This window comes from Lepidochelys kempii, chromosome 4 (genome assembly GCF_965140285.1).
Source record: "Lepidochelys kempii isolate rLepKem1 chromosome 4, rLepKem1.hap1, whole genome shotgun sequence".
Lineage (NCBI taxonomy): Eukaryota > Metazoa > Chordata > Testudines > Cheloniidae > Lepidochelys > Lepidochelys kempii.
In genome coordinates, this window is record NC_136383.1 from 120,942,450 (window position 1) to 121,014,538 (window position 72,089).

Here is a 72,089-nt window from a genome sequence, read left to right on the forward strand (position 1 = left end):
TGCAATGCCTGCTCACTCCCCTCCAGTCCTACACGAGAGTCTGGGGTCAGAAGGTTGACCTGGCTGACTAGGCTATTGTGAACTATTGTTGGTTCAGTGCTTGGCACAGTACCCAGCACCCAGTCAACCCCCTCGTAAAAGAGGCGGGATGATGGAGAGTTCCCAGAAGTTCTCATACCTTGCTTTCCGAGAGTCATTCTTGAGCTACTTCATCTGCTCCCCAGTGTCCTGGGGGCTGGGCCTGAAGCGCTGGCTGGCCTGAGCCAGACAAAATTGTGAGTAGAAAGAAGGTGGGGTTGGATTTGAGCCTGAGTCTGAGCACAAGTTTACATTGCAGTGTGGACGTACCCATGTGGACGTACCCACCCTGTATGTTTCTTATGGCAGCATGTAGAGTTCATACACTTCCCTCTCCTCTAGCATGGCTATAAATAGTAACGTAGATGGTGAGGCACTGCTTAGGTGAGTAGAGTACAGAAGCATGTGGGTATGTACCCTGCATGGGTCTCTACACGTCTAAGCAGAGCCTCCCCATCTACACTGCTATTTTTGACAGTGTAGTGTCCCACTGGCTCCCCGCTGCCTCCCTCCTGCCAGAGCCTTTCCCTGACGCGTCTGGCTACAGACCACAGTGTGGCTGCAGCTTATTTTTCACTGTGGCACGTAGGTACAAATACCCTACATGCCACCGGCAGTGGCGTGCAGTGTAGACATAGCCAAAATGTAGGCCCATCTCTACCAGAAAAATGAAAACAAGATAGTGCTTTCATATACACATTAGTAAATACTAAAAGAAGATGGACCCCGTACTGTCAGGTGCTCACTCAGTACCACAAAGTCAACTCAAGAATTTGAAAGTGAAGGTATTTTGCTTCTTGTAGCGCCTGTATAGCAGAAGGAGTAACTTAAACTTGCATTTGAAGATGCTTCAGTTCGAAATAATGGCCTTCCCTTTGGAAACAAAGGTCCTTTGAATGTTGCATTGTCCTTTTCTGTGGTTGGTGGGATGGTTTCCAAAGTTTTACTATAAATAATTAATTATATCTGAAATGTTCAGTAACAAACGTTAAGGAAATTTAGCTAATTGTTTCAGTCAATTTGGTATTTAAAATATGCAAAACTATGTAAACAAAGAAACAGTATAATATTGAATTAGCATTAGATGTTCCTGATCTCAGAAACAGAGAGATGTGGCTTAGAGAATATAATGATAACCATAAAGAACAAATCCTAAAGAACCACCAGCTGGTAGTAATAATTGTGCAAAACTAATTTCAAGGTTTTGTAAATTAATATTCACACTGAGCAAAGCTAAACACTTGAGCCAGATGCTGCACAATAAGAAATAAATTGAAATAAAATGTTTATATTTTCCTTTACATCTGCAATTATGACACTTTGAGAAGAGGTGTTCAGCAAGACACTGAGCCATACTCCATCCTTTACTGTGGCCCCTTCATGCTGCTGCAGTGGTGTAAAATGGGGGAATGCCCACCCCGTGACCCCTCCTCCAGATAAAAATTCTCCAAGATTAATCATAAATGTAATACACTAAAAAGAAGCATCATCTTTCTCCAAACTCACTGTGGCTGATGGTGTGTTCCTGGGCCTGGAGGTTTCCAAATGGTTATGCAGTGTGTTCCATGAATCATTGCAGCTTAAGAGTAAACTTTCTCGTACAGAGCAGGTATCTGCTGCAAAATTACACAAAAGGTCTCAGCTTTCTCCCATTCATCTCAGTGGGGCAGGAGCAGGCCTTAAGTGTATTTCATACTGTGCTTCTACATTCTCACCAACAGTATAAATATCTGATGAATATAGGAGTTGTCAAATTCCAGTTATGTGACTGCATCAGTCACTGGAGTTGAATTTTCTACCAGAGATTTTGGCTGGTGAAAAGAGCACACTTCTCTTTAATTCTGACTTGATATATTCCCTGAGGGATTCACTGTTTTTATTCCAGTTGCTTCCTTGCTCAGCACAAATGCAGTGAATAGGCACCGGATTGCCAACAAAACTCCGGTGGCTTCAGTAAATGAGTGCTATCTACTTGGAAACTTGGAACCAAGTGCCTCGGGATTAAAACTTAAACCAAGGCAAAGTAGCTGCACTTTAATTACAGTGCATATTTGAATAAAACCCTTGAGTGCATACTTAAATCAACCTGGTTATTGAACAGTAAGGAGCTGTTAAATGCATGTTTTGTAATACCACTTACCAAATGACCTGGATCCTGAGCTGCAAAAGCTTTAAACCTTGGCTTAGTTTGGCTTAAATCTTTGCAAGAAATTTTCTTGGAGGATGCTGAATCACTACAAATGCTAGCAGTATTTTCCCAGCTCCCTGTGTTGGTATCTAACACTGCCTGCAAGAGAGAAGAAAATACATGCCTTCCAAATCTGTCATTGCTGTACATCGCTCACATCTGGAGCGAGTCAATTTTTGTCCCAATAAAAGTTTTTGCTGAAAAACATAACTCTGGCTCAACCAGCCAGATTGTTCCATAACTTGAGTAAATTCATTAACATGGTATATTGCAGTATATTATTCAGCAACTAAATGCATGGTATTCGCTTTATTAAATTCAATTTATTATTCATGGTATATTGCAATATATTATTCAGCAACTAAATGTCTCTATGTGCTGTACTAAGTTCTACGGTGTGATCTCTTGTGACAAATCTGGAACCTGAGCCGTGTGGACACCAGTTTGTCTGTAGTTGTAGTTGTCTTCTATAACAAATAACCCACATTTAAGATGGACTGTGAGTCCACATATCATAACTATGAGCAGCTTTGTGTTCAGTATCTTTCTTGTTTTTCTAATAGGTGATTATTCTAGCTAGAGCATTAGGTCCTATGGTGCTGACACTTGCTTTTTCAATGGATTTGTGTAGCTAAGTGTCACATTCTGGGGTGCAATTCAGACCAGTGAGTGGTTATGTCACCACCTGCTCTGTAACCCTGGGTGCCTGAAATGCTCTGTTGCTATCGCTCGTAGGCTGGACATCAACAACCAGCAGACAAGCATGCACTGAGTGTTTGTGTGTTAAGCAGCTATAGTTAAGCAATTTTGATTCCAGCAGCCTACTTGTTTACACCCCAAACACACTCTGTTACCACTTCTCTCATACCAGTGAGAACCCTGGTTCTCTTGCACTGGGATGCTGCTAGGGTCACAGTAATTGCTAACCACCACAAAATTAGTGAACTCATCCATAGATTCAGCAGTAGTCTTGACTTTTGGTCTTTGATTTAGCTTACTGTAACAATATAGCCATCAGTATGGCCAATTTGGATCTCTGAAGTATAAGCAGAACACTTCCTAAGCTACTTACTGTAACTGAAATTGAAATGTGTCAAGGGGGCTGACCCTTTCAGGAGAGTCAGAGACCAACCTATCTGTGACAAGCTCCTCTAAGGGAGAATGAGCCAATTCGGACCCACCAGGAAGCCATTAAATTCCTATAAAGTAGGGTAGTAGCTAATTAACTGCTGAGCCTGATAAAGGGTTACCAGGGCTAAGCTGAGGCGGATTCTATGAACAGAAAGGAGAGGAGGTTCTAGGAGAGCTCACTAGAAAGGGGCATGGAAGATATGCTCTGAGGATATGTCTACACTACGAAATTAGGTCGAATTTATAGAAGTCGGTTTTTTAGAAATCGGTTTTAAATATTCGAGTGTGTGTGTCCCCACAGAAAATGCTCTAAGTGCATTAAGTGCATTAACTCGGCAGAGTGCTTCCACAGTACCGAGGCTAGAGTCGACTTCCGGAGCATTGCGCTGTGGGTAGCTATCCCACAGTTCCCGCAGTCTCCGCTGCCCATTGGAATTCTGGGATGAGATCCCAATGCCTGATGGGGCTAAAACATTGTCGCGGGTGGTTCTGGGTACATATTGTCAGGCCCCCGTTCCCTCCCTCCCTCCGTGAAAGCAAGGGCAGACAATCGTTTCGCTCCTTTTTTCCTGAGTTACCTGTGCAGACACCATACCACAGCAAGCATGGAGCCTGCTCAGCTCACTGTCACCGTATGTCTCCTGGGTGCTGGCAGACGCGGTACGGCATTGCTACACAGCAGCAGCAACCCATTGCCTTGTGGCAGCAGACGGTGCAATAGGACTGGTAGCCGTCATTGTCATGTCCGAGGTGCTCCTGGTCGCCTGTATGAGGTCGATCAGGAGCGCCTGGGCAGACATGGGTGCAGGGACTAAATTTGGAGTGACTTGATCAAGTCATTCTCTTTAGTCCTGCAGTCAGTCCTATTGAACCATCTTCTGCCGGGCAGGCAAGAGATGAGGATGGCTAGCAGTCATATTGTACCATCTTCTGCCGAGCAGCCATGAGATGTGGATGGCATGCAGTCTTTCTGCACCATCTGCTGCCAGCCAAAGATGTAAAAGATAGATGGAGTGTATCAAAACAAGAAATAGACCAGATTTGTTTTGTACTCATTTGCAACCTCCCCCCAACCCCCCCGTCTAGGGGACTCATTCCTCTAGGTCACACTGCAGTCACTCACAGAGAAGGTGCAGCAAGGTAAATCTAGCCATGTATCAATCAGAGGCCAGACTAACCTCCTTGTTCCAATAAGAACAATAACTTAGGTGCACCATTTCTTATTGGAACCCTCCATGAAGTCCTGCCTGAAATACTCTTTGATGTAAAGCCACCCCCTTTGTTGATTTTAGCTCCCTGTAAGCCAACCCTGTAAGCCGTGTCGTCAGTTGCCCCTCCCTGCGTCAGAGCAACGGCAAACAATCGTGCATCTGAATTGAGAGTGCTGTCCAGAGCAGTCACAATGGAGCACTCTGGGATAGCTCCCGGAGGCCAATACCGTCGAATTGTGTCCACAGTACCCCAAATTCGACCCGGCAAGGCCGATTTAAGCGCTAATCCACTTGACAGGGGTGGAGTAAGGAAATTGATTTTAAGAGCCCTTTAAGTCAAAATAAAGGGTTTCATCGTGTGGACAGGTGCAGGTTTACATCGATTTAACGCTGCTAAATTCGACCTAAAGTCCTAATGTAGACCAGCGTTTAGGGATGGGAACTACCAAACAGAGGCAGGAAACCTGGTCTGTCAGTAACGACATGCTTCCCCAGAGAAGAGCTGCAGTTGACAGATCTTAGCAGACCCCTGATTATCCCTGATTTAAATAGAGGAAGACTTCTGAGCTCAGGGAAGCCTGCTGGAGGGATTTGGTAGGCCCAGGTGGGAATGGATAAACTGAGATTGACTGTCTAAAATGCTGGGGTGAAGGCTTGCTTGTGTTTTCACTGGGTCTTTGGTTAATAAGCTAGACTCCTCAGAAATGGCATTCCTCCCTAAGTAAAATTTTGGTGAACTTATTGATGATCTTATGGGAAAGTGAGGCAGGGAGCACCTGCAGTGCCACACTTGGCCAGAAAGGGGTGCTACAGGGCAAGTATACCCTTTGGCAGGATGATTTTTTTATATCCTGTGTCCTGCACCTTTATATTTCTAAAATCTCTGGCTATCTCCAGAGACTTCAACCATGTTCTCAGAGTTGCTGTATACTGTGCTCTCCCCTGGAGACTTCTTTATTCTTTTTGTTTTCTGTAATCTGAAATAAGTCCCTTCAAATGGAAAGTGTGTGTCTACTCTGTATGGAAGGAAGGATAACACCATGCTGCTGCTCTAAGCAGTGATAACACAGTGGGTCACAGGAACAGGATTTATACAGATTATACATTATTCCTGTTCACACCATTTGCTGGAGTTCACAGTGCAGGCATGCACGGGATGTGCATTCTATTAAAATCATTTTAAAGGGATGTTGCCATTTTCTGAGGGTTATTTCATTTTTAATAAATATTATTTTTATAATATATTGTTTTACCAGTTATTGCAGATCCTTAGTTATGAGACAGTGGGACAGCTGATTTTTTCATATATGAAGAAACCAGCTTCTTCCTAGTCTTACACTTGCTTGTAAACTTTGGGAAAACAGAGAGTGCAACAAGATTTGACCAACTAACTTGCTTTATTGGCTAGACAGCTTTTTATGCACTCTGTGTTTACAGTGAAAGTGATAGGATATCTTTCTTTATACCACCTTCTTTATGGTCATAAACTAATTGGTCTGGTGTCTCTCAAATTGCTTAATTTGCTGAATTTTAATCAGGGGCACATAGTGCATGCATATCAACAGACTGCTTCATTAGGAATGAACAAGATACAAGATTCCTAGTGCCTGTTTGTAATTAAATTGTGCTTTAAGAAAAACAACTTGAAGCATTCAAAGAACTCAGAATTGAAACTTAGGCTGCTTTTTAAAACAAAATTAGAATACAGTAACCTGTATAACTATGAGAGTGTGTTTCTGCTTGTGTGCTATTAACAATTCAGGTGTCACTTTAGAACTACTGAACAGTACATTTTAGTTTTATGGCACAGCGTCTGAACTTCTCAAGCTTCTTTTGATAATGAGAAATGTGCGCAGCAAACTTGTACAAAAGGGTACACAGAGTTGTGCGCCAGAGTATGCAGGTGTAGGGTTTAGAGAGCATGGCCCCTGTAAAATCTTGTCCTGAGCCAGAAGAAGTGCTGATTGTTCAAGTGGCAGGGTGTCCAGAGAAAGGGAGAGGACAGGGGTGGGTGGGTGTCTATAGCTCCAATCACGAGGGCCTATAGCAAGCAGGCCCTCACCTAGCAAAGCAGCCAAGAACCAGCCCTGTGGCAGGGTGTACCAGGCCCTTCATGACCCCCTGCTGGAAGCCATGCAGTCCTACCACACCCTGTCCCAGGAAGGAGCAGCCAATCAGAGCCCAGCAGCCTCAGCTAAAAGGAGTTTCAGGGCCTTTGCAGCTCAGTTCCTGGCTGGGAGTGGTGCGGTGCTTGGCTTTGGTCTGGTCAAAGGATCTTGGTGGGCTGCATTTACTGGCCCTGGGAGAGTGAGGACCCGACAAGTGTAACCCAAAGGTAATGGGTGAAGGTAAAGGGACCAGGTGGGAACAGGCCCTGGGGATACAGCAGTAACCAATCAAAGGACTCAGTAAGGACCCTGTTTATAGGGTCCCTGGGTTGGAATCTGGAGTAGTGGGTGGGCCTGGGTTCCTGCACTGGTAAAGTGGCCTAAGCCCCAAGAAGGGAACAAGGCTCCTTCAGATGCCTGAGTGAATGGCTGGATTTAAACTGCCCCAGTGATAAGGCTGAAGACCCTGGAGGGGAGGCAACAGTTTGGTGAACTCTTCGATGGAAGGGGTCCAATTTTTTTGGACTGTATTTCTTGACTGGAGGGCTGAACCACTAAAGACCATCCTAGCAAGGATGACAACCTGTAGGGGTGCTAGGAGCAGGAAAAAGATTGCAGTACCATGCCCAGACACTAGGACACACTCAAGAGGTGAATGCCCCCAGTCACAAGCCCAAAGCCCAGGAGGGACAGAGTGTCTGACTGGGGATGTCCCAAGGTGGGAGCCAGGAGGAGTGCTGTGCCAGGAAGGAATTTCTTGAAAAGGACAAATCAGAATCGGACCCAGTATCACTGTTGCCCAGAACTGTACGGGGCTGTGAGTACTGACGTTTGTGACTTTGTATTGAGAGTAACAAGGGAGGTTGAGCTAATTAAGTGGGGAGGTTGTTGATGTGTTTGTGGAGAGCAGCACAAGAGGGCTCCTGAGGCATTTTTGGGGGAAAGTATACTGGCGCTTAAGATGACCAAGACACCCAAGACTCACAGCCAGACTGTAACTCTGCCCAGGATATGAATCAAGATGCAGTACTTTGTGTATCCTCTTGTATTTTGGTGCCACTGGGCCCACTGGTCCTTGTGTTGGATGTAGCCCTGTTTTACTACTCCCCCTATATTTCTCTCCATTCATCCCTTTGCAAATATATATTTCCTTTTCCTATTTTAAGGGGACTGTTACCCCTTACTAACATTCATTGGGGGTGTTGTAGTTGCTAGCTCCCAGTACTAAAAGGGGGAAGGGTCCATGGGGAATCAGGACCCTGAGACTGACGAGTCCCCCAGAACAATGGGGAGAGGCCAATGCTCCAGGTCAGCCTGAATGACAGGGTGTGCAGGCTAATCAGGGAGTCAGGAGGCCAGAGAGGTCCTGTCCTCCGGGTGAGCTGGAATTGCCTGGGTCAGACAGAGTGGGGCCGAGCTAAGGAGAAAGCAGGGGCCGAAGCTAAGCTGGGGAGCAGAGCTGTGCCAGATCCAGAGGGACCAGAAAAGCAGCCCAGAGAGAGCAGACCCTGTCCTGGGAGCAGAGCTGCAGCCCCAAAGCCAGAGGCACAGTCCAGAGAGAGCAGACTTGCCGTGGGAGGAGAGCTGCAGCAACCAGAGCCAGAGGGGCCAGAAAAGCAGCCCAGGAAGCAGGTCAGTGCTGGGAGCAGTCACAGAAGCAGCCTGCAGAGCAGACCTGTCCTGGGAGCAGAGCTGCAGCAACCAGAGCCAGAGGGGCCAGAGAAGCAGTGCAGGGAGCTGGAGCTAAGACAGAGTGGAGGTGGAGCTGGAGCTGGGGCTGGAGCAGTCCGGAGTCGGGTGTCGTGAGCAGCTGGGAAGAGCGAGGGGGATCCTGGGCAGCGGGCCCAGCACAGGGAAACACCTCAGTGAAGAGGCTCTGCAGGCCAGGCTTGGATCGTAATCCCGACAGGGCAGGAGTGACACTGGGAAGAAGGGTCCTACCACTTAGAGCCTGAGAGCGTGTGGCCACCACCAGAGCAAGTGTCCAACCCACAGCATCCCTGCAGCACAGCCAGGGCCTGAGAAGAAGGCCTGGGACTTACAAGGAACAGACTGTGAACTGCCCTGACATTCCAGAGACACTGTTTGTGAAGTTCCCTGCCACAGAGTGGATTGATGTGTTTCCTTTAACCTTTCCCATTTTTCCTTATTCTTTTTTAAATTAATTGTTGATTAAATAACTTGCATTTGCTTTAAATTGTGTGTAATGGTCAGTGGGTCAGAGAAGTGCCCAGGGCAGAGAGAGTACCCTGGAGTGGGGACGCTCTAGCTCCTGTCCTAGGTGACCACAGCAGGGTTGGGGGTTGAGCCCCCCCAGGAATCCTGGGCCCAGCCTTGCTGGGGTTACAAGGACTCTGCCAGACAGGAGAGTGGAAGGGGAGTCCTCAAGGGCAGGGAGGCCACTGGGTAAAGGAAGTGGGAGCGAGGACTCCGATCCTTTCACTAGCCCACTTCACCGGGGTAGTGCAGAAGCCAGGAAAGTTCCCCACAATAGTGGGACTATTCCCCCCACTTACACTATGTTAATTGTAATATTTTGCTGTCTGCGTGTGTTTACTCTGTGAAGTTTGGAAGAGGTGACCCTGGAATGGAAGGAAGTTTCTCTGCTGTGTTCCTGCATGCACCTTTTTCTTGCTCCGAGTTCCCCCTCCCGCCTGCTCCCGCACTTCCCCACAGCGTAGGTTCCATCTTGGCCATGAGGGTGCTACGGTTACACAAGAATAGTATTCTTATTTATATTACAGTAGTGCTAAGGACCCACAATGGAGATCAGGACTCCATTGTACTAGGTACAGTAAAGTCACATGAAAGAGAATTTCTGTCCCAATAGACAGGAAAAAGGGTGAGAGGGAAAACAGAGACACCAAAAGGTGAAGTGACTTGCCCCTAGTCAAACAGCACAGAGCTGGGATTGGAATCCAAGTCTTCAGAATTTTACCCCATTGCCACAGTGTCTGAATGTATTTTATGTCTACTTTATCTCATGTTATGAGGGTCTTATGCCTTCCCTAGTAGGTTATGCCACACCCAAGAGCTTCTCACCATAAGGAAGCTTTTCCTGATCTTCAACCTATAGTGGTTCTCTTTGTCAGGTTACGGTGACAGTGGTTGCCAACCACTGTAGCTTTGGGTATGAGCTGAGGACAAACCAAATTTATAGCTATATATAGACAACAGCCAAGTATGTAACTACTGTGTGAACGTTTAATTTAACTACTGCTGAGATTGATACGAAGACATGAAAAGTTCTTACAAAATGTAAAATATCAGAGGTTTTTCTAATATCACTAGCAAAGAAATTTGTGGCCTTTCACTGTGCTAGGGCTATGTGTTTCTTGATCGCCACATTGTTCAAACTATCATATTTCTCCTCAGCTATCCTCTTGCCTTGAACAGCTAGCTGTGTCCAGCACATTCTATTCTGTCACAATGAAACTCTGCAACTAATTGGCCCTGTTCAGAAACAATACTTTCTCTAGATTCAATGTCACACTGGCTTATGTGCTGGGGTTGAGTGGGTAGCAGTCATCTATCCAGACTTTAGGAGCAGCACGTTGTACTAATGGGGGCTTCTCATTACAAAGCGTGACTGGAGCATGCTGGTACAAGTAAATAACAAACATGGCTATAAAATGCTAAAAATACATGGGAAAGCATTCATGAAGAAAAATGGCTAGGGGAGGGAGAAGAGGGGCCAGCATAAATCTCTCCAGATCAGGACCAGAGTTGTATTTCTTTGTTTAGCTTTATATAACCTATTTTAAAAGGGATAGGGCTCTGTTTTTTAACATATTAAAAATGCAGTTGTACTCGTACAAGCCACCTTAAACCAAACAACCTCTCCATAACTAGAAAATAACCTGGTGTGAGTGGTGAAAACTAGCCCTGCCCCTTCATTTGTATAGTCCTTCCTGGATGAGGGGCTGCTTTTCTAAAGGAAGTGCCCTCCATTTTAGATTTTCTTCTCAAACAGCCCAGAGGGCAGTCAGAGAACAGTTAAGGTTTATACAAAAGAAAGAGGAAACGGGAACAAAGGAGAGATGAGGTGTTGGGACAAGACAAGGTAAATGCTGGAGCATGGTGTTGCCCATCCTTACATTAAAGAAGGAGGGTAAGAGCAGAGAAAGAAGACAACATAAAATCTTTTACTCGGTGTCCACTTATTCAAAGTTACACTTCCAGTCTGTCACCTTTTTAAAAAACAGCCATAAATTTACAAAAAGAAAAGGAGTACTTGTGGCACCTTGGAGACTAGCCAATTTATTTGAGCATAAGCTTTCGTGAGCTACAGCTCACTTCATCGGATGAATACTGTGGAAAATACAGAAGATGTTTTTATACACACAGACCATGAAAAAAATAGGTGTTTATCACTACAAAAGGTAGATAAGCTATTACCAACAGGAGAGTGGGTTTTGGGGGGGGGGGAAGAAAACCTGGATTTGTGCTGAAAATGGCCCACCTTGATTATCATACACATTGTAAGGAGAGTGATCACGTTAGATAAGCTATTATCAGCAGGAGAGTGGGGTGGGGGGAGAGAACCTTTTGTAGTGATAAACACCCATTTTTTTTCATGGTCTGTGTGTATAAAAACATCTTCTGTATTTTCCACCGTATGCATCCAATGAAGTGAGCTGTAGCTCACGAAAGCTTATGCTCAGATAAATTGGTTAGTCTCTAAGGTGCCACAAGTACTTTTCTTTTTGCGAATACAGACTAACATGGCTGTTACTCTGAAACCAGCCATAAATTTAGTGTTTTTAATTGAGTGCATTGCTTTGGTCAAGAGAGACAATATGCTGGGCTACATCCATTTGGGGTGCAGCTGGATGAGGGAATATCTTGTGGTGTTTTCACGCACTCTTTTCTAACCAGCCAAGAAGATAAGATCACATCCAATACCAGGAAGCTGAAACTAGACAAATTCAGGCTAGAAATGAAGCATAAATTTTCATAGTGAGGGTAATTAACCATTGGAATGAATCACCTTGGGATGTTATGGATTTTCTGTGACCTGACAGCTTTAAATCAAAACTGAATAGCTTTCTAATAGATATGCTCTAGCTCGACCACAAGGTATAGAATAGATTCAGGAATCACTGGGTGAAATTCTGCAACCTGATTTGTGCAGGAGGTTAGACTAGATCATAATGGTTCCTTCTGGCATTTAAATCCATGAATAATATGACTGCAAATATTTGCATCCTTGCTCAAAAGAATAGGCTGATTTCCCTTTAAGGGGAAAAAAATAAAAGGAATGGGGGTGGACAGTTTCATCAATAGAATCTTTCCACCAACCTCCAAAAATATTGTATACTAAATCTTTCTTTTACAAAGAAAGATCTCTAAAACATATTTAGAAATGGAGAGGAAACAAGTCACAAAACTAACAAAGGAAATAAAGCTGGAAAACCCTATCAGTACTTGGTCATCTAGTTTATTCCCCTGCCTAGGCAGGATTATTTCCTACAGTATTTGTTGTGGTTATTGTTTCTTTGTCTGACTTAGTTTTTAAAGTCTCAAATTATGAGGCTTTCATGTCTTCTCTGTCAAGCTATTCCACAGTCAGATAGCTCTCTTTATAAGGGCATCTTCCTTGATATTCAATCTACATTTTCCTTTTCTTAATTTTAACCTATTATTCCTATTGTTCCCCCTTGTATCATACTAAGTAACTCCTCTCTCTCTTAAGTGTTTCATAGTTCAAATATTTGTAGAAAATAATAATTTCTCTGCCTTCTAAATCACTGTGTATACTGCAATCTGTTTAATACATTCAACTTTCTGAAGGTCATGCTACTTATTACTCTTGATGAGCAATTCCATGTCCCGTATTTGCAGGTCTACCTAGGAGTAAGCTTTCTCTGTGAGTAAAGCTAGGGAAAAAAAATCAGGAAGAAATAGAACCAGAATGAGTGCAGCATCACGGGTTAGGTACAACGATGCTATCAATGATGAGGAAAAGTAATGGTAATCCGGTGCCTCTAAAACTTTAAGGCAGAGCTTTCAAAGCTATGTTGGGAATTTGACTATCCAAATCCCACTAATGTTAATGAAAAAGTGGAAGGAAAGCCTGATCCAGCAGCAGTCCGAGTACAAGAATGGAAGCTAGCAGCAGCACCTGAATGCTAATCCCCACTCGAAACCTGATTGCGCCTTTGTCCTTTGCCAGATCACTTAACCTCTGTTTCCTCCTCATTAAAAGAGAATAATATTAATGTGCCTCACAGAGATGTTAGTTAGTTAATGTCTATTGAAATCCATTTTGTGCCCGATATAATTAAGATTGTTAATCGTAATCGACTGTATTCACCAGGCACTCTGTATGCACCTGTACTTTTTGGTAATCAGCAGCAAAACGTATACAATGTCATCAGTTCAAAATATATCCCTTTCAATGCACATGTTTATAAACCAGCTGTTAGTGACTAAAGCATGTTGACTTTATTATAGAACAGTATTGCCCTCCTGTGGCCAAAGACTTTTTTTTGTGTTCCAAAACTTGAGTGACATAGTGGTTTGCTATTTATTATTTGCGTATGTGTCCAATGAGGTGAGCTGTGGCTCACGAAAGCTTGTGCTCAAGTAGGTTGGTTAGTCTCTAAGGTGCCACAAGTCCTCCTTTTCTTTTTGCGAATACAGACTAACACGGCTGTTACTCTGAAACCATTTATTTATTTCTAGTGCACGATTTTGAAGCATAATCACTCTCAAGTTCAAATGTAGGTTTTGGTTTGGTCCATTCTAACCAGAGGAGCCAGAGAGAAAATTCATATCTGGATATGTCAGCTTTGAACCTCTTCATCTCCTCTAGAGTTCCCTCTCCCAACCAGAGGTTGAGGGTGTTCAGATCCAGGGTTTGATCTGGGCTCATCTTCAACTTTTATTTTTAAAAACTATCAATAGTAGTTCACTGATGGTCTGAAAAGACTCTCTCTCTGGCGTGCCAGGCTCTGTGTTTATGAATCCAAACTTGGAGTCAGATCCTGCTCCCATTTAAAGTAATGGGAGTTTTGCCATTAAATCACTGGGAGTAGGGTTGGGCCTTTCAGGCCCTACCAAAAGTCCACTGAAGTCAGTGGGAGTCTTTCTAATGATTTCAGCTGGTTGTGAATCAGGCTAGATTGTGTTCATAGATCAGGATCACAGCAATAATGGAATAAACTGCTAGCTTGCAAAAGTCTCTCTGGAATCACCCAAACAGAATGGGGGTCATTGGTCCTTGTTTAGAGCTTCCTTGTTAGAAATCCAGTCCAGGGAAATGAAGCAGGAAATGAAGATAAAATAGAGATGTCTCGGGTGCCTTTTTATATCCTCTACCATGTGCATGGAAGTTTACTGTCCCAAGCAAAGCTCACAGCCCGACTTTGTGGAAAGTTATTGGCCCAAGTTGGAGTCCAGGGACATATGAGCATATCACATGTCCTTACATGGTTTGCTGACTCGGGGGGTGGCCTTTGCCCCCCCTCACTATCTGAGGCATCTTCAGGAAGCACTATCTGGACGGGATGAGTTTCTTCAATGAGAGCTAAGTGTCTCTGATGGGCCATCAACACATAGCTGTCTAGCCCTAAAATAAATTCTATCTGTGGGGTGTCACCCAGGAATACAACACAAGTGTAAGATACAAGTCCATAGCCAACATTCATAACTTCAGATAAAAAAGATTATCCTGTTTATATGTGTGTATCATCATGCTTTGCAAATCATAACTTTTCCATTGACACTTATGACATACTTTGTTCAAGATTTTTTGCAATTATATAACAGTGGTAGCAATGATAAAAATGGTCATCTTATACACAGCATTACAACACCTAACTACCTTGGTGAATCTAGCCCTTAGTGACTTATGACCAGATGCAACCCAGAAGTGATCGCGCACAGGTCCACTGAAGTTACGACCACTGAGACATGGGGATAACAAGCATTGCAGTGTACTCCCCACCTCATCAACATACCAGCATTTCACAAAGTAAAGAACAAGGGTATAATGTAGTGGGAGTGTTGAATTGCTCAATATTGGCCATACATATTGGATCAGCATATCATAATGATTCACATGGAAGGGGCAATTGACGCAATAACCATGTTTGTATATGAATGGCAATATTACAGAAGGTTAAAGTGGTCTCAGTTCTTTACAGTCATAGTCAACATTTCCAAAGACAGAACTGGAGTTGAAAATAAAATCATAGCTTCTGTGCCCGTTGATTACATTGAACAGTCTGCGTGCAACTTCCTTAACCTGATCAGTTTTGATTGTTAACGTTCAGTTGATGTGACTCAATTTTGTTTGTTCAGCTGTTGACACTGGAAAGCAAACATCCCTAACCTTGCAATGAGAAGTCCTTTCCTTTGTGATTGCAAAGGGGTTAAATGCACAGACATTGTGGGGTGTTATCTTCTATGGGTCACAAATGACCTTTTTCTAGAGCTAAGGGATGGTCTCGTACTGACAAGAAATATTCACAGAAGCAGCACATTTTAAGTGAATATTCAAAATATTTGTGGAAAGTGAATTTTGAACTTACAAAAATGAGTGTTTGTACCTGACTGAGTACCCCTGGGGCCATGTGATCTATGTCCTCACTCCGGCAAACCATTTAGGGTGAAATCCTGTCCCCTTGACTCCTGTCCCCTTGACTCCCCTTATCATTTGATCAAGGATTAAAGCTCCCACTGACTACAGTGGTGCAACATCACTTCCATAAGTACATGTGTGTCTTTAATCACATCTCACAGGCTTAAAGTTATGTATATACTTTGGCCCCAATGCAGCAAAGTACCTATCTGTTCAATTAAAAGCCACACAGTGCAAATTTTAAAACCCGCTCACAGATCATCTCTAGAACCAGAATTATTTGTAGAAATTATTTAATGAATAAATGTGAATAAAAATATTCAAGTAAATTGTAAGCTGTTTGCAGATAATACAAACCAAAGAGGAGGATGAATGAGGAAGAGCTTTGCTACGTGAATTATTTGCTATGACTTATTCACTCAGCTTTTGTTGTAATTGATTTATACACTGGACTGTACATAACAGTGCTTAGTGTATGTTGTAAATTGGTTCTAATGAAGATGAACTGAAACTTTGTCCTGCTGCTCAATATTTATTTCAGATCACTAAATCATAATGGCTCTCTTGAGGTGAACATTATCTGTCTAATGTTAATTAGCAGAGCCTATGAAATCTGGTAGTAGAGTGAGGGCTACATATCTGATTGCTATTCTCACCACATTGGACACATAAATTCTGAAGTCAAACAGAATGATTAAGTAATGGCACTTTCTGCTGGACAGGGAGGCTCCATGGCTGAGGGCAGCTCACTGGACCTCCCAGGCTATATAGCCAGAGAGATTGTTCCCTATTCTGAGGCAGGAATGGCCTTAGAGACAGACTATTCCTTTCTTTGCCTACATACTTATAGGGCCACCGTAAAGTACTATGGGATCTGAGTGCCTATGCCTCCACTGGCTCCAAATGGCCTTCAGGGACCCCCTCTTCTCCAGCTGTTTCACAGTCTTCCTGGCCCCTTCTCCCTATCTGCAATTTCCTCCTCTCTTTCAGCAGCTAAAAAGGACTCAGCTGGCTCTGTCTGGCTTGAGTCTAGACCTGGAAGAGGGGGCTTCACCTGGATCAGTGTCCTCAGCTTGGCGAGCAAGCTTAGTAACTCTCTCCTTTTATAGGAGGAATAATGATCCTCCGCCTGTGACTGTCACCCTGGAGATGGGAACACAGCCCACTCACTCTAAGTGTGTCTGTGTGTGTCTGATGGGGCAGTGCATATGAGGGAAGGGCAAGTGTCACTTTGCAGGCCCTGAAGAGGGCTAGGGGTCAAAATGTGTGACACTGCTGTGAACATAACAATGCCTACACGTGCGAGTGAAATGGAAAACATAATATTCTTTCTGGAAGGCTACAATATAATACTATTTTCTTTCTTAAAACTCAGAACCTTAAGATACAAGAACCCCAAAACAGATACAGTAGGTGACTCCCTAAAGCAGAGAGGCACAACTCAATCCACCTTGCTCTAGGCTGGCTCTTTGCAGACTGACTATGATTGCATGCTTCCCTACACAGCACCCAACCCTGCAAGCAGGACCAGGAAACCCCTTCCCAATTTAAAGTGATAGCTTGTCATTTTAACAGTTTTTCATACACCACAAGTATGAGGACAGTACCAACATAAGGCTGATATTTACTAGGCCTGATATGTTTCAAACTTAGATGATACAACTAAGCTGTTACAGATCCAGTGCCTAGTTAGCGTTCATAGGCCCCAACCAACAGAGTAGTTAAGTGCTTTTTAAGCACGTGAATAGTACGAATGACTTCAGAGTAATGAGTCACAGCTTAACATTTAGTGCCAGCTTATGAGCTTTGAGGTATTGAAGCCTTAGTCCACACAACATGCCCTCCACAATTCCAATATGGATCCTTTCTCTTCTTCTCTCCCCCCGCTCCCCTCCCTGCCTGCCTTTTTGGTTCATTCAGCTCAGTGGTCTAAGAATTTCTGTTATGAGGTAAAGCAGATCTACACAACTGCACATCATCATCCATCTTTAAGATAACCCCTTAAAGGTTTACACAACTTCTCAATCCATCTGCCCTGAGAAGTATTTGATTGTGTACAATGTTTGTCTTCTACACCCCGCATGGTTTTGCATACTTAGACTAAATATAGGTAAAACATTACATTTAATGTTTGAGTAAAGCCTCCCTGCAACAGCGAGAACATTTCTTGTTTTACAGTGGGGGAAAATATCCTTCAGCTCCTCATAAATGGCTTAAAGGATTTTCCTCATAGTTTCCTCTTCTCTCCCCCCCGCCCCAAAAAAAAAAAAGTTCACCTTCAGGCAAAGACCAAGCACAAGGAACTGCAGCCATGATGGTGATGGTTTAGGAAAGTTATAAACAGGGGTAGAGTGGAAAAAGCTTTTCTCCTTAAACTATTACAGTTTCTACTGTTGAACACCCAAAGATAATGGGTCAGTAATCACAGTAAACTCTTGAAGGACACAACACAAATATTTCACTAGCCGTTTATTAATTCAGTTTAATAAACATTTATAGATGTGGTCACCTAAGACGACACCAGAAAAGTCAGGATAGTTAATAGCTGGCTTAGTTTGGCAGGTCACGAGTGTCCTATGCACGGAGGTATTAAAGCAGCAGCATTTTTCCAGTACTGCTCAGGTTTCTGTTGGGAATTGCTTTTATAGCAAGGATTTTCAGCCACCATGTCCTCTAGAAACGTGTCCTCTGGCACAGGTAAAAACACACAGGCATTTGGACCCCATTTTTGGAACCTTGCGGAAACCGTCCATTTGCTTTTGAGTGTCTTCTTCCCATCCCTGGGGCAATAAACAGCTATGTTTGCATCTTGCTGTTTGTTCCCCTGCAGTGTATTCTTTGGATTATCTACTTTACTTCTCTTCCTTTTCTGATTTGTTTTCTTTCTGGATATTGCCTAGGAAAGACATACAAATGAATAAGGTGTGTGCATTTTAACTCCCCGGTTTTTTTTCTAGTAGGTTTGTCACTTACATTGTTTAATATTAATTATACCACAGTTAATTCTACAGAGAACCATTATTTGCATTCCAACCCTCTTCTTTCCCCCAATAAACAACTTGAAAATCATGCTGCTTTCTTGTTTACTGGTAGCCAGCCCTAAGCAGCAACAGGGACATTCCTAGCAACAGCCTGGAATAGTAGTGATACAGGGAGAGATCCAGAAGAGTCTCCTATCCCTAGTCAGAATCCGATTATAGCACTGAGATCCACTGCTCCTGAGACATGCTTCTCCACAGGTATGTGGCTCCAGGGGCCGCCTTCCTCCACCAACTACATTGGATAGCAGAAACAGAGCAAGACTTGGTCACTAGCTTGTTATCCTCGTAGACTTTAAGGTCAGAAAGGACCATTGTGCTCATCAAGTCAGATCACCTGCACATTGCAGGCCACAAAACCTCACCCACTCCTGAAATACACCCCCTAATCTCTGGCTGACTTACTGACATCCTCAAATCATGATTTGAAGATTTCACATTATAGTGAATCCACCATTTACACTAGTTTAAACCTGCAAGTGACCGGTGCCCTGTGCTGCCGAGGAAGGTGAAAAAAACCCAGGGTCTTGACCAATCTGACCTGGGGGAAAATTCCTTTCCCACCCCAAAAATGGTGATCATGTGGGCAAGACCCAGGAAAGCATTCTCTGTAGTAACTCAGAGCCTTTCCCATCTAATGTCCTGTGTCTGGCCGTTGGGGATTTTTGCTACTGGCAGTCGCCGGTGGGCAACATGCTATTGTAGGCAGTCTCATCATACCATTCACTCCATAAACTTATCAAGTTCAGACTTGAAGTCACTTAGGTTTTTTGCCTCAATTGCTCCCCTTGGAAGGCTGCTCCAGAACTTCACTCCTCTGATGGTTAGAAACCTTCGCCTGATTTCCAGCCTAAAGTTGCTGATGGCCAGTTTATAGCCATTTGTTCTTGGTTCCGCATTGGCGCTTAACTTAAATAACTCCTCTCCCTCCCTGGTATTTTTCCCTTTGATGTGTTTATAGAGAGCAATCATATCTGCCCTCAGACTTCTTTTGGTTAGGCTAAACAAGCCAAGCTCTTTGAGTCTCCTCTTATAAGTAGACTTTCCATCATTCGGATCATCCTCATAGCCCTTCTCTGTACCTAGGGCTCCTCGTTGTTTTTGCTGATACAGACTAACATGGCTACCACTCTGAAACCTGTTCCCTGTCTCTGTAATCCCAGTACTTCTTCCCCAACTCCTTTCTACCGTTTCATTCCCCCATCTGCACCCCTTCACGTCATGTCTGTAATTAGGCTGCAAGTTGTTCACAGGAGGGAGCATGTCTTCTTATTTTTACTGTGTGGCACCTGGTACACTGATTGCTGTAAAATTATAAAACTATGATCATTTTTCTCACCCTCAGGATTAGTTAGATTCCCACCTCTAACCATAGTTGTACTTTGCAATCAATGGTTTTGAGAACATGCCCAGCTTAAATCTTCTTCAACTGAATCTCCCCTTTCCTATAAGTGATATTAATAACAAAATACATGTTGTATCACTGCAGAGAGGAGAATACAGCATAAACTGAGGCCTTTAGGTAAAATGAGGCTTTTCCCGTGTTTAGAATTTTTCAGTGCAAGTCTGTCAGAAATGACAACCCAGATGGTAACAAAGGACTCCTAAGGTGGATATATCTAGTGTGACTCTTCCCCAGGAAAAGCAATTATTTCAGTTAGGATTGACGATCCCACTTGTTTATCTGCTTTGGGTTTTCTACAGCTCTCCATGCCATTGTATCCAAACCCCTTAGCTTTAGGTACAGTCATTTAGAAATAAACCAGCTCCTCCTTTCACTCCAGAATGTTCGCCCTGCAGTTTGTAGAACCCTAAAGTTAGAGAGGCCAGCTCTTAAACCATTTAGAAGGTTGCTCATTGATTATCCCATTCCCCATACACTAGTAACTTATAAAATATTCTTGTTCCTCTGTGAGATTCTGATTACAACTACTTCAGCAAATAAAACTTAGTTCAGTGTACATTCAGCACTATCAGTTGTACAGATATAGAGGAAGATGTTGTCCATGTTCAAAGGAGTTTCCAACAGGGAGCTAAATAACTTGTACCATCATGGCTAATCCCACTGAGTTAATGTTTATTTGCCTCACGAAAGAAGTGAGTGTTAAGACTCAATTAGAGTAAGAGAAAGAGTTCCCTGTGCAAGCAGAGGCATGGAAGAAGGTGCTGAAGGTTACAAATGGGATATTCAGGAGCGGGGTTGGAAAGGAGCATAGGCAGAAAGGGGAATGGGGGGAAATAAAGAGATAGGCATGAGTTTTGGATGAGAACTTGAAGTTGATGTGGAAGGTAAGGGAAACCAGTGAAAGGACTCAAAGAGAGGGTGATGTGGTCAAGAGCGTATTTTGTAGACAAGAGAGAGATGTGATGCAAGGTGGCAGCATAGCTAAACTTGTACACTAAGCCACATTTGTAAAATCCTTGAAGATTCTTATTGTCATGTCTAATAGCGAAAACCTTCAGTCCAGAAATCACTAGAGTGTTACCACGTTTTGTAGGAGCAAGAAATCCAATTAAAGCAACACATTTAAGGAGTCCTCAACTAAAATCCTGACAAAATGGAGCACAATTATTCTGAGACGTGATGCCCAGGAAACCAAGAATGGAACAAATTGGTCAAACTGGCTTCTCCATTTCATGGCTGAGGTTCCACCCCCCCCCCCCCCAGGTATCTTTCAGGATGAACAGTTTCAAGCAGTGATCTTTAATAGCTGTATGAGAGAAAATGCAGCTTATCAGACTGAGTTCTAACAGCTGAGGTGCATATGTGTGTCACTTGTCAGTTTTCAGAACCTCTTCTCTTGTTACTTTATAAATCTTGGTATTCCAACTTGGGGTAATTATATACTACTTACCTAAACTGACACTGCATTTTAAATTAGGACTTCTTGTCCTAAACTATTACTTAGTGTTACTGTGCACTTTTAACCATTGTTATGTCTAAGCCCAGATGTGGTGGCATGTTAGTGGTAGATAAGACACCCGTGTCCAGTTTGTATATCGGTTTAAGGCCACAGTTATCAGCATACTTAATGTTAAACTTGAGTATTCCCACTGATGTTCTATACATCTTGAAACCAATAAGACTACTCATGCTTCACATTTAGCACGTAGAATCATAGAAATGTAGGGCTGGAAGGGACCTTGAGAGGTCATCTAGTCCAGCCCCCTAAGCTTAGGCGGGACCATCCCTGACAGGTGTTGGTCTCACCTGTTCTTAAAAACTTCCAGTGATGGGGATTCCACAACCACCTTAAAAGCTATTCCAATGTTTAATTATACATATAGTTAGAAAGATTTTCCTAATGTATAACATTATGTATAATCTCCCTTCTGCAGATGAAGCCCATTACTTCTTGTCCTACCTTCAGTGGACATAAAGATCAGTTGTCACTGCCAACTTTATAAGAGCCCTTAAAATATTTGAAGACTGTTATCAGCTCCGCCCATCCCACACACTCTTCTTTTCTCAAGAGTGAACATGCCCAGTTTTTTTAACCTTTGCTCATCCACAACAGTTTGCAGGTGAGGACCTAAGCACTATATAAATGTAAGACTATTGTACCTTCAGGAGGGTTATCACTTGCATACCTCTGCTCTCTCACTTAATCTGCTGGGGTGAAATCTTGGCCTCGTTGACATCAATGGCAAAACTCCCATTCATTTTAATAGGCCCAGTATTTCACCCCAGGAATCTTTATCATCCCCTCTGCAATTATAAAGAGAGAAAGAGACCTTATAAAACATTTACCAAGCGGGGGTGAGGGGGAGAATTGCATAGAAATGGGTGTTGGATGCAGTAAGGGGTAAACAACAGCTAGATGTAGAACTGCTGGCAACAAAACAGAGCAAACAACTAGGTCAAGTTTTTTTTTTTTTAAAATTCATGCCTTGTTTTTCATAAAACAAGGCCTGGCTTAATTACATCAGCCATTTTGATCGCCTTTATGTAAGTGCCCACACCACTTATCAGAGGGTTTTGAACCTAGGTCCTTCAGTACTTAAGCACAGACTTCTACCCCTTGAACTAAAGGAATAATTCCTGTCAACTAATAGTAACAGAAGTCTGTTATCCTCTCTGTGTATTAGAGGGGGGGATGACAGGCTTTGCAAGAGTATTACCCTAATATTTGATTTTTCTTTCACTGAGGAAAAAAATACATAGATCACCAGAAGATCTTCTCCCACACTCCCCGCATGGGGATGCATTTTTAAAACCAAAATTGAAGTTGGCTCCTTCGCCTCGCTGCTTGAGTAGTCTGCCTCCAGAGCCTAGCCAACTACTTTGTTATCCTTAATGCAATACACTGGAAAGTCTGAATGAAACCTGAAGAACTGGTAATTAATTTGGGTTACATAAGAATCTAAAGAATTATAAATCTCTTTTAAAAAGATAAAGGCCAACGTGATTTTTCTTTCATTAAAAAAAGAGATTTATGCATTCTTTCATGTTTACAAAGCTTACTTATACAGCCAACATCACAAAGGAAAAGCTTAAAAAGCTTTGTGACACCTGTCTGAACAATTACAACCAAGTAGGACTGAAAGCCGTCATGCCTTAGAGGATGTCTGTGCTATGGATTCCAGGTATTAATGCAAGAATGTGTAACTACCTTTCCCAGCAGTGTTTGGTAGGGTTGCCATGCATCCGGTTTTTGACCGGAACGCCTGGTCGAAAAGGGACTCTGGTGGCTCTGGTCAGCACTGCTGACTGGGCCACTAAAAGTCAAGTTGGTAGTGCAGCAGGGCTAAGGCAGGCTCCCTCCCTGCCCTGGCTCCGCTTGGCTCCTGGAAGCAGCCAGCATGTCCGACTCCTAGGCTCAGGGGCGGCCACTGGAGCTTTCTGTAGGATTGCCAACTTTCTACTTGCAGAAAACCGAACACCCTTGCCCCACCCCATTCCACCCTCATCTGAGGCCCTGCCCCGCCCCTTATCCAAGGCCCCATCCCCCACGCACTCCAACTCTCCTCCCTATGTTGCTTGCTCTCCCCACTCTCACTCATTTGCTCATTTTCACCAGGCTGGCTCAGGGGATTGGGGTGCAGGAAGGGGTGACGGCTCCAGCTGGGGGTGTGGGCTCTGGGGTGGGGCCATAAATGAGGAGTTTAGGGTGCAGGAGGGGGCTCCGGGCTGAGGCTGTGGGTTGGAATGCAAGAGAGGGTGATGGCTCCGGCTGGGGGGTGCGGGCTCTGGGGTGGGACCAGGGATGAAGGGTTTGGGGCACAAGAGGGGACTCCAGGCTGGGGGATGAAGCCGAGGAGTTTGGAGTATGGGAAGGGGCTCCAAGCTGAGGCAGGGGGTTGGGGTGTGGGAGGGGGTATGGGCTCTGGGCTGGGGCTGAGGGTTCTAGGTGAGGCCAGAAATGAAGGGTTCAGGGTGCGAAGGAGGCTCCAGGCTGGGGCAGGGGGTTGCGGAGAGGGGGTGAGGGCTCTGGCTGGGGGTGCAGACTCAGCGGTGGGGCTGTGGATGAAGGATTTGGGGTGTTGGAGGGTGCTCTGGGCTGGGACCAAGGGGTTTGGAGGGTGGGAGGGGGATCAGGGCTGGGACAGGGGGTTGGGGCATGGGAGGGGGGCAGGGATGCAGGCTCCAGGCGGTGCTTACCTCAAGCTGCGCCACCAACCGGACTTTTAACGACCTGGTCAGCAGTGCTGACTGGAGCCGCCAGACACCTGGCAACCCTAGCTTCGTGCACTGCGCCTGCCCCGAGCACCAACTCCGCAGCTCCCATTGGCCGGGAACCAATTCACTAGTGTTTGTAAAGAGCTTTGGAATTCACAAAATTTGTCATCCTAAGTTTTTTCACCAAGATTTGTAAAGCACATTGGAGTAATGTGTTATAGCAATGTATAAAGTATTATTTTATTACTGCTATCGCAGTTTGGGCACCCTGACCCCGTTTGACAGGGTAAAAGGTTATAATCGAGTTTGCCTAACACAAATGAAAAGCCTTGTCAAGACATAGGTTGATCAGTCTGAAACCATGTTAGCTGGCCATGTTTCAGCTTAGGAGGGAACACTGCCTGAAACACAGCCCCTTAAACACACCTGGCTAATGGCACCAACCATGTTGGCTGGCATCTTGGCAGGACTTTCCAATCATGTTAAGCAAGCTCAACTGAGCTAACATGATTGAGAAATACATGCTTTTTGCTTGTCAAGATGGGGCTTTCTAGGATCAGAGGGAGACAGATATCACTGTAGATGATACTGCTGAAATGAGAAGGCACTTGTAATGTGTAGTGTGTAGAAAAGGAGCACAGGCATACTTTTCACCGAGTGAGAGGTTAGTCATATCCAGCCTGTCCTGCATACCTTTTTGATCAGCTGCTGCTGAGGCTTGCTTCTCCATCTCTTCCCTTCCAGTGAGTGAGGGTATAAGGCACTAAAGTCGTCCTCAGTCTCTTCCTTTCCTTTTACATCTTCCTGTCTTTCCACAACCTTAGAGAAACTGCTGCTTCCTCTTCTTTTATCCTGTCTCTCCATAGTCTATAGGCCCACCTTTACATCTACCCTCTTAACTTCTCCTCACTCTCAACTGAACAATTAAGGAAAAATTGGCTTTGTTCTAATGGTATCATGAAGTGAGCTGTTAAACAGAGAAAGCAACAGAGAACATAAGCAAAGTGATTATGGATGGCTGCTGCTGTCAGTGTGGGGGTTGAGAGAAAGGAGAATAAATATAGGATCTTCTTATTTTGTTCCTTGTGAACCTGTCTCTCTAATTCCTGTTGCTACAACAACTTCAAAATCCCATGGCAACAAAATTCATACAATCTAGAACACAGGGACCCATTCAAGAGAAATGATCTAGAAAAGGTTTTAACATCGATGGCGTTATTCCCAGTTTGCACCAATTTGTAAATGAGATCAGGATCTCGGCCCCAGTGAGTTCCTGAGCACTGGTGCAGAGTTTCTAAGCAATTCCTCACTAATGTCAATGGGAGCTGAGGGCACTATATTTCAAGAAGTGCTCAGTACCTTGTAAGATCAGTCCATAACTGTCTGAGAAGAGACTTTGTTGCGCTCAAGTTGTTTGTTTTTTTTTCTGTAACTTTTACCTGTGAAAATCAAAAGTAGCTCTTCTGGAGTAGATGAGTTACACCAGTGTAAAGCTAATGTGTAGGTGACAGGAATCATCCCCTGGGAATCTATAGAACTGCTGATGGATCTCTGGTGTAAACAAAAAGCTACAGTAATTTCAAGCTCCATTAGAAACAGATTTTTAAAAATCTTCGAAGGAAGCATCTGAAACTATGGAAAGGGAACAAAATTAAAAGTCAAAACACTTAACTGTATATGTTTAAATATAAATACCATGAAGACAAGAAACTATCCCCAACCCAAAAATTCTGAACCTTGATATGTGGATACATACTCATCAAATATCACACTGAGCATACATACATATGCAATAGCTGTAACAATATCTCCCACACAGCTGAATGCAAAAAGGACCTCAGATGCCACAGTGATGAGCACAGTGTAAAGATAGGTATCTAAGGTGTTTAAGCCTTGGTCCTAATTTTGAAGCCATTAACAGGCCAGATATCAGCTACAGTAAAGACTTCATCTCTAAACTGCCAAGACAATAGCTGTCCTCTGTTCTAATGAAGATCAATACACACTGGACAAAGTGCAAAAGAGTCAGAGATAAAAGATTTTTGGCCAAAAGTAACAGGCTATGGAAATGAATTTTCCAGAGGAGATTAGACTAATCCAGATTTTGGTTATCTATCGGTCACACTGAAATAGCTTCCTTTTTGATACAGGTTTTCCATCAGAACCAGATGAATGTTTTCAACAAGAAACACCTCCCTGCTTCTCCCCAACACCCGCTACCAACAAAAAAGCCCTACCCCAAATTAAGATTTCTGTAATTAGAAAAGGGAGAAAAGAACTAAAGATTCCATGAAGTTCACTAGGGACCTTTATTAACCTGCAAAGCGCTCAGACACTATACAGAGATGTGCCGGAACAATAGCCCAAGAAAAAGTAGACAGTGGCTATATCATGTATATCTATACCCAACGAGAGACTGCTGAATTGGAATTAATTTGCAAACTGGACACCATTAAATTAGGCTTGAATAAAGACTGGGAGTGGATGGGTCATTACACAAAGTAAAACTATTTCCCCATGCTTATTTCCCCTCCCCCCTACTGTTACTCTCACCTTCTTGTCAACTGTTGGAAATGGGCCATCCTGATTATCACTACAAAAGGTTTTTTTCTCCTGCTGATAATAGCTCACCTTAATTGATCACTCTCATTATAGTGCGTACATCTTCCTACTGTATTTTTCACTGCATGCATCCGATGAAGTGGGTTTTAGCCCACAAAAGCTTCTGCTCAAATAAATTTGTTAGGCTCTAAGGTGCCACAAGTACTCCTCGCTCTTTTTGCTGACACAGACTAACACAGCTACCGCTCTGAAACGTATATCTATATCTATCTCTATAATCTATCGAGATAGATGATAGATATGCTGCAAATAAACAGTGATCATATTACCTTTGTGACTCCAGCCTCACCCATACACACTACATATGCTGAAGAAATTCTCCTTTGCTATTTGACAACATTTAGCTTTGCTGCTCTTTTGACATGTTCACAAATGGCACATTTGGATGTGTAATTGCCGTTGATGTCTGTGTTTATGAAGTGGATCAGTTGAGGGCATGTGTTGCAGTCTTTCTAAGCAGTTTCGTAGTGTGATTTTCACATTTGGAACTTTTAATTTCACGCATCACAGTTTCACTATCTCTTCAGAAAAACAGTTAGAGCATTTAATAATGTTTTGCCAGATGTATTAAAGAACTGATGAAAATTCGATGTATAAATATTTACTAGTTGTAGACTGGCTAGTGTCTTTAAAAATCAACACAGCACCACAGGTCTTGCAGACTGTATTCTAATTGCAAAGTATGGATGCTGAAAATGCCACGGGCCCTTTTGCAGGGCTTTACAAAAGAAAAGTTGGAATGAAGGACATTTTATTAGCTCCTGTGAAAAATTTGAGACATGCAAGGACTACTTGAAGAGGAGGCAGATTCAAGGGTGAATCAGATTTGGTAAAATAGAAACCAATCCATACCCAGTCCATCCCTTGTACGGAACCTAAAATGAATACTGTTGTTATTGCTAAAAGAAAAGCTCCGTTGACACTGTCCTGAATAAGATCTGCTTGAAAATATTATTCAAGTCGCTGAACATAAGCTTCAAAGTCTTCCTCTTTTTCATTAAACTGGAACCCTTCCATTGTACCATTAGACTTTCTTCTTCCTTTCTTTTAATCAGGAAATATGTTCACTTTCTCTGACCTCTTTCCTGTTTTGCAATCCTATGTTCCTTACAGATTTCTCTCATAAGTAACTTTCTGTGTCTAAACTGAGACACAAAAAGATAACTGCCCCGACAGCAGCCAGAGAGTTGCCTATATATTTAAAGGCACAGAACGACACCTTCTGCTAACCCTAACATTGTCCTGTTGTCATTTTAACTGGGGAGTCCAGTGGGACTTACAGAAGGCTGACAGGCTGGCCCTACCACCACAACTTCTCTATGTACTTATATGGCCATATTAGCTGATTCATGAATTTTTCAAACTGATCAAACATCACTGAATTTATCTTCGAAACATCCCTGTGACTGAGTTAGGGAAGTATTATCAACCTCCAATTTGCTGATGAGACATAGTTGCCAACATTTTTAAACACAAATACAAGGGATAAATTTCTAAATAAGCCTGGGGGGTTTAAGGCCTGCTTAACACTCAGCCACCTGGGGTTTTAAGTGCATCCTGATGAACTGTACATGCTAACTATATGAATAATCAGTTGTCAAGGCCTGAAAACTGATGCAGTTTTCAACCCATTCTTGTTGTCATGTAGTTTTGCCCCATATAGCAGCATGTTCCTATGTTACTCATAGCCATCCTTCTCCCAGCCAACCAGAGGTCAGCAACATGTCTATACATGGACACAAGTGTCCGTGGTAAAAATTCTGAGGTCCATGGTAATCTTTAAAAAAATTGAATGAATGAATGACATCCTCCCACACCACCCCACAACATCCATCACTAAGTACGGTAATTTTGTCAAGTGTCTGTCATGCAACATGGTGGTGCCGACCCCTGCAGCCAACCCAGACTTCTTCCACAGGGTGTCTGGGTGATGGCCCTAGCCCCCACTGGTATTTTCAGGAGGTGAAAGCAACCCTGCTGCCCCACCTCTGGAAATTTCAGGGTTAGGATGGAGGGCCTCTAAGCTCTTCCCCACTCTTTCTAGCTGCCTTCCCCAAGCCCTTTGTCTCCTCACTTTGTACCCATCTTGAGATCCCCATTTACCCATGTGTGGCTGTCAGGGTGGCTAAGGAACCCAGAAAACCTTGTTGGATAAGAAGGGGCAGTGGTCAGACCTGATATCTCTCCTCCTTCCCTGCACGGGGAATGATATGGCTAATGCCCTCTGAATAGTCAAGGAGAGGGTTGAAGGCCCTTAGCCGCCCCTCCGTGAGGCAGCAAATGGTAAGTGTGGGCTTTGGGAAGGAGGGAGCTTGCTGTACCCAAAGAGTATTGGAGGGTGCAGAACTGAAGCACTGTCATAAGAACAGATATTTCCACAAGATTTCTGCCATTTCTGTTGGGGTGCTGGAATCAAGAGACAACAGCACAGGCTAGAATCATAGAATAGAATCATAGAATATCAGAGTTGGAAGGGACCTCAGGAGGTCATCTAGTCCAACCCCCTGCTCAAAGCAGGACCAATTCCCATCTAAATCATCCCAGCCAGGGCTTTGTCAAGCCTGACCTTAAAAACTTCTGAGGAAAGAGATTCCACCACCTCCCTAGGTAACGCATTCCAGTGTTTCACCACCCTCCTAGTGAAAAAGCTTTTCCTAATATCCAACCTAAACCTCCCCCACTGCAACTTGAGACCATTACTCCTTCTTCTGTCATCCGGTACCACTTAGAACAGTCTAGATCCATCGTCTTTGGAACCCCCTTTCAGGTAGTTGAAAGCAGCTATCAAATCCCCCCTCATTCTTCTCTTCTGCAGACTAAACAATCCCAGTTCCCTCAGCCTCTCCTCATAAGTCATGTGTTCCAATCCCCTAATCATTTTTCTTGCCCTCCGCTGGACGTTTTCCAATTTTTCCACATCCTTCTTGTAGTGTGGGGCCCAAAACTGGACACAGTACTCCAGATGAGGCCTCACCAATGTCGAACAGAGGGGAACGATCACGTCCCTCGATCTGCTGGCAATGCCCCTACTTATACATCCCAAAATACCATTGGCCTTCTTGGCAAGAACGGCACACTGTTGACTCATATCCAGCTTCTCGTCCACTGTAACCCCTAGGTCCTTTTCTGCAGAACTGCTGCCTAGCCATTCGGTCCCTAGTCTGTAGCAGTGCACGGGATTCTTCCGTCCTAAGTGCAGGACTCTGCACTTGTCCTTGTTGAACCTCATCAGACTTCTTTTGGCCCAATCCTCTAATTTGTCTAGGGCCCTCTGTATCCTATCCCTTCCCTCCAGCATATCTACCTCTCCTCCCAGTTTAGTGTCATCTGCAAACTTGCTGGGGGTGCAATGCACACCATCCTCCAGATCATTTATGAAGACATTGAACTAAACCGGCCCGAGGACCGACCCTTGGGGCACTCCACTTGATACCGGCTGCCAACTAGACATAGAGATTTGTGATTTATGGATTTTAAGGGCAGATTGGACCATTTTGATCACCTAGTCTGACCTGTGTAACAGGCTAGCGAACCTTTCCCATTAGGTTGTGCAGTATATAATATGTTTTTTTTTTTCATTTATTGATATAATAACCCAGGTTCTGCATGAGTTTTGACCACACACTTTAAAAACCCAAACCTAAATGCTGACGCACAGATCAGGAGTTGGATATTGCTCAATCCCCCCCAAGAACTGGATCTTGCCTTACACTTTGTGTATGATGCTTTTCTTTATAAAACAAATCCAAGCTGATTACTTAGATACCTAAAAAGGTGCTCTCAGTAGGGTAACTGCAGCCTGCATTTTCCTGCTATGATTCAGGCTCTCCCTACAAAATTTGCTCAAAAGTGAAAAACAAAAACTTTTTCTTTTTTGTATGTTCTATATTTAAGCGGCTGACTGATACTGAAATAGCAAACATCATTGCACAATGAATGCTGTGCCTGCAGAAAGCTGCATTGTCAGCTCACTCACAGGAGCGCTGGTTGAATAATTAGGGCCTTAATAAAAAGAAAAGGAGTACTTGTCGCACCTTAGAGACTAACAAATTTATTAGAGCATAAGCTTTCGTGGGCTACAGCCCACTTCATCGGATGCATGCAGTGGAAAATACAGTGGGGAGATTTATATACATAGAGAACATGAAACAATGGGTGTTACCATACACACTGTAAGGAGAGTGATCAGTTGTGGTGAGCTGTTACCAGGAGGAGACGGAACAAACAAAAACAAACAGGCAAACAAAAACCTTTTGTGGGGATCATCAAAGATGGGCCATTTAGGTTTCTTTCAGCCTCCCATCAGCCCCCGTGGAGTTCCCGTGTGTAACGCATTCTGGGTCTTGTAGTGCGGGTTTGTAAGGATTCCCTGGGGATGGATCACTGGTCAACACGGGGAACTACAATGACCACGGTGCATTTTGGAGCGCTGCATCGTGGGGGTTGTAGTTTTCCTCCTCTCCAGGCCGGCTGCTTGCTTGGGTGACGCTCTGCCGCAGCAAGAGGAGGCGTGGGGGGACGATGTCTGCCGTTTGGGAGCTGCTGGCTCTGAGCGCCTCGCTGCTGCTGGTTGTCTCGGGGCAGGGGGGTAAATACACCAGGGAGGCGAATGAGGCTGCTACAGCCGGCAGCCCGAAGCGCCAGGAGGCCGGGGAGTTCAGGGTGGTGAAGCTGAACCAGATTTGGGAGAAAGCGCAGCGGGTGAGTCGCTAATTCGCTTCCTTGCAGCTGCATCGTGGAGGGGTCAGGCTGCCTGTGCCTGGCAGCAGAGAGCAGCTATTTCAAAGCCCCCTGTCTGAAGCTGGGCCGCTGCAGCCGTCTTTGAAGATCAGGCCACTTTTGTTCAGCTTCCTAGAGGGGCTGAACCGCGGCAGCTCCCATTGAGGGGGATTTGCGGGTGCACTTCTGCCAATCGGAGGATTTAGATGCCTAAATATGGATTGTGGGCCCTACCTTTAGGCGCCAGGCTTTAAAAATATTGGCCCAAATGCCGGAGAAAGGTTAACTGTAAGGTATGGTGGCCCTCAGTATATTTGGTGGTGGTCTGAACAAGTACGACTGCTTCTGAGTCTTTCTCTGGGATTGCTGAAATGTGGGGCAAACTGCACCTGATGTTGACTTAATATGTGATGTGGGCTATTGGGTACCGGATAAAGGACCAAGCTGTCTCCCTGTGCACCCCCACCTCCCTTGGGAACTTTCATTTATTATGTCAGAGCTGTGTACAATTTTCATCTGGGACACACCAGCCTCTGCAGGAGATTCTGTGTAACTGTGTTTGTAGGAGAGATCTGGCAATGCCCACAGGTGCTTTCACTAAGAAGCAACCCCATCCAGTGTGTAACATCATCTGAAAAAAAGTCGAGGTCTTTTATGATCTGGGAGCAGGAGTTTTGGTGCAACAGTGCTTAAAGCGCACCTCAGCGACCCAGCCCAAGTGTGACTGACTGATTGCCTGGTCTGTGACCCCTTCCTACACTGGCCCTACACCTTCGTCAATTCAGAGCAAAAACTTCACTCCTGGGTTTCCTGTGAAAGGTTTGTGTGAGCCTTCTTCCTACATTGAGCTCTACATTGTGAGCTTTGGTGACCATGGCCTTTCTGACCATTTATTAGAAGTAGCTGAAAATAAAGAGCTCTGTGATTTTGCATCGGGGTGGGTGTTGCAATTCAGTACTGCATCACACAGCCATGTGTTGTCATTCAGCTGAGTAGTGCTGAATTATTCAGTGGTGACCAGTTCCTCCCAATTTTCCAGAAATAAGGTTGATCTAATATGGCTAATCCCAGTTATCCCTAGAACTTATACACACTTAACCTGTAATACTTATCAGAGGGATCTCAATGCAAGGGCTCCCTTTATCCAGGGCCTGATTTTACACCAGAGATAGGCAAAATACATCCCGCAGGCTGGATTCGGCCCGGTTAACATTTCTGTCTGGCCTGCCATGACTAACATTTCTGTCCGGTCTCCTCTGTCCCCTTGCGATCTCTTGAGTCCGGGCCACTAAAAGTGCAGAGGCGCAGCGGGGCGCTTAGGCAGGCTGCCTGCCTGTCGTGGCCCCACGCTGCTCCCGGAAGTGGCTGGCTGCTGCTCTCTGTACGCCCCTATGCGCTGCCCCCGCCTCCAACACTGTCCTCACAGCTCCCATTGGCCAGAAACTGGCCAATGGAAGCTTTGGGGGCAGTGCTTGCAGGGGTGGGCAGTACACTGCCTGAGCCTGGCTGCGCCACTGGCCAGGAGCCACCTGTGGTAAGCACTTCCTGGCCAGAGCCTGCACCTCGCACCCCCTCCCGCACCCTTGTCCCAGCCCGAAGCCCCCTCCTGCAACAAATTCCCTCCCAGACCCCGCACCCCCTCCATTAATATAGTAGAAATGTGTGGCCCGTGATGACTTACCAAAATTTGTGAAGTGGCCCCCCTGCAAAAATAATTGCCCACCCCTGTTCTACACCCATTGAAGTTAATGACAAATTTTCCATTGACTGTAGTTAGTTCTTAAAGAACCCTTTGTGCTTTTGTTTTTGCAGATCAAATAGGTCTAATATCATCCGCTATTGAATGGTCCCATCATGAGCTTTAAATCCTAAGAAACAATAGGTTCCAAAGTCTAGCATGATATTGTGTTGTGAAGTCCATTGAGTTCCATTCTTTAATCAGAACCACCTTGCTTTTGCTGCTGTGGGTAATGATTACAATTGAGCCTAGTAATCTTTGATATGACATTGTAATGTTTCTCAGATTCTCTGATGATGGTTCCCAATGTTGTCAATTAACAATATTAAACATTAGAAAGGAGCAAATAATCTGGGACTTGACAGCTTAATTATAAACCTCTTCTGATCAACTTTCATTGCTAGCTACACTCAACTCTTGGTACCATTTGCTGGCGTTACAGTCAGTCAGTAAGGTTCCACATATGTGCACCTTACCCCCTTGCAATGTTTTAGGTGATAACATCCTTGGGCCTGTGTGAGATTAACTTCAAATAGAAGCAGTGCTTTGAGTACTAGTTTTATCTGCTCTCTTTTCAGTATCCAGCATTTAATAGGTTCTTGCACTTCATCCATCACTGTGATATAAGAACAGACCAGGCAAAAGAATTCTACAGAAGTTTTGGCAAATTTGAAAGGCTTTACCCTCCTCTTATGTTTTTTAATGGTCCAGGTATCGTTTTCTGAATTTCCCATTAAATTATGTTCTAAATTCGATTTCTATCTTGAAATGGGAAAATTTCAGAAACAGAACATTACAATTTTGGAAAAAACCCACTGTTGTGACTAAGATAATAATCAAAAATTACTCAGCACCAATACAAGACATGAAAAATGGACACCACAAACATGTTTGCTTGTTGTTTGCAGGAAAAAACAGGTTTAAATATTGTATGTAAAGTTTCCATTAAAAAAAAAAACTTAAAAAGAAAGCAATTAAAAAAAAAAGTTTGCAGGAAAAATTCAGTGTTTGAAATAATATCCGATTTCTATGAAACTTCTTCATTTGCAAATTCCAGTTTTGTCTCTCCTTAAGCTTAAAGTTTGTAACTTGTTTACCAGCCATGTGCCATATGTAGTGGCAATAAATCAGGCGTCTAACTGTGGACAAGGCAGTCAATCCTTTATTAACTAGAAAATGTGTGCCTAATGACAAGGTATATGTTTAAAGGTTTTATTGCAACAATTTTGAGAATCCTTGAGAATTAAATCAGTTTGCTGTGTGAATTATTTCTAGTGTGTTCTGTTAGTTCTGCATGAAAGAAAAATTAACCAACACCAGTGTAAGGTTAAATATTAGCGGAGTGTGGGGGAACTCAGTACCCACTTTACTTTTACAGCCAATTGTATAGAAGCTGTCGAGAAGCCTGTGTATGAGACTGTAGTCATGACTGAGCTGTTAAGGTTCAGGCCTAATTGAGCGAGCTGCTAAGCAATGTGGCCCCAGACCAGCAAAGTACCTAGGCTGTGATGTGCCTTCCTCTTCAAAAAAGCATCTAAGCATGTGTTAAATTCTCACTGGCTGCATGTGCTTAAATGCTTTGCTGAACAGGGACAGGCCACACACATAAGAACCCTGCTGAATTTAAGCCTGTGAATAGTCCTATTGAAGTGAATGGCATAGAAGTCAATAGGACGACTCATGCTCTTAACTCTGGGATCGGGGCCAGAGAGCTCAATATCTTGCAGGATTGAGACCTTAAGGCTTAACTGTTTTTCTAACTACTCTAGGTTTTAGAGTAAACTAAGGTCCTGATTCAGCAAAGCGCTTACACACATTTAACTTTAAGCAAGTTAGTAGTCCTTGTGTGCCATTGAATTCAAAAGGGCAATTCATGCTTAGATTGAAAATTGTGCTTTGCTGTGTTGGAGACAGACTTAATGGCATATTAAAATAGACAATTCAGAACAGTTCTAAATGCTGTGAGCTGCCTCTTTGAAGTTACCCTTAGATAACCTGTTTACTCCAAAGTGAATTTCTGGGTCTTACAAGTGCCATTTGCTTGTTTGTTCTTAAAAAATATAAGTTTCGTTTCATTAATGAGAAGTTAGAGAATATTTCTAAAACACACTGGTTGATATCTTGATGTTTTGAAATAGTTTCTCACTGTCTGTGGAACAAACCTTGTGAAACTGGAACAAACCAGTTTCTGGGTGTAGATTTGGTGCATCTATTTTTCATTTGTTTCCATTATATAGCCATTAGTCTGATTGTGTTAACAAATAACTTTCACTCAGTAAGTTATTTTATGACAGATGGGTCCAAGCTTCCAAGTTCAGAAGTGGAACCAAACTTTCCAAAAGACGGTGTGCTAGATTAGCAGAGGTAAAATGATGGAGAAAACTCAGATGGGACCTCACTAAAGCCAAGCTGCTAAAGTGTTTTTTTTTTACCTCACTTCCCCTTCATCTTCCACATCCCCTTCTTGCACAATGCACCTCTCCCCCGGGACTATTAAGTAAATGCAAACATTAATACTAGTGTATTATTTGATTACTCCAATTTCAAGTGACAGAAATCTGGAATTTCAAAAGCTGTGGTTCCTATTATAGCAATCTGGATTCAGTGACAATGCACATCAGTAATTATTCCTATTCCTGGGTGTGGGGTTGTTTTTGTTTTTTTGGTTAAATATATACAACAACATTTTCAAGTTAATCCTCTAAAAGCCTTACATTTTTAATTTCTTCATGGTTATGGCCGTGATATCTCATCCTTTCACAGATCCAAGGCTAGAAAAGACCTTTCTGATCATCTATTCTGACCTCCTGCACTGCACAGACCATAGAACTTCCCCAAAAGAATTCCTAGAGCATATCTTTTATAAAAGTATACAATATTGATTTAAAAATTGTCATTGATGGAGAATCCACCACAATTCTTGGTAAATTATTCCAATGGTTAATTTCTCTAACCATTAAAAATTTATGACTTTTTTCCAGACTGAATTTGTCTAACTCTTAACTTCTAGCCATTGGATCATGTTACAGTGTTCTCTACTAGATTGAAGAGCCTATGATTAAATATTTGTTACTCATTTAAATACTTATAGACTGTGATCAAGTCACCCCTTCACCTTCTCTTTGTTCAGCTAAGCAGATTGAGCTCTCTGAGTCGGTCACTATAAGGCATGTTTTCTAATCCTTTAATCATTCTTCTGGCTCTTCTCTGGACCCTCTCCAATATATCAACATCCTTCTTGAATTGTGGGCAACATCCTTCATGAATTGAGGGCCACAGTAGTCCAGTAGCACTCGCACCAGTCCCAAATATAGAGGTAAAATAACCTCTCTCCTCCTACTTAGGATTCCCCTGTTTATACATCCCAGGATTGCATTAGCTCTTTGGCCACAGAGTCACAAAGGGAGCTCATGTTCAGCTGATTATCTACCATGATCCCCAAATCTTTTTCAGAGTCACTGCTTCCCAGGATAGAATTCCCTATCCTGTAAAGTTTGGCCTACATTCTTTGTTCCTAGAGGTATACATTTACATTTAGTCATAGTAAAACACACATTGTTTGCTTGCTCCCAGTGTACCAAGTAATCCAGATCACTTGGAATCAGTGAGGAGAATAGATCACTTATTTATCACTCCCCCAATGTTTGTCATCTGAAAACTTTATCAGTGATTATTTTATGTTTTCTTCCAGGTCACTGATAAAAATGTTCAATAACGTAGTGAAGCTATCAGGTTAGTTCGTCAGGATCTATTTTCCACAAAACCATGTTGATTTACATTAATTATATTACCATCCTTTAATTCTTTATTAATCGAGTCCTATATCAGCCACTGCATTATCTTGCCCAGGATTGATTACGGGCTTGTAATTACTTGGGTCATCCCGTTTACGCTTTTAAATATTGGCACAACATTAGCTTTCTTCCAGTCTTCTGGAACTTCCCCAGAGCTCCAAGACTTACTGAAAATCAACATGAATGGTCCAGTGAGCTCTTCATCCAGCTCTTTTAAAACTCTTGGATGTGAGTTATCTGGACCTACTGATTTAAAAATCTATATGTTCTATTAATGCAGTACCAGGAGAACTTCCATAGCTGCTCATAATTATTATGTTGAATATTAACCATATTTTGTTGGGATAGAAACATTTACCTGGAACATTTTGCAACTCAATCACTATACAAATCTCTTAGTGCATTAGAACCAGAAAATGAAATTGACTAATTGTCCAAGATGAAGAAATGGGGGCAGATTAAAGGAACAATAAATGAAATTAGATATTTCAAAATCTTTGTTTTAATAATGTGCAGTATCAGTAACAGATAAGTAATACAGTAACTTTTTTAAAACAGTAACTCCTCACTTAAAGTCATCCCGGTTAACGTTGTTTCATTGTTATGTTGCTGATCAATTAGAGAACATGCTCATTTAAAATTGTGCAGTGCTCCCTTATAACATTGTTTGGCAGCTGCCTGCTTTGTCCACTGCTTGCAGAGAGAGCAGCCCTTCGCAGCTAGCTGGTGGAGGTTTGGAGCCAGGGTAGATCGGTAGTCCCCATATCAGCTCCCCACACCCCTAAGCTCCCTGTGTGACAGCCACCCAGAAGGCTATCAATTGCCAGCAGTTCAGCTGTCCCTCTCCCCACTGCCGTGTGCTGCTCCTGTCCTCTGCCTCTGCTCCTGGGAGCCTCCTGCTTGCTGTGCAGGTTGAGGGGGGAAGAAGGGAGTTAATGTCATGGTGTCCCCCTGCTCCTGCCCCCCGCTTACCCCATCTCTGTTGAGCAGTGGGGAACACGACAGGGCTCAGGAAAGAGGGAGCCTGCTGGCAGCAGCTGCTGTCTCAACTTGCTGATATACTTAAAAAGGCAATGTACTTAAAGGGGCAATGCACATCTCTCTCTCTCTCTCTCTCTCTCTCTCTCTCTCTCATACATGGTGTGTGTGTCTCTGTCTCTGTCTGCCATGCTGTCTCCTCTCCCTCCATTTGTGCTGCCTTGTAGAGTGTGAGGCTACATTAACAACAATGTGTTAACCCTTGAGGGCTCAGCTGAGTGCTAGTTCATCATTTAGCAGTAAGGCATTCCCTGGGAAATATCCCACCCTCTGACTCCACCACCTCAACCAAGCTTCACAATCATCATTGCTGTGTATAGTATTAAATTATTTGTTTAAAACTTAAACTTATATATAATATCATCTTTTGTCTGGTGAAAAAAATTTCCGGTGAACCTAACCCCCCCTCCCGCCCTTTACATTCATTCTTATGGGGAAATTGGATTCGCTCAACATTGTTTCGCTTAAAGTTGCTTTTTTCAGGAACATAACTACAACGTTAAGCAAGAAGTTACTGTATTATGATGTCCCATTAAAAGTTCACCTGCTTTCCTTCCCTCCCCAACCAAAGCTGAAGAGAGTTAATTTCTCATTCCAATTTATGTAAAGCTTAATGCCAGCAGGAGATACTTTTTTTTACCCACATGTGGCCAGTGCTGCTGTTACAGAAATGGTTGGGGGTCTGAGGAACAGAGGAAGCTTTAGCATATAGATGTTAAAGGCCAATGGGGACATCATACAAGGAGTTTATTTGTACAGTGTCTAGCACACTGAGGTCCCTGTGCTCTGACTGACACTGTCCTATTTCAGTGGAATATCAAATATTGTTTTCTATGCCAGTCTAGCTTCAGAGGTAACTTTGCAGCTGTGTATGCACATGCATGTGATTACAAGACAACTAACCAAAGCATTTCTGTGTTCTCATTAGCTTCATCTATCGGCTGTAAAACTGGCAGAGCTACATAGTGACCTCAAAATACAAGAAAAGGATGAGCTGAGCTGGAAAAAGCTGAAGGCTGAAGGGCTGGATGAAGATGGAGAAAAAGAAGCCAAACTTAGACGCAATTTAAATGGTAAGGAATAACTTCGCTGAAGAGGCCAGAATTGTCACGCAGTTACCTAAAGTCTGGATCTTAAAGCATGACGCCCTGCTGCCTGAACTAAAAGACCCAGCTCTGTTAGCCAAAGCTAGAGCTGGCTCATCCACCTCTATATGTGGCTCTGCTACCAATAGAGGAAGATAGAATACCTCACTGAGTGGGCATGGATTCCGCAGACTCTCAGGAAAGCGGTTCCAGGGGGGGTTAAAGGGTTCTAATGTTCTATTGGTTCTAATGTTTCTTGTTTTTCACTTACAGTAATTATGACTAAATATGGAATGAATGGAAAGAAAGATGCCCAATTAGTAGATACCAATTACATCAAAGATGGCACAGAAAGTGATGTGCTAGATGATCCAAGACTGGAGAAATTATGGAGCAAGGTGTGTTTAATTTCTGGGTATTTCAGTGTAAGAAGAAAATCTTCATTCAAGTGTGTATTTAAGTTTTCTAGAAACCCCTGCCTTGGACTGAGAAGCTTTAGAACGCTGTTTCCAAACACTGGGCCAAGTGCTATGATATGCTGAGTGCCCTCACCTTCCATCAAAATTATTGGGCATTGAGGGTACTTCTCTTCTCAGAGGATCTGATCCATTGTACCTTTTACACCCTCTATATATGGGTGAAATCTTGATCACAGTGAAGTTAATGGGAGTTTTGCTAATGACTTTACAGGGACCAGGATTTCACTCTGCATGAACATTCAGGAATACAGCTGTGTATCTTGGGTTTTGTTTTGTTTAAATGGCTAAATTTAATTAGAAATATTTCCTAGAATTATTTCAAAAAACAATGTTAAGGGTTTTTTTTAACTTGAAAATCCCACCTTGTAGTGTTTGCAAGTGAAACCTTCCAGAGTTTATGCTGGTGCCTGAAAACAAGAACTACTCCAGTTTGGGTAGTTATAACAGACTGGAAGAACCTGCAAAAAGGAAATAATTAGTAAAAAGTAGATTTTTTTTAAAAAAAATTCTTTGCTTTATCAATCTACAGTGGTATAAGTAAAACAGCAAAGGAAGTTTGTTTTGTTATTTTTTTTTAATAAAATCAAATTCAACCTGTCAGTGCCCTTCTTTGAGAAATAGTAAAAAAAAAAAAAAAAAAACTTGGAAGTATTCCCCAAACAAAATTTGAGCCTCTGGCTCTGTACAAATATCAAAAGACTTCACTTTTAACCTGTGGGAAGAAAAATAGAGCAACATCCATCCCTCTGCCAGGGAAGCAAATCGGGTGCCTCTCTAACGGCAAATAGCTAGGGACATGACACACAGTACGATATTTACTTGCCAATAGAATGAGAGCTCTTGAATAGATTTTCTCATGTGTTAGTCTAAATCTCTAGTGGAAACAAACACTATACGTTCAGCCATGCAGTTCATGTCTCTCACATCGATACCTGATTGCTTCCTAAGGAATGTGTGTGACAGGGATATTAGGCTCTACAATAATTCAAATAATAATAAATAACAATTTTCATCATGTCTATGGTAGGTGAGATCCTGGCCTCATTAAAGTTAATGGCAAAGCTCCCGTTGAATTCAGTGAGGCCAGGATTTCACCCCATGTCTATGTTCTGCCCTAATACCAGCACATTGAGACAGAAAACGAAGGACCTAATCCATTTTTTTTTTAAAAATGTGAAGGGAATTTTATTTGGCAAGTGAGTGTATGTAACATCACTTGGCCTGTGAAATTAAAAAGGATTATAGCGTCTATCTCATTCATATTTCTTTCAGGCCAAGACCTCTGGGAAGTTTTCCGATCAGGAGCTGGATAAACTGTGGCGGGAATTTAAGCATCACAAAGAAAAGATTCACGAATATAATATCCTGCTAGAGACTGTGAGCAGAACAGAAGGTGTCTGAATGTTCGTCTGATGTTTCCAGTGCAGTGCAGCCCTCTCTCTGCCAATCGCTCAGTTGTTTGAAAGTATCTTTAAAACCCTAAAGATGGATTGTTGGGTTTATATTAGGATTGCTTTGCAGTTGCTGCCATTCAGAGATACTTGCAGGGCACAAGTCTGTATCCTCTGCCAGGAGTCTCTATAGCTAATGGAACCATTGCTGTTCTTTGTTTTATAATGCTTGCATGTGTTTCAGCGAGCAAGGAGATTGTCAGCTTAGCAAAATAAACTCATTATGGCTTTCGAGAAAATATCAGCAAGTGCTGAGCCCCTGTTGTAGCATTTGGGCCCTGAGCCAGTGGAATATAGGTCTGTGGAGGCACCCAATGTGCGGGGTGGCAGGCGGGGCGGAATCAGTTTCTGGGTTCTAGCTGAGGAGGAAGGATGGAGTTACGGCTAGAGCAATGAGGAGCCAGATTCTTCGCAGCTAAGGTCTGTGCTGGACCCAAGAGGACAGGAGCAAAGGTGGCTTTATGCCACCTTGTGCTACCTCCAGCTAAGACTACCAGAGGTCAGTTTGCTGCCTGGCACACCACACTGGCCAGGTTAGGACACCTCCTGAGGCTGCTCTAACTTATGCCTGGCTGCTGACAGACCCTCTGGGGCATTCCAGCAGCCTTTTTAGCAAAGACACAGAAATGTTCTGCCCATATTCCTGTTCTCTAGGGCAATGCTGTCGTGCTGCTGTAGGGATTTTTCAGGAAATAGGGCAGTAGAATTCTGGATCTTCTTATTGAAATTGTTGACCTGATTTATGTATTATGTACGATAAAATATTTCTGCACCACTTCTGTCCAAAGGACGTATATTGAGAAGTAAACTCTTAAAAATCAGTGTTATTAAAGTGTATTATTGATGCTAATTTGCTAGTGGCTCACGTGCTGATAAGATCTGAGCACCGACTGCTCCCTTCCAACTTTGTGGGATTTGCAAGTACTTCTGTCCTCTCTGGATTTGGCCTATTATGAATTAATGTTTGTATTTTGATAACAGAAATCCACAAAAATATGATCAACCCATCTGAAGAGGACCAGTTCAAAGAGGAAATCTTCCATGGCAAACACACAGAACTCAAAGACAAAATGCGAAGCATCAATCAAGGGTTTGATCGTTTACGTAAAGTCAGCCACCAGGGATATGACACAGCCAGTGGTATGATTCACTGTTTTACATTAATTTATAATCAGTTTTATGAGAAGTCAGTAGGCAAATAACCAGTTAGAATCCAAATGAGCCTTGTACAAAGTGCTGACAAACAGACATGGGATGTTTAAAGGGACGCACCAGCCTACTCTGTTTAAGTGCTGATTTTACAGACCAAGTGCCCTGTTTGTCGTCTACAGCAGTGGTTCTCAACCAACAGTCTGGGGCCCCCTGGGGGCGGGGGGGGTGCAAGCAGGTTCCAGGGGGTCCACCAAGCATGGCCAGTGTTAGAAATAGGGCAGGAAATAGGGGCCCACGGCAGAAAGCCAAAGCCCCACCGTATGGGGCTGAAGCCTGGGGCCCTGAGACCTGCCACCCGGGGCTAAAGCCAAAGCCTGAGCAACTTAGCTTCTCTTGTGGCGTGGGGCCCCAGGCAATTGCCCTGCTTGCTACCCGCTAACGCCGGCCCTGGCTTTTATAGGCAGAAAAACAGTTGTTGGGGCACAGGTGAGCCATGGAGTTTTTATAGCGTGTTGGGGGGGCCTCAGAAAGAAAAAGGTTGAGAACTCCCTGTTCTACAGAGGCTCTTCATATAGGACAGGATTGCTTCCATTCCTTGTGTCTACCATTGTCCCTGAAAATGACCTGGAGGTTTGGCTCTGATTCTCTTCAAATCTGCATGTTTCCCAGAGATCCATGGAGGCACAGGGCCTACTCTGTAGAGACCGTATTCATTCCCTTTTGGCTACTCAGAGCCTTTCTGCAGCATGGCTCCTATAGATGCCATGCTGCTAGAGCTGCCCCAGTGGCTGCTGCCCCGGAACATCCCCTTTCGGGGAAGGAAGTTTTTTTCACAATGGAGCACTGATTCTGATTGTACCCTCTAGGCGTTATTACAATACAAAAAATAAATCCTAATCATCATTAGGGGAAACCATCACCATTTCTGGATCCCCATGGAGGGTTAAATGCAGGGAATAGGATGAATGCTTTGGTTTTGTTTTTTAAAGGTCCCATATCTACCATACTAAAAATCTAAGTAAAATATTAGGATTTGGCCTCCATCTAGGTTGACCTGCTCAGTAATGCAATACTGGTGTGTGCGTGTTTGTCAAGCCATGTGGGTGTTGCTGTTAGTTAGTCATGTTAACATGGTATCAAATATTAACAACTTAAAGATTAAAATAATTATGTTTGTGTCTGTTGGTTTAGAATTTGAAGAACCCAGAGTGATTGACTTATGGGACATGGCCAAATCAGCCAACTTTACTGAGAAAGAACTCGAATCATTTCGGGTAAGATAGAATTTAGATAAGGGTGTTCTCTTCAATATTAAGAAACTCTGTGTGCACTACATTCAGGGTATGGTAATGTACCCTTTTCCCTTCTGTTATTCTTCACTCACCATGATCAAGAGACAAACTTGCAAACACTAAAGCGTATGTGTAACTTTACTTATGTGAATAGTTCCATGGTCTGTCGTGGAACTACACAGGAGTAAAGTTACGCATGCACCTAACTGTTGGTAAGATTGGACCTTTATTTTGTGCAAACAGATCACCTCTCCAGTCATCATCTTCTAATCCCCAATTGTAATTAATGCTTTGAAAAATAATGGAAAGGATGGAAACTAAAGCCAAGAAACACCAGCTAGCTAACTTCCCCACCAGGTTGTTATTTTTCCCGTTGTGGGAGGGTTGCTCGTTGGTCATTTCACGGGAAGGAGCAGTGCACAGCTAACCCAGAGAGGCACAGTGCTCCTGTTTAGTATGAATGCCTTTTTTGAGAAATGAATTACTGTGGTGGTCGTGCTTGCATTTTTTTAGCTTTTTTAATGATGAAATTAAAAATATCTCTATTTAGTTTATACTATGCCTGGTTGTCCTGTTTCCCTGACTGCTTGGGGACAGCAATATCTTGCATTCGTGGCTGGAAGAACTGTGCCCTCTAAGTCTGCTTGTGAATTTTTATCTGTGTATTTATAAGGTCCCCATCATAACTCCCCTGGAAAGTATTACTGTGCCCACTTTACAGATGAGTAAGTGAGGCACAGAGAGATTAAACTACCTGCCTACGGTCATGTGCAAAATCTGGCAGAGCCTGTAATTGAATCCAGATCTCCAGAGTCAGTGTCCAGCCCACAAGACCATTCTTCCTTAGAAACATGGAGTCTGATTTCCACACTCAGTTAAACATGTTTTAATTACACTGACCTCCGTGAGCTGTGGATCAGGCGTACACAACAATGAGAGAGGTAGATCAGGCCCATGGCATCTGTCCCTTTTTCCACAAATAGGATCTAAAATAAGAATATGAAACCGTTTAGAAATAGACTGAATGTTTGGGCAGAAATCTTCCTTTAGGGAAATGCCATGCACCAGTGCTGAGATCTGCTGCTGTCAGCAGCACAGCACCTGCTGGAGTATCGTCGCAGAAAGAGGAAGGTAAGGATTACAGGGTGCACTTCGCTGACTTATAATGTGGGAAGAAGAGAGTTAAAGGTGGAAATTTGCTGAAATTCTTGTTTGAGTACTCAAAAGCTAACGCTAAGGTCAGGCCTTCATGTTTGTTATTTTTGCTGATCTCCTGTAGAGCAAACCATGCTAGGTTTTATAAGGAAAGGTGCTGCGTTGGCACATCATCCGAGGAAAATAGCTTGAACAGATTAGCAACTGCAGGCAAACCCAGTGCTAAAATACAGTGTGGCACGTAGTGTGTAAAACAGAGTAGAATGTTATAAAAGGCTAATCATTTCCCTCTGCAGTCAAACTGTTGAGAGGAAAGAGAGACCTCTGCTTCTAAAGCTGGAGAAGACCCATTAAAATGGCAAAGTTTTGTTTTGTTTTTTCCCACCAGATCAGAGTGAAAACTCTGCCAAGCGAGACGCAAGTCAAACTAGTGCCAAACATTGTTCAAGGGTATGTCTACAGTACAGCTGGGAGCAAGCCTCACCGCCCTGGTAGACAGACTTGTGTTAGCGGGGCTCTCACCAGCATGCTAAAAATAGCAGCGTGAACGTTGCAGCAGTAGCCGAGGCTTGGGCTTGCCACCGCACTTGGGGGTAAGGTTGGTTCCAGCTTGAGTGGCTAGCCTGGGCTTCCACTGGTGCCGCAACATCCACACAGACGAATACAGACTAACACGGCTGCTACTCTGAAACCTGTCAACATCCACACAGTCATTTTTAGCATGCTAGCACAGGTCTGTCTAGCCAGACTGGGAGGCTCGCTCCTAGCTGCAGTGTAGACATACCCTACGTGGCCTGCGTGAAATAAATGTGGTGGATTTCAGTCTGGTTCTTCATGCGCAGGTGTTACATCGCAGAGGGAACCATCACCATAATTGGCACAACAGTTGGCATTGCTGATCATGAGGGCAAGCCCCGAAAGTACATGGAGACTAAAGTTACTCTCAAACCGTGGTCCAGCAAGAGCCTAACTGGGTGTTTAGGGAAGCTTGCATTTTTGCTGCCTCTGCCACAGTATACAGGAGATCTTTTCTGTGGATAAATCTGAGATGTCACTGATGTCATAGAATCATAGAATATCAGGGTTGGAAGGGACCTCAGGAGGTCATCTAGTCCAACCCCCTGCTCAAAGCAGGACCAATCCCCAACTAAATCATCCCAGCCAGGGCTTTGTCAAGCCTGACCTTAAAAATATCTGAGGAAGGAGATTCCACCACCTCCCTAGGTGTCAACCTGGCCCCTTTCAGCAGTAGTCAAAGAGGTTCTCACTTTGTTCTATTCCAGGCACATCACTGCTTGTGGTAAAACAATAAAGCAAATCAGGGGATGGCTGGGCTGCCAATCAGAAAAGAGCTAAGTCTGAGCATTAAGGGCCTGATATTGAAAAGTGACCTCTGTAAGAATTGTGTCCGCAAAACACGCATTGTAGAAACGTATAGGCTTTTCTATGGTGCTTGTCACCATCGTATCATTGCGCCTCTCAGACATTAATGGCCTCTTGGAAGCCTGTGCAATAGATTGATGTTTGGATGCTTTCCTCCAGAGCTGAATTTCTGGATGGTTATGATGCTCCATTACCCCAGCGTTCTTAAGAAGCAGAGAGCTGTAAGGGCTTTCAGTGTGTGACGCTCATTAAAATAGCATTATGAATGTGCTGCAGGGAAAGAGAGGGAGGAAACCTCGGAAAGAAGACCACATTTAGCCCTGAAATGTGTATTAATTGTTCTAGGAGGAGCTGAAACACTTTGAAGCAAAAATTGAAAAACATCATCATTACCAGAAACAGCTAGAGATTTCCCATCAGAAACTGAAGCATGTGGAGGGAACGGGAGATAAAGATCATCTGAGCAGAAACAAAGAGAAATACATCATGCTAGAAGAAAAGACTAAAGAACTGGGATACAAGGTCTGTACAAATACGATGTGTTGTGAAGTTTCTGTATGCTCCCAGTGTAGGTTTAACTCTGTGCTAGAGGGAATTTGGATTTTCCTGTGCTTATTATCCATGCTATTGACTTATCCATTATTAGTCATCATTACAATCGTGATTTGAGGCCCTGTCATGAGGATCAGCCCACCTGAGACAGGGTCTTGTAAAGGAGAAGGAGCCAACTCAGACCCAGGTGGAAGTAATGAAATCCCATGATGGCTGGTTGGCAGCTAATTAGCTCAGGTGGAGCGGTTCCCAGAAACAGGAAGCTCCTGGGAAGAGGAGCTTGCAGGAGAGGCCTGGAGCAAGAGGCCTGGAAGGGACTATATGCTGCCCCAGAGGAGCTGCAGCTGACAGATCTCTACAGGACTCTGGCTCCAGGGAAGGATTCTTCCCAGCTAATGGTAATAGGCATGACTCCAGGGTAGGGGGATGCAAGCCAAGAGAATCCTGCTGGAGCTGGGAGGGAATGGATAAAGTAAGACTGACTCTGACTCCCAGCTAAGATGCTGGGGGGAAGACTTTCACTGGGTCTTTGGTTAATAAACTAGACCCCTCAGAATGGGAATTGTTCCTTATGTAGTCTTAGTGAACTTATTGATGACATTAGGGGAAACCCAGGCAGGCAGCATTTATGGTGCCACACTTGGCCAGAAGGGGGTGCTATAGGCAGGTACATCCTGTGACAGTTCCCATTTGATATTGAGGTACCATTGTGCTGGGCACTGTTCAAACACATAGTAAGGAACAGTCTCAGTCCTGCAGAATTTACAATCTGAGTAGACAAAACAAAAGGTGACAAGAGGAAATTAATATTGTCCCCATTTTAACTGAGGCAACTTTGTCCAGGGTTATACACAAGATGCCTGTAGGAGAGTTGGGCATGGAAGCCTGAGTCCCAGTCCAATGCCACAATACCATCCTTCTTGTCATATCAGGAAATCCTGATTCTAAATATCGAAAAAGTTCACAATTGCTATGATTGGGTAATAGGTTTGGCTTTCGGGAATAGTCTCATTCAATTGTAATTGTCAGTCATCAGGGAATGACCTTGTCCTTCTGCGGGTCTGTCAGGTGCCGTATATACCAATGGTAAAATGTCAATATGTAGCAGATTTCCTGATCACTTCGTGAATATGTTTTTGCTCTTTTAGGTAAAGAAGCATCTGCAAGACTTATCCAGTAGAATCTCAAGAGGTCTTCAACACAATGAACTCTGAATGTATTTTCCATGTTGTGAGATCAATATACCCAATAGATCACTTTTCCTGGGACTTATCAAATACCTAGAGAAGCAGATAATTAAATATTCAGCACCCAACATGATTGTCCTTTGTAAGGAATATATTTTCAGTCCTTTTACATTTTAGTCACTGAACTGATACTGTGATAGTCAAATTAAATGAATCACTTATAAATATACATTTAATTTGCACATCTTTTATCATTTAAACGTTGTATCTGCATCACATCAGCCTTTCAAATAATCATTCCAAAAATACAGTAGGTACTATATTTGAGAGCTCTGCTGTTTTTACTATTCGGGAAACTACATTTTCTTACCAATAAATCCATCCTGATCAATTAAACCAAAATTGAAATCAGTGGGACTACTGACCGATCTAACCCAAAGTACGTGTTTAAGGCAATGATGTTGCAAAGGCTTAATAGAAAGTTAGAATAATCTAAATGTACAGCCTAATCTAGTGCCCATTGAAGTAAACTGAAAGACTTTCACTGAATTCAGTAGACATTGAATCAGATCTTTACTGCAGATAATCTTATAGTGGATGAGTAAGAAGGGAAGAAGGGTTGGGGCCAATTCTTCCCAGTTTGTAATAGATTAATGAATATTTCAAAAGCTCCTGGATTTGTATAACTGTTTTTCACATTTGTTCAGAGAGTTTTTGTGACACTTAAATCATTAAAAACAAAAGGAGACATCAGTGAATTGTTTTTTTCTTCTCTCCTTTGGCTAAAGGTAATTCCAGCACTTTTGCTACATGCTGGAATTCATTTTGAGCATGCACATCATAATCCTTGTGGCAGTGGTTATTTTTTGCAGCAGAAGAATGTGTTTGTTTTGTATTTTGAATGTTTGGAAGGTGCTCTATACCAAAGTCACTTACTGGATATTATAAGTGATGCCTAGAGTTAAGGTTACCCCTGACATTCCAGTATAAGACCCTGTTTTCCATTTTTATAACTTTACCAAACTTCAACCATTTGGGTTTAAATTTTCCATTCAGGGTGTCTGCCTCTGCTTCAGATTTTTTTACGTTTCAGCTAAAACATTTCCTAGAACAAGGGCAAAGGAAAATATGGCTGCTAATAAGTTTGTACAGCCATTTTGCTGAGAAGCTCTAGCACTTACATGCTTCAGATCGGGGATTTTTGTTTGAATTATGTGCCGAAAGTAAACAATAGGGACACACATTGAATGATGAGAACAAAAAGAATTATTTGGTAGGTAAGCACCATCTATCCCTGTGCACTGAACAATTCAGGGGTCCAGTGGAAGGAACAGCATCTGATAATGCATATGCACAAGGGGGCTGAATTAAAGTGCTTGGCATCCTCAATTTTAGCATTTTGCGTATTTGACTTTGCAACCTTAGTGTTCTTTTAACATAGTAGAAGTGAGATCAAAAAAAAATATCCTAAATTCTAAAGAAATACAGTTGACCAATATAAACACAGACTCTCCCATCAAATACCTAGCATAAACTACTACAGGGAAAAGCCTGAGAAAAGAAATAGGTCTTTCACGCTATCCAGCAGACAAAGAGGGGAAGCAAATTCCAGGTTCAAGGGCAGTCCAGTCCAGTCCAGTCTGCAGGTCACAGAGATGTTAAGTCTGTATCCAAGAGAAATTATTTCATTTGTCTTACCAGACTATGGGAGTTCAAGTCAGCATGACAGTGCTCCTAGGTGTAAATGTTCATATACTACTAAACCATGAAGGTATCTTATGAAATGAGAGCCTGCAAAATTATGGATTAAATCCATTGACCAGTGGAGTCAGGATTTCACCGACACATTTAGTTGAAGCATAGTTAAATCATTATAAAGGGTCAATTCTACTGCCACTGAAGCCAAAGACCAAACTTCCAGGGGCTTCAGCAGGAGCAAGCTGGGATCTTAAATAAGCAAATAGGCATGGCATCTTAGATAGTGGTTCAGTGCAGCACTTTCCCAGAAAACATTTTATGTACAGCAGGCAAAAGCCTGCTAGTAATTGTATGTGGCAAACTAGAATCTGATGACGGTATGTAATGTACACCAGGCCTTATGAGACACATTTTAGAAATGATGACTCTTAAGGATCAGTTTTTTAAAAAAACATTCCCTCTGTAGCAGTTTGCGGGGGTGGGGAAACAGGTCAGCCAGAGCTAACACACATGATCAAGCTCTGTTGGTCAGAAAGGGAGATGATCTTGTAAATGGCAATCAATTGCCATCCCAGAGGTGGCTGCATCACCATAATAGCATAGGTGATTGTGCAGTGAGAATGCAATTTAGAAATACAAGCCATTACAATACACAACTGAAACACTATATACTATCACCTTTGGCCTTTCTTATTCCGTTGGTGGAGTAACTGGTAAACTTTTGTACCATGCACCCATTTGGCATTCAGTGCTTGCAGACTTGTTTTGTAGCTTGCATTCTGTATAGCCCACTTTATTGTCCACTGAGAAAAGAGTTTCATCCAATGTGCAGAACAAAGAGCAGCAAAGGCGTGGAATAAAAAATATGCACCAAAAAATTTAGGAAATCCCAGTGTTTAGAGCCAAGATGGGCTTTTTTCTGAGTCAGATTATCAAGCCCCAGTTGGACTACACATAATAGGATGACTGTACGTTGATGTCTACTGTAGCCAATTTGTAGTCTTCTGGTGAGAGTGGGCAGTAGCTGTTCCTAGCGATTAAAAGCTTTTCCAGGGAGAGAAAGATAGGTGGTATCTTATCGCACAAAAAGGAAGAAATTATAGTGGTAGCTCAGCGTAGAGGATGCAACAGGTGCATGGTGACAGTAATCAGAACATAATTCCCTGGCATATTCCTGAAATCGTATGTTTAAGGAAGCTCCTTGTGAACAGTGGATCTACGCTAACGCACAGGCCTGAGCGTTCTGGGATCCAAGGAACTTACTGACCACTGCTGCAACAGTGGCACTTAATGATGGTTCCAGGTGCCCAGTTAGTTCAACAGATGCCAGTAGCAAGGGCTGGGGCTAGGATGCTACTCCAGTTCTAGAGCAATACTTACAAGCCTGTGTGACCATGAGGTGACTCAGAGGCCAAGTAGACTCAAGCAGAGAGAATGTTTGGCAGGTGTATGTGAGTGTGAGAAGGTCACAAAATAGTTACAGGCTCTTGATAACTTTGAGTTAGCAACAGGCTGCTCAGCCCATTAAAGAGCTAGACAAGGCGCCCCGTAGACGTCAGGGTTGCTGGAAGTTGGTCAATAAGGCTGTTTGTTTAAGGGTCGAGAGATCAGACCAAGGCTGCTATGCTCAGAATGTAGACTAACCTCTGGGACTCTTGCTCCAGGACTATAAGGCTGAGTTTTTAAATCCAAGAGTTTTTAACCCTCACAAGGCAGCCTAAAGCATAGCCAAGTTTAAACCAGGAGACCAATCCTAATAAAACCAGAGGTGGAACCATAGTGGACTACAACACCTGTTGTCCCTGGATGAAGCTGCACCCGGAGATCCTTTCTAGTTAAGACTGACCATGGTAGCAGTAGTGAAGAAAGGGGGCACCTTCAGCTCCCATCAGGATAATTCCCTGCTTTAACACCTAAATGAGAGCTAAGGCCAGAACCAAATTCTGCAGGCAAGGCCACATTTCACTGCGGTGTCCATAGTCTTCGGGGGCATGGGCAGGTTGTGGCATGTGGCTTTTGTATGTTTATTTGTGCCTTCAATCATGTACCTGCCCAAACGGACGGCAATCCTGTATCTAATGCAGGGGTTCCCACGCTGTGGTACAACTGGTTGGAAGGTGCATGTCAAAAATCTCTTGGGGGAGGGGCGGGGGGTCAAACAGTTGTCACAGAGAGCCAGGAAGCAAAATACTTCCTGTCCGATTTGCGCTCTTATGGTAAATAACGCTCACCAACCAAGGCGGCATGGTCGTAGTATATAGCCCTGGGCCGTGGCTATGCAGATGCTTGCTGTACTCTCAGACGTGGCACACAGGTGCCTGGCTCTCTCCTTCTCCTAGCCTTTAGCTTGAACTGAGTGGCACAGTTCAAAGTACTGAAGTGAAGTTCCAGATCATGCCACAGGCGCAACCCTCACCCAAGAAAGACACATGCATAAGACGGTGGGCAGCTCATGAACCACCCATTGGGGAAGGCTAGGCCCCAGCCCCGTCCCTTCTGCCTGCGGCCCCACCCCCCTCTCCCACTCCTTCCCCGCCAGAGCCCTGAGCTCCCCACCGCAGCTGGAGGAGCCCACCCGAACCAGCCCACCCCAGGCCGCCCCAGCCAGCCCTCCCGAGTGCCCCCAGCCCCAGAGCGCTGGGTGGCCCCAGCGCCAGGCAGCTTGAGCACTGACCTGACTGCCCCAAGTCACTGGCTGGCCCGCCCTAACCCCAGCCCCAGCCCACTTCGGGAAAGAGGAGCAGCCTGGGCTGGGGTCATACGGGAAGAGGGTGGGCGGGTCCATGCCCTGCTGACTGGGGAGGCTTAGCCTCCCCTGGCCTGGACCTGAGATACCTGCCGCCCATGCATACGATGACCAGTTCCGAGCTGTTGCGTAGCCTCAAGCCCCAAGGAGCCCAGGGACCAAACGACAACCGCCACCTGCTGCAGCTCCCCCCCTACATCCGTCCTGTCCTGCAGACATTGCTGCCAGGGTCAGCAGGTGCCTGGATAAGTTGACAGGACAGTCGAGTTCAGTGGCTAAAAGTCTGGCTACAGGCTGCAGGAGAGCCTGTCACCTGGCTCTTGAGCAGCAGCTGGCTGCTCTCCCCAGCAAAGGGTGACCTTGTGCAGTTCCTCCAGCTTTGCGGGTGACTGTGGGCCCTGCCTCGGAGAGAAGTGGCGCTGCTGAGGCACAAGATGACTTTGAAGCTGACAGCCACCCAGCTAAAGGCCTCACCTCCACCTCGCCCTGCTGAGCCCTCGGCCTTTACACAAGGCTAGCCTTAGAGTCGCCCTGGCTGAACTTGTATTTTGGTATCCCAGCTCCCACGGGCACAGCCCTGGCCCCCATTGCTCCTGGCCTCCCAACTGCCCCAGGCTCCTGTGCGCTTTCCAGGGTCTGGTCCTTCCCCCCCCATCCCCGGGCCCTAACCCCTGCACTATGCCCCCTTTGCCCCAATCCCTGCATCCCCCCATCCTGCACCCCTAACCCCTGCCCCCTTCTGCACCTCAATCCCTGCACTCCCCTCCTGTGCCCCAAATCCTTGCCCCAACCGCTACCCTCCCGTCCCAGTGGGGGAACTGACCCAGCTGCATGGAGCACCTGGCATTGCTGCTTGCTTCATCTCAAAAGCTACTCCTCCTGCAGGGCTGTGGCGTGAGGGATGAGGAGCCATGTCAGGGCTCCCTGCACCCAGGTCATGTTCCCCACCTGGACTGCATAAGGGGAGCGCAGCAGCTCCTAATGCTTGCCTCACAGCACAGGTGGGGAACGTGCCCTGGGTGCACAGAGCACTGGTTCTTGCGCCTTGCTGCCCACACCGAGCCCCTGGGGCAGGGCCGTCCTTGGGGCCCTGTGCAGTATTCTTAAACTAGTGCCCCATGCCCAACGGCAGCCCGGGCTCGCATGTCTATTTTAGAAAAGGGTGGTCGTTTGAAGGATTTATTTTAAAAAACTATGTCTGATGAGCCAAGCATTTAAGACTAACGATGACTACTCAGCTTTGCATCTAAAAATCCATGCAAGGATTTTTTTTAAGAGATGTGATATTTATAATCTTCAGCAACACACTAATGAAATATTTTTAAAGCACATTTTAAACTAAGGTTCTGTAGACTAACATGTTCTGAGTAAATATTACAGTCATGCACAACTGTTTTTGTCAGTAAATTCAGAAATTGACAGTATATACCTGGGGGTTGCTAAATGCCTGTTACGGTGGCTTCCTTAGCACTTGACTGGCTCTTCAACAGTTTCAGTGTTGTGCTAATAGGTCTGGCAGGCTTTTTCACTTTTAAGTACTAGATCCCCTCCAGAGGAAGACTCACCAGGTTGCAGCAGCCAGTTGTGGTGGGAGCCTGCAGGCAGGGTCAGATTAGAACAGGGCTAGGAAGAGGCCACAGGGTGGAAACTAAAACCCAGGAGGTGCTACAAATTTTGCTGAGTATGGATGGCTCTGCCCCTGGGGGGCACAGAGGAATATTGGGGGAGGGGGGAGCAATATCTGTGCATCACCACTCACCCCCTGTTCCTCCACGAGGAGGAAGCCCAGAGAAGTCTGGGTGCACCCCACCCTCACATGTGACATTCCCCTGCCAGCTCCAAGCAGTCTCTGGCTATACATAAGAACAGCCATTTTGGGTAAGCGGTTCTCAAACTATGAGTCATGGGGTCACCAGGGCTGGCATTAGACTTGCTGGTGTCCGAAGCTGAAGCCCGAGCCCCACTGCGCAGAGCTGAAGACAGAGGGCTTCAGCCCCGGATGGCAGGACTCAGGTTACAGGCCCCACCCCCACCTGGGGCTGAAGCCCTTGGGCTTCAGCTTTGCCCACCACACACCTGGGGCAGTGAGGCTCAGGCTTTGCCTTTGGTTCCCCACCCCTGGCCTGGGGCAGCGGGGCTTGGGCCAGCTCAGGCTTCGGTTCCCCTCTCCTGGGGTCATGTAGTAATATTGTTGTCAGAAGAGGGTCGCGGTGCAATGACGTTTGAGAACCCCTGGCTCAGACCAAAGGGCCATCTAGCCCAGTATCCTGTCTTCCGACAGTGGCCAATACCAGATGACTACACCAGCAGTGTGCATGTCTGTGTTGCCACATGGCACCATCTCCCCAGACCATTACACCCCAGGTGGTTGCCCGGGTGGCTCACCCCTAAGGCCGGCCCTGCCGTTACACACACCCCCAAGACCCCCACTCTCCTTTTGCTCACATCTAAGAGTCTAAGAATGGCAATACTGAGTCAGACCAATGTAGGATTGCCAACTTTCCAATTGCAGAAAATGAAACCCCTTTTGCCCTGCCCCGCCCCTCCCCGAGGCCCCACCCCCGCTCACTCCATCCCCCCCACCCTCATTCATTTTTACCGGGCTGAGCAGGGGGTTAGGGGTGTGGGAAGGAGTGAGGGCTCCGGGGTGGTGACAGAAATGAGAGGTTTGGCGTGTGAGGGTGCTGGCCTGGGGCAGGGGATAATGTGTGAGCGGGAATACAGGCTCTGGACTGGGTGTGCAGGGTCTAGGCTGGGGCCAGAAATGAATGGTACAGGGGCGGGGGGAACTCCAGGCTGGAGCAGGGGTGGGGTGGGTGAGGGCTCCAGCTAGGGGTGTGGGTTCGGCGTGCAGGAGCAGGTGCAGGCTCTGGGAGGGAGTTTGGGTGTGAGAGGAGGCTCAGGGCTGGGACGGGAGTAGAGGGTGCAGATGGGGGTTTGGGGTGTGGGCTCCGGACGGTGCTTACCTCAGCCAGCTCTTGGAAGTAGCTGGCATTTCCCTCCAGCTCCTAAGTGGAGGCACAAGCAGGAAGCTTTACGTGCCGCCCCCGCAGCTCTCATTGGCAGCGGTTCCCAGCCAATGGGAGCTGTGGAGCTGGTGCTCAGGACGGGGGCAGTGCACGGAGCCCGGCTGGCCATGCCTCTGCCTAGGAGCCGGAGAGAAAAGCCAGCCACTTCAAGGAGCTGCATGAAGCCAGGGTAGGCAGGAAGCCTGCCTTAGCCTCGCCATGCCACTGACTGGACGTTTAATGGCCCAGTCAGCAGTGCTGACCGGAGCCATCAGGATCCCTTTTTGACTGCATGTTCCGATCAAAAACCAGAGGCCTGGCAACCCTAGACCAATGGTCCATCTAGCCCAGTATCCTGTCTTCTGACAGAAACCAATGCCACGTGCTTCAGAGGGAATGAACAGAACAAGTAATCCTCAAGTGATCCATTCCCATCTTCTAGCAAGCAAAGATTAGAGGCCCATCCTGACTATTTACCACTAATGGACCTATTATCTAATTCTTTTTTAACCCTGTTATAGTCTTGGCCTTCACATCATGCTCTGGCAAGGCATTCCACAGGTTGACGGCGCGTTGTGTGAAGAAATATTTCCTTTTGTTTGTTTTAAACCTGCTGCCTATTAATTTCATATGGTGGCCCCTAGTTCTTGTGTTATAAGAAGTAGTAAATAACACTCCCTTATTTACTTTCTCCACACCAGTCATGATTTTATAGACCTCTATCATATCCCCACATTAGTCATCTCTTTTCCAAGCTGAAAAGTCCCAGTCTTATTAATCCCTCCTCAGATGGAAGCTGTTTTGTTGCCCTTTTCTGTAACTTTTCCAATTCCAATAGCTCTTTTTTAGATGGGGCTAGCAGAGCTGCACGCAGTATTCAAGATGTGGGCATACCATGGATTTATATAGTGAGTGTGACATTATATTTTCTGTCTTATTATCTAGCCCTTTCCTAATTATTACCCATATTCTGTTAGCTTTTTTGACTGCTGTTGCACGCGTCTCCCGTTCTCATTAATGCACTGGGGTGGGAGGGTTGGTTTGTTTTCTCCAAGAGCTACTCACAATGTTCTGTATTTTTCTCAATTTAAATTTTGTCAAAGGGAAGCAGAATGAGCCTTGTTCAAGCATAACCCAGATCTGAATTAGCAGGAACTCCGAGCTACTTAGGCAAGTTAAAAAGGCAAGCCCATGAACATAGTTCAGTCAGACCCAATCACACTATATCACAAAGTCACTTATGACATATTTGTTTCATGTAGTATAAGTAACCCAAAGGGCTAATAATAATGGCTGCTTCACTGCGTATCTCCTGTGATCCACTGTCTAGATCCCTGGGCTGTTTACGAAGGCTGGCCTAATTGAATATTTTAGGCAGTTGTTTTACTACAATCTGGAAATAAGTACACCTAACTAAGGCCTATAACAAATGTACAGAAAATGTGCATGTAGCACTTCAATCTGCATTTTTTCTAAGCAGGTGATCACTGAACCAATACAATTTGGGAAACACTGGTCTAGTGACCGGTGCATAATTGATGCTCAAAGGAGAATTCATGTGAAAAAGTATGTTTGAGTAGGAGCCCCTGGGTGACAAAGCATCTTTTTCTGTTATTTTTCACCCTCTCTTTTCCTTTGTTAATCCATACACTTAATCTGAATGATGACACATAAATCAGATGTCGGCAGTTTACTCAGAGGAATTCTGTGTAACTGCACATGCACAGAATTCATGTCCCCCGCAGATTTTTTTTCTCTGCAGAAAATACATTCTGCTGAAATGGTGCTGCAGTTGCACCTTTTGCCTGCCAGGGGCTGTTGTGGCACCAGAAAAGAGGGCAGCCAGTTCCACTGTAGCAGCCAATAGGGAGGAGAGGTTGCATGCCTCACAGCATACTGCCTATGGGGCCAGGTGAGGAGGCACAGGATGGGGGGGGCAAACAAAGCGGGGTACATGGGGCTGATGGGAGGGTTACAGACTGGGGTTCAGAAGGGCCATTGGCGGGGACAGACAGGGGCAAGGACCTGAATGGAAGTGAAGGTGCAGGGACACTAGGGGTGGTGGTAAAGGACCATGTGGGGACAGGGTGAGGGTGGCTGAGTGGGGGTGCAGGCACACATGGGGACAGAGGGGAAGGGGTGTATGCGCTGCATGGGGACTGGGAGTGCATGGGGACAGTGGGAGGGGGTGCAGGGACACATGGAGTTAGGGGGAGGAGGGGTGGCTGAGTGGGGGTATAGGGATATATGGGGACAGAGGAAGGGGTGGCTGAGTGGAGATGCAGGGACATATGGGGACAGGGGCAGATGTACCTGACTACTTGGGAGAGGCTAGGGTGAGCCACAATCTGCATATGGGAGGCTCCCCAACTCCCTTAGAATCCCTCCCCCCACCAAAAAAAACCAAACCCTGTTCCATACTTCTACCGCCCACACCCAACAACCCTCCAGGTTCACTCCCAGGGTCCTTCCCAGCAATTCCTGTCCCTCAGCTCCTCCATTACCCTTGACTCCCCCAAGCCTTTGCACTACTCCTGTGGGGTGGAGGAAATATGTTTCTGGGTTGTAGTTTAAATGAATTATTACTCAAAGTTATCTATTAATATGCCTAGTAAAGAATTTAAAAAACATTTCCTGAGTCTTTTTTGCTGTCTGTATTGTTACAGATTGACTTGTTGGCAGGTATTTTAATATACCAAAATAATTAAAACTGGCGTGATTATATTGTGTTATTTTGACAAATAAAATATGCATAATTTTAAAATACTGTGCACAGAATTTTTAGTGTTTTGGTGCAGAATTCCCCCAGGCATACCAGTTGCAGTGGACTGGGGGGAAACAATTTAAAATGCCACTGGAGAGAGTAGTGTGTGTTGTGTTTGGTATAAGAAAGTGATCTGAATCCTCTTCAGCTTTATGCATAGTCTGATCAAAGTTGGGAAATTTACATGAAATAAATTTGTCACTGGTTTCACATAGGGCAGATTTTATTTATTGGGCACAGGTTGGGGGAGGGTGGAGGAAATAACACACAAGCCTTTAAATACAATAAAAAAAACAAACAAATCAGGATAAAATAAACCAGGTAAGTCAATGGGACTGCTTGCGTGCTTGCATTTAAGCACATGCTTAATGCTTTGCCGGACTAAGGCCTTGGCACGCTGGACAATGTCATCACCCATGATGCCTCCCAAAAGGCACAAAGCTACCATTTTGGGGTTTCTCTTCAAATTAAAAAAAAATAAATTGCTCATTCTCTAGTATGGTCCACCCCAACATAACTAAGCCTTAAAACAATTGAGCTACTTTACATGAAAATATCTACAAGTATTACAGTGTCAGTTCTAAAACTGTTTTAAAAATATAAATGTCTCCCATGCTGTTTATGTAAGATAGAAGAAATAAATAAAAATGGCATGAAATAGAACTCAGTATGTTATACCTCACCTTTGAATACAAATAGAATAGTCTGTACATTAGAAAACAGGAAAGTTGCAGTTTAGCTACAAGAGACATAGACTGCATTTTATAGTATACAGTACCTCATTGTAACAAACAACATCAAGACTCAGAATCAACATTCCCATTATAAATTACATAGTTAACATCTATTTCAAGACATTCATGCAGCGATCATTGGGGAATAGCTTATTTGTCCGTAGAAAAATATGTATATTTGTTTATTTGCCTAATACCATTAGGTAGGAAATAAAGCAGTCATTAAAATCTGTCCTTGTTGCACAAGAACATACTTATAAATAGCCACATCAAAATGTGCTATTCCTAGTAAAATATTTCAAGTGTGAGCCATATTCAGTACAGTAGCTCTTGTAAACCAAATGCACGCCCCCATTAATATCCATATCTATAATAGATCAGTCTCATATATGCAAATCTGTGTATATTATTATTATTTACAGGTCATTCCCATCCATCACAAATGCACAACCACCTATCCCAATAGGAAAACATTACCACAGACTAATGCTTAACATTTAAACATATAATTTTATGACAGATATATTAAAGTAGAACATAGACACATTGTTCCTTCATCAGTTAGCTTACCAGAAACCTGCAGAGGTTAGTTTAAATACAATTCTAACAGTCTAAACTCAAAGGGATGATCAGGGATGGTCTAAAAGGACTCTAAACCTGTTGGCTCCCCTAGGGAACAAGCAGCATTCACTTTGAAATAAATCTTTTAATTAAAATAAATATGTACCAAATAATGTTCTGCAGTTATGTTTCCATGCTAATCAAGTTTAAAGGGGATATTTAAATAATTGATTTTAAACAGAGATGCATCAGCACATGAACACTGTATTTGAAACCAATAAACTTTTGGGATGTTTGGGTCCAGATCCAAATTTCATATCTTGGACCTCAACCCTATAATATTACTGAACCAGAACACCAAATCCAAACACCTCCAAATGTGGGTAGAGTGCATCTTTTAATCCAAATCCCTAACCAAATTCTGTAGGTCAGGCCCATCTCTAGCTTTAAAGCCATGCAGCATCTAAAACACTTCAGACCCAATCAGGATGAAAATAGCCTTTGCAGATGTTGGCCCATGAAATTCCTTCTTGAACTCACATTTGCTCCATTTCAAAGGTCAGACAGAGAGAGCAGGAAAGGGGACCACTATTTGTTACAAGGGGCCACTTTCATAGCAAGGGTCTAAAAACAAAGGTGGAGATCCTCCCAATCCAGCAGTAGATCACTGACAGGGAGGAAGACGGGTGAAATCTGTCCTGCCCTTCATCCACTTGCCCCCACCAATTTCCAAGGTTTGGGTTTTTTTAAGTCCAATCAGCTGGAGTCTCGTCCAGGATCTGGTATTTTCCCCCATTTTATACGAGAGAGAGCACTGGGGCTGGCAGCAACTCCTATGACAGAAGATAGGGTATTCGCTAACCAGGAGGAATGGTACAGCCACAACACTGGAGTTTGGCAGGAGGTTTCTTTCTTTCTCCAGACTGACAACAACCCCTGAATAGCTTCTGAGCCAGCATCAATGGCCTACTTAACTTGGCATGACTATGAAGGCCCTGGATATTTTCAGTCTCAATCTGTACCAAACACAAATCCAGTCTGACTGACTTTAATTCAGTCAGAAAGCCATATTCCAGAAACTTGAATAACTTCAGCTCAACTAAATATACCCTAAAACACTCAAGTTACCCTGCTCTAAGCCAAACAAGTAAAATTTGTCATCTATACAAAAGGCATGTGTCATAACTGATGCTTACCCTAGCCTCAGTTTGGTGCTGTTCTGACAACCTTAATCCTGGTTAATTACTTCAGATCATGCCAGAGACTGACCATTTTCCTGTAGTGTGTGGAGACCCAAAACAGATTACACCTAAAAAAGACACATTTTATTCCGGTACAGGTTCACATAGACAGCTAAGTAGCCTCCAACTTCAAACATTTCCTCACACATCCACCCCACCCCACTGGAGCATGCTCAATACAGCATTAGTGCTTTTAACAGTTAATAGCTATTCTCACACTTGCCACCAGGTGACAATAAGCATAACAAAAATACCTACAACATTACACTCTTCCCCCTTTAAATTATTACTAATAATAAACTTACAACAACAAAACAAAACATCCTAAATAAGAGGCTGAGATAGACTATCCTAATCCTCAAGCAATTACAAGGGATTATTCTGCCCTGTAGTATAATTGTCTTACTATTACCAGTCCAGTCTGTTTCTAGGTTTGGGAGATCTTCTGGAATGGTGCAGTGGAAAGACCTGTGGTTCTTGATCCATAGCAGGTGCAGAAAGGTTTTCTAATAATACAATCATCTCTGCAGGTTTATCTTTCAAGTCCTCTGTAGTTGTTGGTACGGGGTCCTCACCAGTCTCACTATTTCTGGATGTAGCAGTTGGATAGTTTAATGACTCCGTAATACCTGGTATCTCAACATCTGAATAAGAATCCTCTATAGCAGTGGTTCTTAACCTGGGGTGCACGCACCCCCTGGGGGTGTGAAATGCCCTTTCTGGGAGTGCGAGACATGCCAGATTTTTTTAGAAGGTAAATCATCAAAAACAAAGTTAAGCACACGCACATAAGCACAGAAAAGAGCAACTAAAATGATTAGGGGTTTGGAATGGGTCCCATATGAGGAGAGATTAAAGAGGCTAGGACTTTTCAGCTTGGAAAAGAGTAGATTAAGGGGGGATATGATAGAGGTATATAAAATCATGAGTGGTGTGGAGAAAGTGAATAAGGAAAAGTTATTTACTTGTTCCCATAATATAAGAACTAGGGGCCACCAAATGACATTAATGGGTAGCAGGTTTAAAACAAAAGGAAGTTCTTCTGCACTCAGTGCACAGTCAACCTGTGGAACTCCTTGCCTGAGGAGGTTGTGAAGGCTAGGACTATAACAGGCTTTAAAAGAGAACTGGATAAATCCATGGAGGTTAAGTCCATTAATGGCTATTAGCCAGGATGGATAAGGAATGGTGTCCATAGCCTCTGTTTGTCAGAGGGTGGAGAAGGATGGCAGGAGAGAGATCACTAGATCATTACCTGTTAGGTTCACTCCCTCTGGGGCACCTGGCATTGGCCACGGTCGGTAGACCGGATACTGGGCTGGATGGACCTTTGGTCTGACCCAGTATGGCCATTCTTATGTACAACTACTTTGTTTAATCAAACCTACGTATTTATTAACATTATACATTTTAACAATTACTGTAATAAACAAACAAAAAATATATCTAGGTTTAAAGAACTGACCTACTTCAATGATTTTGATAAGGGGTGCGAGAACATATTTTGAGAACCCAAGGGGTTCAGGCTGCACTAAAGGTTAATAACCACCGCTCTATCGGTAACTCCTCATGGTACTGCAGATGAATTTGTTTGTGATATCTACGAATTTGCCTCACATTTGGTAACTGAGTCACCCAAGAAAGTGGTCCCACATGTGCTATGATGCAACCTGCTAACCAGCAAGGGCCATTGCAAAAATTAAGAGCATTAGGTACACTACTTACACCGCATGTCCTTGGTGATGCTTTTACATCATACTATAACTTTTGAGCTGCCTGCCTTTCCTTCACTGTAGCAGCTTCATCAGGGTCTGAGACTCCAGATGAGTTCTTAGTTTCCTTCCCATTAAGAGGTTTTGCAGGTGATTTTCCTGTTGTGGCTCGTGGTGTCACGTGATACTGGAACAGAAGCCTGGCCACCTTGGCTTCTGTGTTACCATATGCCATCTTCTTCATTCCCTCTTTTACGGTTTGCACTGCCCACTCTACTGGGCCAATTGGAGAAGTGTGGCACCATGCAGTTTTAATGTGTTCAATGCTGATTTTTTCAAATAAATTCCTGAAATCCAACACCAGTGAACTGGGTACCACGGTCACTCACCACTGGCTCAGGCACTCCAAAAATGGAAAAGGTAAGTCAAAGTTTATCAATTGTAGCCTCAGCTATAGACAAGGGCATTACGTGTGCCTCACTCCATTTTTAATGAAGATCAGTTGTTAAAAACAAATTTTCCCCATAAATGGACCAGCAGAGTCTACATGAAGCCTCATCCAGGGTCACTGAGGCCACTCCCATGGGTGCAAGGGAACTTTCAGTGGAGAATGGCAGCTGGCTTGGCAAACCACACCCTCAATACCCTGGTCCTTTCCCAGTCACCACACATTACTGCACACAAGCCTCTTCATGTGTAACATGCCAGGATGCACTTCATGTAGTGACTTTAGCACCACCAATCTATTTACTAGAGTTATGATCACAAGGGACCCTAATAATAAGCACCCATCCTGGATACAAAGACTCTTTTCAGGAATAATGAGATTGATTATCAGCCGTTTGTAACCATTCTCTGCACTTGAGACAATAATGAGTCGCTCTCTTTTTAGCTGTGCTGCGTCGATTAGGGAAGTGGACAGTAGTTCAGTAAGGCAGATGGTTTCTACAGGCTGGGGTGCTTTGAGTGGGTTATCTTGTAAAGAAGAGCATCTGCATTATCCAGTGCTTTTCCAGGTTTATAATTAAACTTGTAATCATGAGCTGGTAAGAGAAGAGCCCATATCTGAATTCTGGCAAATGCCACGGAAGGTACAGGTGTGCCCCACCAAACAGACCTTTCAGTGCTTTATGGTCTGAATGTATAACAAAATGCCTGACACACAGGTAAGAGTGGAACTTCTTTATCCCAAAAACTATGGCTAGCACTTCTTGTTCTAATTGGGAATAATTTTTTTCTGTTGGAGCTAGTGACCTTTATGCCTAACTGATGGACTGCTCAGATACACCTGTCATTCAGTGGGCTAGTACCGCTCCCACCCCATTTGATTAGGCATCACATGACAGTACTAGTTCTTTCTGAATGAACTAAAAGATTTGATAACTTTAGCAATTTCTTTGCTTCTGCAAAAGCTAATTTTTGTTTTTGAGGAGGATTTTATTCTTTTCTGTAACAGTTTGTGTAATGGAGCCAATACAGACGCCAGACTGGATAAAAATTTACTAGAATAGTTTAGCAGGCCTAGAAAGGATTTCAATTCACAGATTTTGGTGATGTTGCCTCAGTAATGGCCCATACCTCCTTCTCTACTGCAAGTAAGCTAGTTGCCGTAATTTTGTGTCCCACGTAAATAACTTCAGCAGCCTGAAAAATACACTCAAGAGAAGACGTGTACCTGTGTCAGCCAATTTTTTCAGAACCAGTTAAAGTTTTGTAAATGTTCTGATTCAGATCGCCTGTAATCAAAATATTATCAGGGTATACGTAGATATGTGGCATGGCTTGAAATAAATTGTCCATTGCCCTTTGAAAAATACCCAAAGCTGCTGACGCTAGAAATGGGAGGCAGTTGTAATGAAACAACCCTTTTGGAGTACTGATCATTACACAGGGGTTAGATCTGTTGTCCAGAGGGATCTGGAGGTACACATTACTTAAATCGATTTTTGTGAAAGTTTTTCCCCCAGATAAGGTGGTATATATGTCTTCTATCCTGGGGAGCAGATATGTAGCTAACTTGGCCACACAGTTGACCTTGCAGACTTCATTCCAATATTCGATTTCACTCCTGGAACAAAAGAAGCAGCCCAGTCTGATAATTGGACAGGCTCAATAACAATACCAGCTGCTTGTAATCAATCCACTTCTTGGTCTACCTTAGGGCACATGGCATAAGAAACTGGCCTTGGATTAAAGAAACATGGTTTATCATCTGGACCCATGTAAGTTCTGCCAGTGACTCCTTTCCAAGTACCAAGACCTTCACTGAACAGCTCCGAGTGTGTTTCAAGAAGTGCTTCTATGCTTAATGTATGAACATGATTGATGTCTGCCCAGTTAAGTTTTAATAGGTTTAACCTCTCTGCCAGTCCCAGCTGTTGTGTATTGTCCCTTGGCCACAACTGGTGATAAGGAACCTCATTGATTACAGAGAAAGAAGCTCCTGTATCAATCTCCATGGTTGGTCTTTGTCCATTAATTGTAACATCCTTTCGTGGTGGCTTTTCCCTTTGGGTTTTGCTGGTAACATTAAACATGGAATAGCTAAGTCCTCAGCTTCTGGCTCTTTCTTGTGACCCACATTTTCCCTTCCACATGTCCATTTTTTTACAGCACACTTTTGCAAGATGACCTGCTTCCAGCAAACCTGGCATTCTATTTCTCCCCACATCTAAAGCAATAGTGTATGTTCTTAGGGAGATATCTCTGTGTGCTTAAACATTCATTTGCTAGGTGTAGAATGCTGGGCAATCTGTGCATGGGTGCCCATGACTCTTAGGCTATCTACTTGCTGGTTAGTGCATCCCTGTAAATCCAAAGTCTGCTGTGCATCTACTTTCATGCCTTGTGCTATTTCCAGAGGTGTTTTTTAAAATCTAAGGTGCACTCTGCCAACAGATGTCTCTGAATTCTTTCATCACCGGTACCACAGATAAGTCTATTCTGCAACATGGCATTTAATATAGTTCCAAAAATCACAGTGCTCTGATAAATGATGCAGTTCTGCTACCAAAACTGCCACGGACATTCCAGGTTGTTGGGAGAAACTGTTAAATATAAAACTGCACAATCTGTGATGGCATGGAGTTATGATGCATGACAACTTTAACAAGCTCACCAAAGGGCACTGGGCTTTTCTGGTACTGAATCCATTCTTCCTGCTCTTCAATTTTTTCATATGTGGCCATTTTTCTTTGCAATTAAAAACAAGGTTTTCACTTATTCACATAGAACTTGCTGGTTGTTGTTTTCAGTTTATCCTCAGTGCCAAAATAGTGTTTGGAGACCCAAAGCAAATTAGAACTGAAGAAAGGAGGTCTTTCGTTCTGGTACAGGTTCATATAGACAGCAAAGCAGCATCCATCTTTGAAAAACTTCCTCACACACCTCCACAACCCTCTGGAGTATGCTCAGTACCGCGTTAGAGCTTCTAACAGTAAATAGCTATTCTCGTACTGGCCACCAGCTCGCAATACACAACAAAAATACCTACATTATTTTTCCCCTACAGAGAAATGTTGTTTGTATGGCTGCAAAACATAGTTCTCCCAAGTAATCACCTTACAATTCAGGCAGGGTGCTGATTCCTATCCCTACAAGAGGCATTCCTATACCTACTTTTCCAACTGCCATATATTTAGAGCTGAAGTCAGAGATTTACGAAAGAACATAAGGTAGTCAGATGGCCAAATCTCATTGAATTTCAGTGCAAACCAGAGTGATGTACAAGGATATTTGTGTTTTTATAATGGACAATACTTTAAGGGTAAAGAACATGATCTGCATCAAGGATGCTCAAGTATATGTGAATGAGTTAAAAATGTACAGCAGCATGAGAGTATCAAACATCTACAGGCTGAGGAACTTGCTAACCTTTCACCAAGATGCAGAGTACTGTAGCCTTGTATACCATAGGGTAGAGAAGAGACAGGAGGAGACACTAACAAATCCAGAGATAGCTTTAGTTAGCTAGCTGGACACAGTGAGATTAAATCGGTTCTCCCCAACTCCCAGAATTAGTAACATATCCTGTGCTGACGAGTGCCATCTGACAGGAAGCAGATTCTCTCACGACACTGCCATAAAGCTGGTGATTTCCAGGAAGATACCACTGATCTACACTGGTGTAAATGAGAGGAGAATCAGGTCCAGGCTCTTTATAAGACCTGGCCTGGGCTACAACTTGTGGAATGGACTGCTAACTGCACCACACCCATGGTTGTAGCTGCTGCAGTTAGCCTGAGCTTCATTTATATTTTTATACCTTTTTGACTAATATGGGGTTCTTAAGGCACCCAAGAACTGGCATGGGAATTGTCTATTCTTCTGTTCTGGAGATTCTGCTTCATTCCCAGTGCCTCTTTCCCCTGCTCACCATCAACATTCTAGTACACGTTCCATTTGACTAGGAGGGCAAAAGGTGCAGTCACCTCAGGTCACTGCCACCTGGTTTTGTCTACAAAGAAATATGGTATTCTTCAGTAATGGTCCCAAACACGACATCTTATGGGCTTGCTTGGGTGGCTCTGAAAATCCTCTACTAGAATACTATAGTATTGTTTTTTTAAGAGGTACCTGATTTCTACTGCACTGCTCTTAGCCCTGGTCTCCGTCTTGACAAGGTTAAGTGCTGCTCTTGACCACTAGGGCTTTTCAGACCTTCACTGCCAGTCCACCTGCCTGCCTGTCAGACTCCCAATACTAATTCTTAATGTATTTCTAATTTGTGCCAAGAGCTTCTAGATACAGCCTCTTCATAGTAAAAGTGTGACATGAAAGCCAAATGCAGCCCACAGGGTTCTACTGTCTCTGTTACAGAGAAACATGGGCCTGTGTACTACGCATCTATATGGTTCATTGCAAACTGGACCCTGTAGTCTCAGTGGGTTATGTCTCCCTACTAAAGATAAGAACAACCATAATCTACTACGTTTTGTACAAGTTACACTCCCTGCAGATTACCAACATAGTTCACAGATGGGTAAAACTGAATGGACCAGATGCTGGTCTTTTCTGAGGCTCTCACAATATAATATGGTACTGACCAAGAAAGAAATTACTCACACACTTACTAAATCTGCCTTCTGATCTCCCCTTCCCTGTTGCCTATCCCTCAAAGAATTTGTCACTTACTATTTTAATAAAATGCTTATATTGAATATATACACATATGCAGCAGAATAACAGACTAAAATTCTTCCTGGACTCTCTTTATGCAGCACCAGAGTAGAAGCAAATATTTTTTGAAGTTACAGTAAGAAACTAATTAGATCTCCCTTAAACTTTTATTAAAATGTAAGCTTGCTTAGCAGTTAGGCTCTTCTAAGATTTCACACAGCTTTAATAAAAAGTGTATTGTATTACAATTCGCAATATCCATTAGTTATGTTTCCCTTTGAGACATGTTCTGTCCATTCAAAGAAAGTCCAGATAAGGTTGTTTTAGTTATCTATGAAATCCTGAACATCAACAACCCAAGACTTAAAAGAATACAGTGCTGCCAAAGCTCCATCTTTCTGAAGAAATGCACTAGTGAGGTCATCAACATGTGATCATTACAGATTGCATGGCATTTTTTGTTAACCCCAGTTACTTGAGCTGACATTTGGCCAGGATGTCATATTCTGCCTACTTAACTACAACTTCAGCTCAGTATGGTATTCTTCCTTGTTCCTTACCCTAATCTGTTGCGTAGCATTGCGGGGTGAGGTTAAAGTGATGCTGTGTTGCAATCCACTCTGACTACATTTCAGCTGTGTATGCAATGACCTGTTTGTGGAACAGATTGTGTCGCAACTAGCAATCCTTCTGGATGAAAGGTGCTGTATAAATGCAAGACTATGGTATTATCTGGCAATTCACTTCCTGCTATGGCCATTTCAGCAAAGGGTAAAGAGGGTGTCCATGGACCAACGAACTGCTTATTTTACTGTACTGCATCCATTTCATGACCTGACAAAACAATGTAAATCAGGGATAAGTCAATAATAGTACAGCCCACCAAACTATATTAAGTCTTACAGAGAAAAGCATAAGCATTTGCCCAAGCTATTTGCTGAGGAGGATTCCCAGGGCCAGAGTGTCAAAGGTATTTAGGTGCCTAAAGATGTAGATAGATACTAGTGGGGATTTCAAACCTACCTAAGCAAGTTAGGTGCCTACATGCTTTAGAAAAGCCCACTAGATATCTATTTGCATTTTAAGGCAGCTAAATTCCTTTACAAATCTCGGCTCCAGTACCACAGCTCTACAATTTAGTTGAGAGAAATTTCTTCTTTCACCTGAAGGGACACACATGACAATGAATGCCACATCACTGCTTTAAAACAATGCCACTGAAGTAGTTATGTTTGAAAGTATCCTACTTGTGTAAGACCAGCAAAATCGAAGAGGTATCACACAGAGTACACATAAATGTGTGTGAAACATATCTATACTAGAGATGGACCAAATATTGGTTAGACTTCCTGATCTGTCTGACTACCATTCTGCCCACAATACTTCACCTGATGACAGGTAGTCACAGCCAGTTTTCTCTGACTTCATCCCTAGAAGCACTGCTCCATAAATTACCACTTTCGGCTTGTGTTGTTACTGTGGTGGTGGCACTACCAAGAGTAACAACATCTTCCTGGGATCAGCAGACATCATGCTGTTTTACTCTTTGGAGAATAGGTCACCTGTATGATGAGATCCTGCAAGCCCTACAGAAGTCACTGAGTGTGTGAAGAATGTAGGATCAAGGCCAAAACTTTTCACTTCTCCCAGGACAAATCAGAATGCCAAATTTGTCAGAAAAAGGGATTTACTGGTTTTTGGTATTTTGGCCACAGCTCTGAATTGAATCACAAACTGCAGTCTAGATCTCTCTCTTCTTCCCCTCTCTTTCTGTTAAGGGTATGTGTGTACCCCTATAAATGTGTGTGATAGAAGCACTGCTATATTTAACAATGGTCTGGTCACAGAATTATAGCGTGGCCTTTAAAATTTGTCTTGGTCTGGCACTGGGACCAAGATATTAGTCTGGAAACTAACTTTTTATTGTAATGCAACTTGTTGAAAGAGCTGTTTGGCCTTTACAGAAGTCTAAAAGATAAACACTTCCCATTTTTGTATGCTCCTGTGCTGTAGCTCAGGAAACCTTCTTAAAGTAAGCTTGTGTAGGTCCATAACATAGATGAGGAACATAGGAACCTCCTGCTTTGAGCAGGGGGTTCCTGCTTTGAGCAGGGGGTTGGACTAGATGACCTTCTGGGGTCCCTTCCAACCCTGATATTCTATGATTCTATGATTCTATGAGGCCTGTGTGATAGTTTAAAAATAAAACTAACAACCACCCATTTCTTTAACATAGCCAAGATATTGAGATTTGAACAGCTACTGCTCATCCCAGTACAAGATTTCTCAATATAGGAAAGTCCATATAAACATATTAAAGGGACACCAGCCAGCCCAAATTTAGCCCAGAATATATGTTTTGTTAAAAACCAGCGTTTATCAACTGAAAGGCCAATAGAAATGTTTCTGTGATTTATATATATTTCCAATTGAAACAGATTTTTCTTTTCAATAAGTTTACACTGCCATGTTGCATCTGCATCTAAATTGTACCCCGTCACACTTGTGCATGAGATCCTGACACTGAAATCAGATAGAAAAGCAGACTGATCGCATACAAAAGTGAAAAATGGTAGTCTACTTTTCATTATCCAAGCTATCTGAAAGACAAAAAGGAAACAAAGATCATGACTACTGAAAAGTAAATAAGAGGTTTAAAAATTTAATTTTTCATGCAGCCCTATAGGGTGCTATTATAATCCGCAGTACGGAGATGTATCTTTCTGGATGGATGGACAATTTTCTTTAGTAATGTTACTATATATAATCTATAAAAACACAGAGAGACATAAATTTTAACCTGACTGTCTCTCTAACATTGTAACTCAACATTTAAAGGCAGCAGCAGCTGAAGAATTTGTGGGCTCCAAAGTTGTGTGCCCCTTCTGCCCCCAAATAACCATGTTGCAATGTCCAGTGTTCAAAGAGAGTAATTTGTGTGGAGGAGGAGCATGTAGGGTAAAGCGGCCTTTACAAAGGCGCATCTTTCCCTGGGAAGGTACATTCACTATGATGGACTGTGGTACCTCTGAAAGACCATGCATGTATTGGCTCATCAGAAATATCTGAATGAACTGGCGATAAGAGTCATTCATCCATGGCTAGGTCAGTGTAGTCAAAATGTGAGAAATGAACTCTATCCAAAGCAGGGAAATGCCACCATCCTTCCTCTTCAAATTGTCTGCTGCGGGTAGCCTCATGCTGTGTCATGATATTGCAATGATTACAATCCCAATCCTGCATCAGGATTCACTAATGCAAATTCTGTCTGGGTGCAGAGTTCTGCAGTAGCAGATCCCAGTGCAGACTCAGGGCTTTGGGGGGGTTGATGTTGAATCAGTACATGACAGCACTGCCCTGTGCTGTTGTGACACAGTATTACCATTTATTAAGGTAATGTTGCAAGGTGTAAATACCAGCTTAGTATATCATGACAGAAGCTCCCCACTGGCATGACTGCTGCTATATACGTGACAGGGAAGATCAGTCTCCTCAAGTCCAAACATTGGCCTTCCGTGACACTAGTAATTATTACAAGTATTTTAATACCAGCCCTGTATCAAAAAGCCACCTTTTCAAAAAAACAGTGACTAACTACAAAGTGATGCAGTAAAACATAAAAAAACTTTTCAGTAAATCAGGTAAATAATATGCATTTTAAACATTAAATACAAATATTTACATAACTAAGGGCTCGATCCTGCAAGCCCTCTCTATGGAAAACTCTGATCAACTCCACTGGCAGTCCCATGCATGGCGGGAGAGGAAAGCTTATAGGATTGGGTGCTAACTGAAACAGGTCCCAAGAAGCAGTAAGAGTCCAGGATATCATAGTTCTTTTCAATACAAATTTACAAAATACATTATAACTGTCCATTCAGCAAAAAATAAAACATTTTTAAAATTGGGTGAACACATATTTATAAAATAGACCATCACGGTCCCTAAAGAGGTAGCACATTGATATGTACTTATACTTCCCATCCTACAATTCTATAATTCTATGTGAAAGATGACAGTAGCTATTGTCAGCTCTCATATGCTTATTTATTTGCTTAAGAGGCCTGGAGCATTTTTAATGCTAATTGTTAAACGTAAAAAAAAAAGAAATGTTGCCTTCAAATAGACACAAGGGATTGAAATCAGTGAGTAAAATTCATTTCAGTCCAAAAATTTCACTCATTGATGTTAGTTACTGCATGGATCTACAAGCAGAACTGGTTCCTAAGATTCTGATTTAAAATGATATTGTCAAAGTATTTTTCAGTAGAGTATTTTTTTAATTAACTTGCTTCTGCTAATCCTTGGAAATTCAAAACTGATATGTTACTCCTTGCCAACATTTTGTTTTCTCTAGAGTACAAACACTCTGGTTTGTTAGTCTAGGTTCTCTGGCATAGACTTAAATACAAATAATAGCATTTTGTCTCTGGACAAAAACACAAACCACAAAATATTACGTAGACTTACAAATTGATGCAATAAAGAATAGGCCAAGTTTCTGAAGCATACAGTGTCAATTTAACTATGCTAAAGCAAGACATCTCAGAAATCTAGCTAAAACTGTATTTCTATAGTACATCCCATTGTGCCTATGCATTGTAGGGTGTCAAAAGACAGTGTGATCTTACATAGCATTGGTTCTGCAATATTTAGGCATAGCATGGAATGAGTAAGTGGCAGTTTTAGTTTTAACTCTAATGGACTGATTTTGATCCTGGCTTCCATTTTTGAGGCACAGTTTTGGAGATACAAATGCAGGCCCAGATTTTCAAAAGTGACTATTAATTTGGGGTACCTTGATTTTGGACAGCTCAGCTTGAAAAAACAGGAACCAGTTCAAGGTGTTGACCACCCAAAACTTTAGTCAAAGTCAGTGGGAGGTTCAGGTACTCAATG

General features: G+C 43.5%; 1 protein-coding gene across 1 annotated transcript; it reads left to right on the forward strand.

The window, feature by feature from the left end:
- Nucleotides 1–31,039: 31,039 nt before the first annotated feature.
- Nucleotides 31,040–48,361, forward strand: LRPAP1 (LDL receptor related protein associated protein 1). Its single transcript, XM_073342635.2, has 8 exons — nucleotides 31,040–31,284; nucleotides 38,801–38,945; nucleotides 39,231–39,355; nucleotides 40,709–40,829; nucleotides 41,869–42,027; nucleotides 43,231–43,313; nucleotides 46,215–46,391; nucleotides 47,570–48,361. Exons 1-8 carry the CDS (start codon nucleotides 31,105–31,107, stop codon nucleotides 47,633–47,635), a joined length of 1,056 nt encoding a protein of 351 aa, XP_073198736.1. The 5' UTR covers nucleotides 31,040–31,104; the 3' UTR covers nucleotides 47,636–48,361.
- The last annotated feature ends 23,728 nt before the right edge of the window (nucleotides 48,362–72,089 follow it).

What these genes read in the sequence shown, in the direction of transcription:
- LRPAP1 (XM_073342635.2), top strand. Translation starts at nt 31,105, where the DNA reads ATGTCTGCCGTTTGGGAGCTGCTGGCTCTGAGCGCCTCGCTGCTGCTG. An exon ending in ACTTAGACGCAATTTAAATG is followed by an intron (nt 38,946 to 39,230) that starts GTAAGGAATAAC and finishes TTTCACTTACAG; the next exon opens with TAATTATGACTAAATATGGA. An exon ending in GACTGTGAGCAGAACAGAAG is followed by an intron (nt 40,830 to 41,868) that starts GTGTCTGAATGT and finishes TTTTGATAACAG; the next exon opens with AAATCCACAAAAATATGATC.